The sequence below is a fragment of the Aethalodelphis obliquidens genome, unplaced genomic scaffold, assembly GCF_003676395.1.
Source record: "Aethalodelphis obliquidens isolate GAN/ISIS:26980383/991018 unplaced genomic scaffold, ASM367639v1 scaffold46, whole genome shotgun sequence".
Lineage (NCBI taxonomy): Eukaryota > Metazoa > Chordata > Mammalia > Artiodactyla > Delphinidae > Aethalodelphis > Aethalodelphis obliquidens.
In genome coordinates, this window is record NW_020837990.1 from 6,246,946 (window position 1) to 6,317,447 (window position 70,502).

General features: G+C 49.5%; 1 protein-coding gene across 5 annotated transcripts; it reads right to left on the reverse strand.

The window, feature by feature from the left end:
- Nucleotides 1-3,234: 3,234 nt before the first annotated feature.
- TMPRSS4 (transmembrane serine protease 4) lies at nucleotides 3,235-41,350 on the reverse strand. 5 transcript variants are annotated; one of them, XM_027082191.1, is made up of 14 exons: nucleotides 41,102-41,347; nucleotides 25,176-25,209; nucleotides 21,746-21,859; nucleotides 16,659-16,808; nucleotides 15,460-15,589; nucleotides 12,703-12,804; nucleotides 11,697-11,737; nucleotides 9,317-9,476; nucleotides 8,101-8,267; nucleotides 7,237-7,335; nucleotides 6,910-7,052; nucleotides 4,796-4,945; nucleotides 4,513-4,558; nucleotides 3,235-4,383 (listed from the first exon to the last, which is right to left on the reverse strand). In XM_027082191.1, the coding sequence occupies exons 1-13, from the start codon at nucleotides 41,102-41,104 to the stop codon at nucleotides 4,526-4,528; spliced, it is 1,326 nt and encodes a 441-aa protein (XP_026937992.1). In that variant the 5' UTR covers nucleotides 41,105-41,347; the 3' UTR covers nucleotides 3,235-4,383; nucleotides 4,513-4,525. The 5 variants fall into 5 exon arrangements, with proteins under 5 accessions (XP_026937992.1, XP_026937991.1, XP_026937995.1 ...); XM_027082190.1 differs by having other exon boundaries at nucleotides 12,703-12,807; XM_027082194.1 differs by lacking the exon at nucleotides 21,746-21,859 and having other exon boundaries at nucleotides 41,102-41,350.
- Nucleotides 41,351-70,502: the final 29,152 nt, after the last annotated feature.

A 70,502-nucleotide genomic window follows, 5' to 3' on the forward strand; every position in this document is an offset into this window, starting at 1 on the left:
CCCAGCCAGGTACATGGGGAGTTTCTTGCCTTTTGGGAGGTCTGAGGTCTTCTGCCGGCGTTCAGTAGGTGTTCTGTAGTTGTTCCACATGTAGATGTATTTCTGGTGTATCTGTGGGGAGGAGGGTGATCTCCGCGTCTTACTCTTCTGCCATCTTCCCGCTCAACTGTTTTTTCTTTTCTGAACTATAACTTGTGTTATTTTACTCCAAATACTTCTGCATGCATCTCTAAAAATTAAGGATATTTTTTCTTAAGTATAGTATTTATTTTTATTTATTTATTTATTTTTTGCGGTACGCGGGCCTCTCACAGTTGTGGCCTCTCCCATTGCGGAGCACAGGCTCCGGACGCGCAGGCTCAGCGGCCATGGCTCATGGGCCCAGCCGCTCCGCGGCATGTGAGATCTTCCCGGACCGAGGCATGAACCCCCGTCCCCTGCATCAGCAGGCGGACTCTCATTCACTGCGCCACCAGGGAAGCCCCAAGTATAGTATTATAATGAAATTCACAGTTCCTTGTTGTCATCCAATACCCAAATCGTATTCATATCTCCCCAGTTAGCCCTTAGCTCAAATGTCTTTTCCTGCTAATTGGTTCAAGTCAGGATCCAGTCAAGGTCCGCACCCTGTATTTGGTTGTTACCCTCTTAAGTCGATAGAATGTCCCACCTTCTGGTTTTGTCTGTTAGCTTCCAAATGGTGTCATTTAACTTATTCCTCTAATTCTTATATTTCCTATAAACTGGAAATTAGATGTAAACTTTTGGGTTAAGCATGTTTGATAAGTTGCCTTTAAGTGATGCAACATGAGGTGTACTTCATCTTCACGTCGGTAGGCACATAATATCTGGTTATTCCACTGTTAGTGCGTAGGTGATGACAGCCTGATCCCTTGATTTTAAAGTTAAGTTTTCCTCTTGAGATTAGCAAGGAATCCACGAGGGTGATACTTGGGCATTATGCAAATATCCTGTTCTCCATCAACCTTTCACTTAATGGTTTTAGCATCCATTGATCCTTGCTTGAGTGAATTTTTTCGTTAGAAGATGCAAAAAATGATTTTCTATCATTCATCTATATCAATTAGCTATATTTTTCTGTAAAGAAGAGCTTTCGCTCACCACCTTGAGCCATCTTGTTACCTGGAAGTAGATTTCTACGGCAAAGCAGAGTAATGCTTAATTTTTTCTCTTTAATTATCATTTCAGAATAAAGACTTGGTGTGATAGGTAACTCCTGTGGTGACAAAGGGATTGCGTTGTTGTTGTTTTTTTTCATTTCTTTTTGTTTACAAGTTTTAACTTACTATACCTTCCTGTGAAAATTGAAGCTTTTATGACTATGTAGTGACTCTCTTTATCCTAAAAATAGTTTTTTCTTTTTGTCCTAAATCCCTATTTTTAAAAAATACTATATAGCTTACCCAGCTTAAATTTGGTTATGAGCTTATTTTCTATGTCTTTTTTCATCTTTTTGGTTTTAATGGTCTGTAACCTAACATTCTGGGTGTGTCTTTTATAAATAACATGTAGCTTGATTTTATATTTTTATCCATTTTGCCTATCTTATGTATTAGTTGGTGACTTTAACATTTATTGTAATTATTGATATTTTTGTTTTTAGCATCCTATTTTGTATATTTTATTTGTTCCATTTTCTATGCTTCCCTTCCTTTTAGCTCTCCTCCTTTCTTTTGAGATTGTTTGATATTTTGATTATTTTTCCTTAATCTATTTCTTGTTTTGAAGTTAAAAACTTTATTTCCATTCTTTTGGTGGTTACTCTTTTGACCGCTTAGAATATGTATGGTCAAGCCACTCACGATGGCTGTTCTCTTGCTCTCTGTACATCCCTTGCCCGACCAGTGCCTGCTTCACTTATACCCTGCTCACATGACTGACCTTCCTACATACTTGCCCCAGACCCCAGCTAGTAATTGTTCTTATCCAAAGGGGTGGTGAGGGTTGTGCCCCTCGGGTGGTTTCCCTGGTAACTAATGCACCAATCTGACCTCAATTCCCCCTATAACTGGCGATTTCCCCTCCCCCCGGGGGCAAGGCCTGCTGCCATGTCCTGCCTGCCATGTGCTGCACACAGTGGGGTGTTGCTCCAGAACTTTGCTTCAGACATGTTAGCTCCCCCATCCATTAAACCGTTAATATCTCTGTCACCGACTCTGGGCTCTTTCTTTGGTCTTAAAACTGGGCAAGTACAGGCCTCGTAGGCCTGCAGGATGCAGCCCAACAGAATATAATACATATACTTTATGTATCATAACTTTAATCAATATTTAAAACCCCCTCTTGAGAAAAGTTAAGAACTTTAGAGTATTTTAACTCCAACTAGTCTCTCCTGACTTACACACTATTGTTATTCTGTATTTTGATTAGACTTAAAAAAATTAACCCACAAAATAGATGTTATTGTTATGTTGACAAAATTTGTTTAGATTTATCTACATTTGTACCAGTTGCATTCTTTACTATTCCTTCTTGCATCTCAGTTTTCCTTTTTAGCCTCATTTTCCCTCTCCCTAAAGTATATACTTTAAATGTTCCTTTAGAGAAGGAACATTGTTGGTAATAAACTCTCAGTTTTGTTTTCCTAAAAATACCTTTCTTTTTCTTGAAAGATAGTTTTGTAGTATTCACAATTCTTAGTTGACTGTTACCTCTTGGCACACTGAAGATACAAATCCACTGTCTTCTATCTTTTTTATGCTGTGGGGAAGTCTGCTGTTAGTCTGACTGTGGTACAATTGTGGTATTGTAAGGGGTCTGGGTTTTTTCTCTAGCTGCTTTCAAGTGTTTCTTTTCATCTTTGGTGTTATGAAGACTCACTATAATATGCCTAGGTGAAGATTTACTTTAATGTTTCCACCTTGGTTGTATGGGTATACACTATGGTGGCCTATGCTGTATCTGTGGATTCTTGCCTTTAACTAGTTCTGGGTATTCTCAGCTGTTAAGTTTTGGGATATTGTTTCCCTTTCATTCTTTCTGTTCTCTCTCTCTGGGGCTCTAACTGGATATATTAGACCTTATCATTCTAGCCTCCATTATTCATAGCCTTGTTTTCATATTTTAAAGTCTTCCTATCTCTTTCTGCTAAAAACTGAAACTGAAAAATGAAATAAGCCAGGCACAAAAAGAGAAATACTATATGATTCCACTTATATGAGTAGTCAGATTTGTAGAGACGGAAAGTAGAATGGCGACAACCAGAGGCTGGGGTATGGGAGAAATAGGGTTATTATTTAATAGGTACAGAGTGTCAGTTTGGCAAGGTGAAAACTATTCTGGAGATGAATGGTGGTGACAGATGTACAACAATGTGAATGTGTGGTAGTTTATAGCATGAACTCTGGAGTCAGAATGCTCATGTTCAACTTACCAGTATGTAACCTCAGGCAAGGTCCTAAATCTCATTTTGCTTAGTTTTCTTATCCTTAAAATGGGGATAAGAACAGTACCTATCTCATAGGTTTGTGTGAGTATTAAGTGACTCCATACATGATGAGGCACTTAGAATCGTGTACCGTACATAGAAATACTCTATTAGTTCTTATTATAGATAATTCTAACACCTGAAGTCCTTGAGGTTCTATTTTCTGTTTTTGAAAACGGAAAACCATGGTGGTTTTTATTTTTTAAAATGTTGGCCAATCTTTGTGAGCTCACGTTTGGAGGATCTCTGTCTGGGAATCCCGAGGCTCTAAATGTGGGATGTTTTCATCCTTCATTAGATCTGCCACCTGGGATCACATTTACCCCATTCAATGGTCTCTGTTCCATGTGGGAATCCCAGGTGCAGCTTCCCTACCTGCAGTGAGTCTGGGTTTAGTTGTGATCTCAGCCTTAGTGTAGGTCTGTGTCCCAGGGCAACCGAAGATATTGGTTAGCCATTGCTCCCAGATATCCACCTTAGTTTCAGCTCACAATTCTGATGGTTTTGTTTTATTTTATTTTGATGTTTTTGGCCTTTGAGGATTTCAATTATTGATCTGGGCTCTCAGAAGAGCATCGGTTTCCATTCAGTAGAGTAGAAAGTTCTTTCCTGGCTTAGCAATGCCTTCTGGGACCTCAGCCTGGAAGCTGGCTTGTTCAGTGGGCTGTGTCTCTCCCACCTTGGGATGCTGGGAGCATGAGAGGCAGCTGAGCTGGGGCTGCTGACTTCCTGGGTGCCTGTGGGCTGTGGGGTCTCTTATAGGAATGGAGGTCCTTTGCTGTACCAAGATATGCTGAGGGTGTGGGCAGAGGTGTGTGTCCAAGGGGGCTCTTGCTCTGTGCCTGACTTCTGGGGGATCCCCAGGTGGACAGGGTGGGGCGGGGGGAAGCAGTTTCCAGCACTGCAGGGGGGCAGCAGCAGCATCATGGATCAGACTAGAATAAAAGAGACCAACAAAGAAATCAGATGATTTGAAAATGGACAAAATGGTGGCATGCAAAATTAATCTCCTTTACTGAAGCTTCTTGCTCATCTCTCTACCCTCTAGAGGCCTTTCCACCCACCTTCTTGTCAGAATCAGTTCTCTGGAAAATGTCTGATAGTCTCCTTCTGCCAGAGAACAGAGAATGGTAAAGCTGGGTGTGTTCCATACCCTTTGTATTTAATGGGAATCTCTGATCTAAGGAATTTCATAATGGTGGCATCCCAGGTTGTCACTTGCTGGGAAAGAAGATGGTTGGGGATGTAAGGGGGTATCTCAGAGGCATTAAGCCACTAAGGATGGTCTAGTACCCTCAGAGGAGAGGAAGGGAGGGAGGGCACAAGAGGTAGAGCAAACGTGCTCACCTTCCGGACATTGTAGATCCAGTTGAGATAGGCTGTGGTCTTGGTGTACACTCCCGGGGTGCTCGGCTCCCCACAGCCATAGCCCCAGCTCACGATGCCCACTACTTGCCACCGGTCAGAGCGATACATCAGAGGCCCACCGCTGTCACCCTGTGGGAGGCAGGGGTTACTGGAGAGGGCAGGCAGGGCGGGGGTGGAGGGGTGGGCTTCTCCTTCCTCCCCTCTCTGCATTGGCCCATCTGTTTCCTGCTCTCCAGCACGCTCTGCTGTTCCACCCTCACCCCTTGTGCTTGTTGTTCTTGCATCCTGCGATGCCCTTCCCTTTGGGGCAAAAGTGTTCTGTGGTCAAGTAAGTTGTGGGTGTGCTCTTAGCCCTCTCTCGGAGATCCACAGCTTGGGTTCTAAGGGGTTCTGTGGTAAGGGAGACTGATTATCTTTTTTTTTAAACCACTGTCGAGTTTTTTTTTAATTTATTTTTTAATTAATTAATTAATTTTTGGCTGAGTTGGGTCTTCGTTACTGCGTGCGGGCTTTCTCTAGTTGCGGCGAGCGGGGGCTACTCTTCGTTGTGGTGTGTGGGCTTCTCATTGCGGAGCACGGGCTCTAGATGTGTGGGCTTCAGTAGTTGTGGCTCGCGGGCTCTAGAGTGCAGGCTCAGTAGTTGTGGCGCATGGGCTTAGTTGCTCTGTGGGATCTTCCCGGACCAGGTCTCGAACCCGTGTCCCCTGCATTGGCAGGCAGATTCTTAACCACTGAGCCACCAGGGAAGCCCTGTGATTATCTTTGTTTAACCTGGTAGTTCCCAGATTTATTGGACCACTTCAGGACCTATTTCGTGTCAACCACTGTTCTAGACAATTGGGGTTCAATCAACGAAAAGAAGATCCCTGCCCTAAGGGAACTTGGAATCACATGGAGAAACAGACAGAGAGAGAGATAGAGAGGAGAGAGAAAGAGAGACAGAGACAGAGAGAGAGAGGGTGAGGGGGAAACAAGCAAACAACAAAACAGACAAGGAAATGTCAGATAGTGAAAAGTGCACTTATTTGGGTGTCCTTCTTACCAGCTCTTATAGCCCCTGGGGCTTCTTCCCTCAGAATCCGATAACTCTATAACTGAACGGCCTGTTTATTCACCCCCCTGCCCACTGTGAGCTCCCTGAGGGAAGACAGTGTCCCCAGAGTTCAGCATTTACCTGACATCAAGTCATCAAGAGAGTAAGAGATGCCTCTCGAGTGAAGGAATTTAATGACTGAGAATGGGTGTGGGAGTAGGGTTTGGGGTTTGAATGAAAATGGTCCAGAAAATCCTCTGGGTGGGTATGTGAGAATATATTCAGGGATTGGCCAGTGGGATGGGCTGAGGGGATGGTGCACCAGGGCTCATCCAGCATAAGATGGGTTTTCTCTAATGTAGTTCAGCAGCTTGAGGACAGCTGTAGAGAAAACAGACCTGGGGTTCCTGCCCTCTAGGGGCTCATACTCTTTTAAATGATGGGAAGTAAGAGCGGGTGGGGAGGACTTCCCTGGTGGCACAGTGGTTAAGAATCCACCTGCTCATGCAGGGGACACGAGTTTGAGCCCTGGTCGTGGAAGATCCCGCATGCCGCAGAGCAACTAAGCCCGTGCACCACAACTACTGAGCCTTCGCTCTAGATCCCGCGAGCCACGACTACTGAGCCCACATGCCACAACTACTGAAGCCCGTGCGCCTAGAGCCCGTTCTCTGCAACAAGAGAAGCCACGACAATGAGAGGTTCGCGCACTGTCTCCGCAACTAGGGAAAGCCCGCGCACAGCAATGAAGACCCAACATAACCAAAAAAAAAAAAAAAAAAGAGCGGTTGGGGAGTGTAGTATCATCTTTGCATGTGAAATATACATTTGGAATCTTTCTGCTTCTATCTATCTATCTGTCTATCTATCTATCCATCCATCTGTCTTTATATCTTTATCTGACTATAGTCCTTCCCTCCCTCTCCTCCTTCCTCCCTTCATCACATAGTGAGTGCCCACCATATGCAGACTTCATGGGGGGCATTCATCCTCTGAGCTTTTCCTTCAGGGCAGACATTCCCTATCTCTATAATTCCCTCGTGATCCTTGGAGACCCCACCTGGCAGGTGTCCACACCGCCCTCCAGGATGCCTGCACACAGCATCTTCTTGGTGACCTCCCCCTGGTACGCATCCTCTGCATTGCACCGAGTGCTGTCAATGAGCTGGACAGATGCCTGCAGCAGTATGTCAGATATCTTCCCTGCAGGTTGAAAACACACTCACATTCCCATTCTTGCCTTCAACCCCAGCCCAGGATATTCTCTGGGTTGCCTGGTACCTTGGTGCTTGGACCTCCAGGATAGGTTTTTCTAAAGGATGGTCCTCCTTCCCATCACTTTCAGGAGCTGCTCACTTAGTCCTGTGGTCCTGAGCCTGGGACTTACCTCCGTTCTCTGCTGTATAGCCCCATCCGATGATCCAGAGTGGGGTGGCTGGAGGGAGCTCCTCATCAGAGAAGGGCAGGCAGATGGGCCTGACTGTGTCTACCAGGAGCAAAGAGGAAGAGGGGACTCAAGGTTCAGGAGAGCCTGGCAGCTAAGCCCTCTGTAAGTGTTGGCACCATGGTTTCTGTAACGTACATTTCATGGGATGTTAATAGAAGTGGCATGAGAAAAAGGTTCTGTGGTCAAAGAAGTTTAGAAAATGTGAGTTAAACAAATTTAAAAAACTTCTCATATCATTGATATACTAATGTGCTCCAGGAAGAGAGCTATAGTACAAAAATGTTTTCCAAGCTTATATGAGAATGGAACCCTTTTTTACCCAAGGGACCAGTGTCCTGTGGAAGCTACCATTGGAAAGACTGATCTAAATACTACCCAATGTAAACATGAGTCATCGAACAGAGATGGGCTGCTTTAACAGTAATGAGTCCCTGCCCCTGGAGGAGAGCAAATGGGCCCAGTGACCCCTTGGCAGGGAGATCGTGCAGGCTCTTGCCATTGGTCGGGGTGGAGGATGGATTAGGTCATCTTTTAGGTCCCTCACAACTCCAAGATTGGATGAATCTGTGATTCTCACTTGAGGTGCTCCACGGGGAGAAAACAGACCTCAGAAGAATCTGGCAGGGGTGGGGTCAGGTGTCAGCTGATAGCTCGGGGAGGCCTCATGGCTTCCATGATGTTAGGCCGATACATTTGCAAGAAACAATAGGCAAACTGAGGTCTTGGGAAGAGATGTGCCCAAGGCCGCTTAGTGAATGAGCTAGTGGCAGAGTTGGAGTTCTGTGCCCAGGTGCCAGCTCTCACCGGAGAACGTGAGTGGGAGCTGCAGCTTCACGAGGGCCATGTCCCGCTCTTTGCGGGACGTGATGTTTGGCTCGATGATGAAGATCTTGGCCACAGGCAGGGATGGGAAGTTGCCCAGTTTGTCTGAGCCTGCCATCACCTTCCAGTTGGACACATCGAGATGCTTCCTGGGGACGGAGACAGTGCGGTTCAAGACTGAGCCAAGCATGAGGAGGCTTTGCCAGAGGCTGGGTCCCCAGGGCCCTGGGGAGTGGGGTGTTGGCTGCCCCTGCCTTGGGAGGTAATGATGGTGAGGGCAGGGGTGGTGGAGAAGGGGCAGTCTGAGGAATCACCTACCACAGGTCAAATTCTAAAGGGGAATTTGATCCTTTTCCCTGGTGAAACCTTCCCAAAGAAACTTCTAACTGGAGGGCTGGGGAAGGGGCTGTTCCCAGTGCCTGAGCTCTGGGTCCTGACACTCTCTCCTCCCGTGCTTTTTACTGGCTCTGCTACTCACGTGGTACTTGCACTTGTCTTCCTCCCAACACCAGACACAGCTGAGTGTGCAGGAGTGATTTTCCAGGGAAAGGTTTATAGCTTTTGTCAGATTCTCCAAAAAGGTTAAAAATCACAGGCCTACACTGTGTGCTCCTCCAAGGCAGTGATGGAGTCTAATGCATGAGGGTACATAGTACCTAGTAGGTACTCATAGGTGTTGAATGAATGAATGAATGAATGAATGAAGGTGAAGAGGACCTGGAGCAGTCTTTCCCCAGAGGTATGGGCAGTCCTGTCTCTACTGGCCTGTAAGAGAATCTGTCCTTTTTTTTTTTTTAAGTTTCTGAATATAATGAAGGAGTGGCAGTGACTCTGGACCCGGAACCCCTTCCTGGAAGACTGGCAAAAAGGGAGAGCGTTCTCAGGACTCCAGGCAGATGAGAAGAGCTTTTGTGCAGTGAATGATATGGGGGTAGAGTGAGGACACTGGGTACCTGGTGGCTTCCCACCTGGAAGGGAAGAGGTCAGCCTCGGTGACCAGCTCTCCTCAGACCCCCAAGGCCTAACAAAGGACATCATGTCCAGTGTCTCACTGGGGTGGCCACACCCTGGTGTATGGTCTTTAGGGGAAGGGGTGGGGTGGGGGAGGGCATCAGAAAGCAAGTTGGGAGACAGGGGACCCAGGCACTCAGGCCCCTTTGTGGCTCTGACCCCCGAGGCGCCCTCGTGTGGGCCTTACTTGAAGCAGTGGGCTGCCGTGAGGATCCAGTGCGGGTCCAGGATGCTCCCTCCACAGATGTGCTGTTTGTCATACTGGATGCTGACCTGCCAAGGCCAAGAATCCACAGAGGCCGTCTCCCCACCCACCACCCGAGGGACCTTCAGGCTCTTTCCGCAGGCTGGACTCAGTAGCAAGGAGGGAAAAAGCAGGAGTCAGACTCTTGCGAGTGGGGACTGCCTCCCCTCAGAGCCCCCGGTCTATCCTGAGCAGGGCCCTTAGGACTGGGACCGGGGGCTGGGTCGGGGTGGGAGGACCGCACCAATTTTGAATTATTCACAGGGGGACATTGAGTGTCCCAGACCACAGGCTTTCCCCCCATCTCCCTCTCCTTTTTTTTGTTTTTTCAGCTTTGTTTGAGTTTAGGAGTTGATATTGTGAACATGGGCGTGTCCATTGTGCCAGCGTTCGTGACCTTCAAACCAAACAGGGACGCAGAATTATGAAAGTCCTGCCCAGAAGGGTGTCCCCAGCTCCTCCCACTGAGTAACAGTAAACAGACGCCCACAGGCTGCTTTGGGATTGGAGAGTGGGAAGAAAGTTCCAGAAATGGATCTTCCCATCCTGAACTCACCTTTCTCCAAGTCCCTTCCCCCTGCTGAGAGAGTCTCCCAATTTGACATCCTGTTCCCTCTTTCACATCCCACTCTCCTGGCTCTCACATCTGACTCGCAAACTCTTAAAAAAACCTCCAGTTCCACCTCCCCGTCCTGTTCTCAGCCTCTCCAATCCTTCTGGCAGTCGCTGCCACAGTGGTGGTTCTAAGGGGGAAAGGCTACCACCCTTTTTGGGCCTATGCCTGGCAGGGGCTTTTCAAATACCATCTAATTCCAAACACTGTTTTCTACATGTCACCTCGCTCCCCCACTCAGAGCCCCTCAGCATCCCCCTTTGTCTGTAGGGAAGAGTTTAACTTCCCCTTCTGGCAGCCTTCTGCTGTCCTTATATAAAGTTTCTGTCTAGCCAAATCGATCTGCTGCTAGCTCCCTAAAAAGTCTTTCTGTTTTTGCTCCAGGAGGGGCCTGTCCCTGAGATGCTGTCTCCTCTCCTGTTTATCTAGATCACCGATCATTCAGCAAATATGAATTGTGTGCCTACAGTGTCTCAAGGATGCTGGGAAGAGAGTGGTGGACAAGACAGAGAGATGGACATGGTCCCTCCCTTCCTGGAGCCTACAGTTCATTCTGTGATGTTTAGCCTGGGCACCTCCTCCAGGTCACGAAATCCCTGGGGATTTTCCTCTCTTGGCATTTCCACAGCCTGCCTGGGTGTTGGCCAGCTTTTCTTGTTGACGTGGTTAGGTTTTGTCTTCTCAGTGAGACAGAAGGCTCCTCAAGGGAGGGTCTGTGGCTTAAGCCTCTTTGTGACTCCAGGGTTGTTCAGCTTAGCACGTCGAGTGATGTGAACCTTCATTCATTTATTCATTGACCAGCCCCCATGGGTCAGCCCTCACTCACTAGGTATCGTGGGGGTCACATGATAATGGCTAAGAGTCTTAGCATCCCACAAGGAAGCATATACACTGTTAAACTGCAAAGGCAGCGAGGATGACCTTTCTCCTCTCAGGCGGCCCAGTTTCTGGCCATCCTGCCAGGCTCTGCTCGGTCCTCCCATGAGGCTGGTGGGATGAGCAGGGCTACAGTGCTTGTTTTGCCTTCTGATCTCCTCTCAGAGCTAGGGGGTCTCCCGGGATCCTCTTGGGTAGTCGGACTAAAGGGCTTCTTGGGAAGATGAACTTCAGAGAGGTCAGGTGAATTACTCAAGGTCACACTGGAAGCCAGTGGACCTGGTGCCCAGGTCTCCTGACCCTCCCCCCGCCCCACCCCAGGTGCAGCTCTCTCTGAAGCATGTCAGCTGGGACCACTGCTCAGCTTGGTACTTCCTGCACGTGGCCTTGCACCTCTCTCTTTGCTCAGCCATTAGCTCCTGAGGACAGAGGCCTGGCAGTGCTGATACACTGTAACATTCGACGAATCTTTGCTAAATGGGGTGTGGGTAATCAGATCTTGGACAGATGAGCTGATTGTGACAAAGGAGGTTATGTGGGCCCTGGCCAGGGGTGGGAGGGGGTGGAAGCCCAGTCCTGCCCTTTCCGGTTTTCCTACTCTCTCTCTACTGGGTCTCTGCCCAGGTTGCGGGACTGTGTGTGGACAGTAAGAGGGAGTTCTTACTGTCAACCTCTTGAAGGAGCGTTACCTACAAGCCCAGGGCCAAGGGAGTAAGGTTGGGACAAAACAGAGTGACACCTGGAGTCTGAGGGATTTAAGAATGAGGATGAAGTTCTTCTTCCCTGCTTATTGCCGGCCCAGGACCCAAACCCTCAGAGATGGGGCGTACTCACCAATGCACTGCAGGGAAACCAGGGAGCCTGAGAGACAGGGGCTGGAAGGGAGACACAGGCGTCCTGTGATTTCTGCTTGTCCCTTGGCTGGGAGGCAGGGACTCAGGCCTCCCAGCACTATTGATTAAAGTCCCCTCCCAGGAGCCAGGAAGTATGGAACCTGAATGGTGGGGCTGTATAGACACCGTGCTTGCACCCAGCTCAGTGCGATTTAATGCGATTGGATTCTCCAGCACTACTGATAAGCATCTACTATGTGCTGGGCCCTGCCCGAGTCACAGCCCACCCCGGGCTCTTGGCAGCCTGAGATGGAAGAGAGCAGAGGCTGGGGCAGTGTCTGCTGTACTGCGGGCTCTCCAAACAGAAGAGGAATGGGATTTCGATGAAATTCCAGGCAAATGATCATTCTGCTCCTATTCCTATCCTTTTCAAGATTTACTCTTTGATGAATAAGCAGCCCTCAGCAACATCCCTGAATGCTAAGAAGCCAGCATCCTCTCTGAGTCACTCTGCTGCAGGGTGACAGTTTTCCTGTAGAAGGTGCCCGGCTCTGACTCGGGGTGGTAGGCACGGGAATGATACATTGACAGAGGCCAAGCAGCTTCTCCTCTGGAGAGCTGGAAATGTGGGGAGGGCTTACTCTGGCCTGGATGAGAGGCAGGAAGGACAAAGTGGCCTTTGGAACCTTGCCTCTTGGGCTTAATAGGGAACATAAGGCCATAGGAAACAAATTTGGTTTTCTTATTTGACTGATGAAAGGCCACCAGCTTGTGGACAGCACACTTTGTCCAGCTGCCCCTTGTATTAAAACAAAGAGTCAATACAGAAAACCTCTCAGAAATGTGATGCTCTAGCTTCTGGTATCTGACAGTCTGCCTGGCCAGGAGTTCTTTTTGTTGTCTGGCTTAAGTTTCCTTGCTAAGTCTGTTCAGGGTGGGCTGGCTGCACCCCCGATGGCATCGTCCACATGTGAGCCTTTGTGGGCCAGAGGTGTCCTCTCACTTACCCGCTTGAGTTTCGCACCTGAAGCTCTTGCATGTTCTCTGTGATTTTGACAACATCCAGGTCTTGGGCTGGGCCAATCTCCACGGCTCTGAAGATGGGTTTGCTGCTTATGTTGGGAGAGAAAGAGAGGGAGGGAGAGATGTGAGCTGGGGCAGGAGTTTAGACCAAGAGGGTAGAAGTAGTCCCCACTCCCAGGAGAGGGGGCCGCAGAGAATTCTGGGTACGGTGTGGCAGGGGAGTGGAGGTGGCCTTGGTCAGTGAGGGTGGTGACTGCTTTGCTAGATGACAAGGGATGGTCCCTTGGCATCCCAGGATTCAGCCCTGGGCACAGTGCTGGTGTGGACTTGCTTTGTCAGGCAGGGAAGCCTGGTCCTGAACCCAGAGCCCTGGAGAAATGTTACGGATGTCCTTTTATAACTCCCAGCTCTGTCCCTATTCCAAATGTCCCAGTGGTTTCTTCTGGTTCACAGCGAGGGGAACAAGGAGGCAGAGGAACCAGGTTAGCTCTCCCCTCACCTTGGAGGGAACTGAATGTGGATATATTGCTCTCCAAACAAGGCATCTGGTCTAAATTTGGTAGTGGGGTACATTTATGGTCCCTTTGGAGGTAGGACAGGCCAAGATCAGGCTTCACATGCATCTAGACAAACATTTCTCTCATTTGGACCACTCTCCCTCTTCCTCTCCTCTAGTCCATGCTTGTCTTTATCAAACCTTGGGTGTAAGTCTTCCCTCCTCCAGGAAGGGTTCCCTGATTAATCCCATCTTTCTGATGGTACCTGTACTGAATCTGCCTCTTTCCCATCTCCTATCCTTCCCCATCCAGCCATGCTATACAGAGCTGGTAGAAAGCTGGTATGCAGGCTCGGGTCACCCTGAGGCACTGGCTGACTGGCACATTTTCACATTCCCAGCCAGGAAGCTGGCACTACCTGGATGACCCAGGCATGGCACCTGGAAGACTGAAGTCTAGCAGTGTGGGGTTTTGTGCTGAGAGCCCTCAGGACTGAGGTTCCTGTCCTGGCTCTGACACTCGCTTGCTGTGTACCCTTGGTAGGTCACATTCCCTCTCTGGGTCTCTCCAAGCCTCAGTTTTCCTCTCTGTAAAATGATGGGTGGACCAGATGATCTCTAGAGTCCTTCCCACGTTGAGCCATCTAGGGTTTTGTGGTCCTGGGACAAAAAGGGCCTCCTAGCCAGGGAAATCTGAGACCCAGAAGGAGGAATCATGGTGGAAATGGACATTCCCGGGAGAGGTAGCCTCTGTTCACCAGTTACATCCCGATGAATAATTCTGACCAGCTTTGATCTTGTAGAGCTCAAGATAGAGATGGCATGGTGCCTTAAAGAGCTTCAGAAGGACAGAAGTTGCAGGAGCCTTTTACCTTAAGAGCCCCTGGAGACACCCTGGTTTCGTAATCAAGCTGCAGCCTGCTATGCTGGTACAGCTGACGCTGCAGTTGGCTGGACTGCGGTAGGGAGGAGGGGGTGCTGCAGCCAGAAGGCTGGGCTGGGGTGGCTGCTGGGGGAGGGGAGACAGCAGGGACAGGACGTGCCTTCCCAGCTCTCCTTGAAAACGAAGGTGGTAGGGTATCCTCTTCAGCGGGTACTGGATGTTGCACCCCATGGAGGGCAGAGAGCAAGAGAAGCCTGATAACCAGACAGCAGAAGGGGCAAAGAGGTCTGATGGATCAGTAATGGCTGCCCGCAGCACTTATTGAAAAAGGGCCTGAGGCTGCTCTAGGGATTGATGGAAGCGGGTTCTGTGATTGACTGATAGATGAGGTCTGCTTAAGATTTATCATTTCTACCTAGTCTCTGCGTCCAGTTTCTCAGGATCCTGAAGTTGGGGGCTTGCCAGGAAGAGATTATCCCCTGTGCAACTGAATTCGTGGGTTCTTTTCTATCCTCTCCAGTTAGGCTCTGAGTGATCAACTGTTTCCCCTCCCCTCCCTTTATAAATGAAACCTCCAGAGAAGAGAGAATTACCCAACCGAGAAACAGAGATGCTTCTGTTGCCCAGGAATTAGGGGGTCTTGGGCATAAATGCCAGCCCTCTCGCTCCCAGCTACTAGCCAAGCAAGTTACTTACCTTCTTTGAACCTACTTCTAAAATAGATAGAATAATAACTACCTTTCTGGTTTTTGCCAAGATCAAATGAATATAAATACGTAATGCTAATTACCCTTCTTATAATTATATCCTTTTTCATACACTGAAGATTTAAAACTGCTTTTGAAATTTGCTGAGAAAACTGAGATTGCTGATGAAGAGGCCCAGTGAAATCAGGTTCATTTAAACTAAATTTTAACCAATGGGACTTTGAATAAGTAAATAAGACTTTTGTATTCTGGGGCAGGGACAGCGACTTACCAAGCGAAGAAGGAGTGAGGATTGAGGAGGAAAGGAAAGGAAAGAATTGCAAAGGAGCTTGAACCGTGTGGGGGTGGGGGGGTGGCAGTGGGGGTGGGGGAGGGGTGGGGCAGATATCCTCTCTCTGGTGCCTCTTAACCATCCTATGGGGTTGGTATTGCTTCCTCCAGTAACTCTTGAACATGTTGAGGCTTAGAAGATTTAACTTCATGCTGCTCATAAGGGAAAGTGCTTCAAAAGCGGCTCTGACTCCAATACCTATATTTTTAAGGAAAGAGGGAGGAAAGAGGAAGGAAGGAGAGGAAAAGGGAAAGAGGAAGGAAGAAAGAAAGGGAGAGAGGTCATGGGGTGAGGTGACAGCCTCCAGAGCCTTGGGCTAGGTACCTGTCATAGCCCATCTGCCCACAGGCTGTTTTGGCCAGAGCTTCTGTGAAGTTGTCGAAACAGGCGGAGGCCCAGTTCTTTGTGGCCAGGTTCAGCACCTGCAGGGTGGATCGGTCCCTGGAGAGGCGGACTGGAAGGGGAGGAACCCGGGTCAGCGCAGGGCAGGGACCCATTTGGCCTATCTCCCAGAGAATTCATCATGTGACCAGCCCAAACCGGTAGCCCAAACCCTACCAGGAACTGGGGAGCATCACAGAACACCAACCCTTTCAACCTCAAGGGAAGTTCCTCCATTTGGCTTTGCCAGATTGAGTCTCATTCTGACGGTAGCTAGGGCGACCAGATGTCCTGGGGACAATCTGCATTTTGACCTTTGCCCTGGCATAATTATTAATAGCTCTTTATATGTATAAGTTTTGATGATGTATTACATGGCTTCCCTACCCATAGTTCACACAGCTTGCCTAGCCTGGGAAAACTTCTCAAAGAGGAATGTCGCTCTTTTACCGTGTAAGGTCAGAGAGAGGGGAGTGCTATTGGCAGTAGGGTGGCAGGGCCCATAGGCATTTGACTTCTGATAAAAAAGAGCAAATACACATAAAAAAGAGCATATACACAGGAAGTTACTCAGCCTTGCCCCACAAAAGCCCCCATCACCCGTGTCCTGGGCTGTCTTTTCTTTTCAGAGCCCAAGTGATAGGTGGATCAAGTTGGGCTAGAACAGTCCAAGAAATAACATGGGTTTTCCTGTTTGAAACATCTCAGTATTCTTTGAAGGACCTAGCTCAGTCTTGTTCCATAATGTGTTACGATAAACACTTATCTAATGAATAGAGGGATCAATAACTGGCTAACGGCCTTAATGGTCTCTTTCTAGTCCCCTTGAAACAACAGATTTCAGAGAAAGGAGGGAACTCCCTGAGGTCATTCCATTCAGCACCCAGGAGCAGCAGGAATGGGGCAGGCTCAGTTACAATTTCCTGTCCCCTCTGGCCCACATTTGTTCATCAAAATTTACTGAGTGTTTGCATGTTAAGTATTGGGGACCTAGTAGACAAGACATGATCCTGTTTTTAAGAACCTTACAACGGGGAAGGAAAGTGACTAGTCAGGTGGCAGATGCTGTGCAGTGGACCAAGGGGACCTGAGTCGACTTCCTGCCCTTCCCACTCCCCTGGCCCCACAGACCCTGGACTCACCTGTCACTGGAGGCCCATCGGGGAATTCCTTGACACAGTGCTGCTCATCCTCCCCTGAGGCACAGTCCTGCTGGCCATCACACACTTGCTCCCTCGGGATGAAGTGGAGGGGCTGCCCACAGAGGAAGTAATTGTCCAGAAGCACCTTGACTGGAAGACAAGGGCAGGGAGGGGCAAAGAGGGCTGACGGTCAAGCAGGCAGCCCAGGGGCAGGAGAGATTGTTTCCCTGAAAACATGCTGGGCCTGGAGACAGGCAGATGTGGGTTCCAGGCCCAGTTCTGTCACTTAGGAGCTGGTGTTCTTGGTCCTGAGCCTCAGTTTCCTCATCTGTAAAACGGAGATAATAACATCTGTCCCATCCCTAAAGATGGCTGAGGAGTCAATCAAGATCATGTATGGGGAGCAATTTAGAAACAGTCCCCACTAGCCTCCCAACCCCAAGTGCTGGCACAGTGCCTCTGCGGAGGGAGAAGACAGCGTTGGGCCTGGAGTCTGAAGACCTGAGTTCTGGCTCTGCCACCTACTGTGTGAATTTAGACCAATCGCTTCCCCTTTCTGGGCCTCACAGGGTTGCAGAGAATGTTTGATGAGCTGGTGGTTGTGAAAGTGTCTCATCACTATCAAGTGCAGTTCTAGGATTTGGTGTTTTTATCTGGGGTTGAAAGACCCATTAGGAGGTTGGTGTTTTGCTTTGGTTTTGTCTTCTGCCTCCTACCTTCAAAATTCTATTGCTCCTTTGCTGTCTTAGATGATGGGAAGGAGTCTAGAGTTTTTAAGTCCTCAGAAAATGCAATATAGTTTTGGAAGTTTTAGCCATGGCAATAAGAGAAGAAAAAGAAATAAAAGGAATCCAAATCGGAAAAGAAGAAGTGAAACTGTCACTGTTTGCAGATGACATGATACTATACATAGAGAATCCTAAAGATGCTACCAGAACCTACTAGAGCTAATCAATGAATTTGGTAAAGTAGCAGGATACAAAATTAATGCACAGAAATCTCTTGCATTCCTATACACTAATGATGAAAAATCTGAAAGTGAAATCAAGAAAACACTCCCATTTACCATTGCAACAAAAAGAATAAAATATATAGGAATAAACCTACCTAAGGAGACAAAAGACCTGTATGCAGAAAATTATAAGACACTGATAAAAGAAATTGAAGACAATACAGACAGATGGAGAGATATACCATGTTCTTGGATTGGAAGATTGAACATTGTGAAAACGACTATACTACCCAAAGCAATCTACAGATTCAATGCAATCCCTATCAAACTACCAAGGGCATTTTTCACAGAACTAGAACAAAAAATTTTACAATTTGTATGGAAACACAAAAGACCCCGAATAGCAAAAACAATCTTGAGAAAGAAAAATGGAGCTGGAGGAATCAGGCTCCCTGACTTCAGACTATACTACAAAGCTACAGTAATCAAGACAGTATGTTATTGGCACAGAAACAGAAATATAGATCAATGGAACAGGATAGAAAGCCCAGAGATAAACCCACGCACATATGGTCACCTTATCTTTGATAAAGGAGGCAAGAATATACAATGGAGAAAAGATATCCTCTTCAATAAGCGGTGCTGGGAAAACTGGACAGCTACATGATAAAGAATGAAATTAGAACACTTCCTAACACTGTACACAAAAATAAACTCAAAATGGATTAAAGACCTAAATGTAAGGCCAGACACTATCAAACTCTCAGAGGAAAACATAGGCAGAACACTCTATGACATAAATCACAGCAAGATCCTTTTTGACCCACCTCCTAGAGAAATGGAAATAAAAACGAAAATAAACAAATGGGACCTAATGAAACTTAAAAGCTTTTGCACAGCAAAGGAACCCATAAACAGATGAAAAGACAACCCTCAGAATGGGGGAAGATATTTGCAAATGAAGCAACTGGCAAAGGATTAATCTCCAAAATATACAGGCAGCTCATGCAGCTCAATAACAAAAAACAAACAACCCAATCCAAAAATGGGCAGAAGACCTAAATAGACATTTCTCCAAAGAAGATATACAGATTGCCAACAAACACATGAAAGGATGCTCAACATCACTAATCATTAGAGAAATGCAAATCAAAACCACAATGAGGTATCACCTCACACAGGTCACAATGGCCATCATCAAAACATCTACAAACAACAAATGCTGGAGAGGGTGTGGAGAAAAGGGAACCCTCTTGCACTGTTGATGGGAATGTAAATTGATACAGCTACTATGGAGAACAGTATGGAAGTTCCTTGAAAAACTAAAAATAGAACTACCATATGGCCCATCAATCCCACTACTGGGCATATACTCTGAGAAAACCATAATTCAAAAAGAGACATGTACCACAATGTTCATTGCAGCGCTATTTACAATAGCCAGGACATGGAAGCACCCTAAATGTCCATTGACAGATGAATGGATAATGAAGTTGTGGCACATATTTACAATGGAATATTACTCAGCCATAAAAAGAAGCGAAATTGAGTTATTTGTAGTGAGGTGGGTGGACCTAGAGTCTGTCATACAGAGTGAAGTAAGTCAGAAAGAGAAAAACAAATACCGTATGCTAACACATATATATGGAATCTAAAAAAAATGATTCTGATGAACCTAGGAGCAGGACAGGAATAAAGATGCAGACATAGAGAATGGATTTGAGGGCACAGGTAGGAAGGGTAAGCCGGGAGGAAGTGAGAGAGTAGCATTGACATATATATACTACCAAGTGTAAAACAGATAGCTAGTGGGAAGCAGCCACATAGCACAGGGAGATCAGCTCGGTGCTTTGTGACCACCTAGAGGGGTGGGATAGGGAGGGTGGGAGGGAGACACAAGAGGGAGGGGATATGGGGATGTATGTATATGGATAGCTGATTCACTTTGTAATACAGCAGAGACTAACACAACATTGTAAAACAATTATACTCCAATAAAGATGTTAAGAAAAAGAAGCCAAGAAAATATTGTAAAAAAAAAAAAGTCCTCCGGGAACAGATATTTCCATACTTTCCAAACTGTCCTGGCTCCTCCTGCCTGACTGAACTCTTCCTTGGCCTGAAGCTCCCCTCTGCAGCCCAGCATCACCCCTGGCCGACCCTAGGAGTGGTGGTCACAAGTCTGATGATGGCCCTGCTTATCACTGCTCAGTGCTTTCCTTGCACTGTCACCTGGAATCCTGACAACGACTTTAGGAGGCAGGTGCCATTATGAACTCCCGTTACAAATAAGGAAATGGAGGTTTAGAGAGTTAGGGTTTATTTCGCAAGGCCACGTAGCAGTCAGGTGTTAGAGCCAGGATTTTGATCAGTGTCTGTCTAGTTCTAAAGCTCTTTGCTGCCTCTCCACACCTTCCCTGAAGGAGCTCAAAATGTGATCTTATGGCCCCGATGCTCCCGATTTGGGAAGCAAGGGAGAAGGAGCAGGTCAGTCAGGTATTTCGTGGACTTTCAGAGTTTGGTTCATGGTCAGGAGCCTGGGTGAGGAGGGGTCCCTCCTGCCTCCTGGGGTGAAGCCAGGACACAGCGTCACCAGTTGAGCCCGCAGAAGCCAAAAGGTTGAGGGAGCCCAGCCCAGGATGGAAGTTCACGTTACCTCCTCGGGTTGCAGAACCTGGGGGTCTCGGGTTGGAAGCTGCAAAGGGCCTTCTGGGACAGGGAGAGCCCGACTACATTATGTACTTGTACCTGCCTTGGATCACCCTGAACCTGGCCCTGTCTTCTCTCTCCACTATGGCAGGGTACGTGCTCAGAGTAGGCAGGCTCATCTTAATATTAGTCTGAGCCTAACTGGCCTAGGACGGTAAATCTGCTGATGGCCGCTGCACACCCACCACCGCTTTTGGGCCGGCCAAGGTCAAGACGAATGATCTGGAGCTATGTGCATCTCACGTCCTGATAGGGCACTCAGGGATCTGGGTGGTGTTTGTGTTGTGTATCTACATTTCCACCGCCACGAAGTAGAAATGGACCTGCCCAGTCAGGGCCTGGGGACCTGTCCTAGCCCTGTCCTCGACTGCCACACTGCCTCAGTGCCCAAGTGGAGAATGAGGCGTTGGACCGGATGATCTCTGAGCGTCCTCCAACGAGTTGAAGGCTGCTGCAGGCTCCTGGAAGGCCGTCCTGGCCTGGTGAGCAAACACATGGCCTCGGCCACATCTCTACACACTACGTGATAACCTACACTTTTGCACAACTTGGTTTTTATCCAGGTACTTTACACACGTGACCTCATTGGTCCTCTGATATCCCTCTGAGGGAGGCAGGATGTTTTACAGGTGAGGAGACTGAGGTTAAGAGAGGTTGAGGGACTTACTCAAGGTCACATAGCAGCAAGAAGGGGCAGCGCCGGGATCCCCAACCCAGGTGTCCTGATTCCTAGTCTGGTCCCCTCAGCCCTGCTTCCTGCGTGAAAGCTGCGGTCAGTAGCCTGCTGTGACTATGGGGGTGGGTGAAGATGGGGACTCAGTCACAGGATGTGCGGACAGAAAGGGAGGGACTGTGGGAGTCTGGGCTCGCTCAGTTTACTCTTCCTTGCCCCAGAGTGGCCTGCCTGGGATAACAGTGGGTCTCAGGTTCCTGGCGTGGTGAAGCCAGAGCTCAAGGCGGGGAGAGGGGCTGTCTGCCTGGGCATCTTCCCCGATGCGTCCTCCCTGTCTCCCTCCCCATAAGCAGACATGCTGCCTGCTCCTCCCAGCAGGGCTGCGGATCCACCCTGCTCTCTGTCTGCAGACTTAGGGAGGAGCAGGCAGGGGGCCTGGCTGCTGTGCCGTTGCCTGAGTGGGTTCGTACCTGGTGCAAACTGTGCTTTCCCCACAGAAGAAATCATCTGGGATAGAATCCATCTTGGTAGATGGGGGCTGAGTTCATCTCCCTCTCACTCTGAGAGGAAGGCTCCCTTCAGAGCAGGGGTGGTTACAAAGCTCTATGCAGATTACCTGGCCTTGACTCTGCTGACGTGGGGAGCGCTCTGAGGTGAGGGCAGGGGAGGGGTGGGTGGGAGCTGCCACTTGCTGTAGGGGTGGAGGGGGTGCAGTAAGGCAGCATGGGGGCCGGGGTGAGGGCTGCCACTTACTGAGGACAGCCACGGCTATGATGGTCAGCAGGCTCACCAACGCTGCGATGATGGGGATCCCCACCTTTCTGAAGGTCTCCAGGGAGGTGCGGGATTTGCGCAGGGGGGTGACATCTGTGAGGGGGAGGGGAAGAGCGTGCAGTCAGTACTCGGAGGCCACCCCCTGCCAAGGCCCACAGCTTCCCCGCCCTCTAGCCCCTGGTGCGGAGCCCAGGAAAACTTTGGGGACCGTTTTGGTTGATGCTGGGGTTATTTCTGCAGACTAGGCTTAGCTTCCTCAGCATAGGGCCCCCCCCCTCCTTTCACTTACCCAGGCTTGTCCATCTTTCACAGGTGTTCCTCTAGTCCATGGCACCTTCTCTTTGTCTTGACAGCCTGCTCTAGGATGTTTCATCCTGTCCAGTCTAACCTGCATCTGTCCCAGGAGAGGCACGTACCCTTTGCCTTTACTATCATGTATCCTCTTTCCTGACTTGTCTTTTGATTAAACTATAAGCTCCAGGAGGGCAGGGGCTGCCAGCACAGTATGTGCTTAGTGGAAGCTTAATAAATACTTGTGAATGAAGGTGACCTAATGGCCTTCATCTCTAACTCAGTTCAACACACAGCCAGTCCCTAGAAAGGTCCTGTCTTTAAGGAGATTCCAATTTGGGGGAAGAGGCAAACAGGGACATAATTGCCGTTACCACCAGACACCATCAAGGCACTTAAATGGGCCTTTCTAGGTGGAGATGGGAGAGGGAGGAGTGGGTCCAGCTTGGTGAAGGCCTGGGTGTTGGGAGCTGTGAGCTGCTGGTGTGCCTGGGATGTAAGGTGGGTGAAAGCATGTTGTGGAAGCTGGGCTGGCAAAGTCAGCTTGTGGAGAGTCTTGACTATCATGCTAAGGGGTTTGGATTTTATCCTGAGGGCAGTGAGGGACCATGGAAAGCTTTTAAGCAGCAGAGAGCTATGATCACATTAATATTTAGAACTATGGCTCTTTCATCAGGGAGGAGATGGACTAGAGCAAGAGTCTGGGGTTCGGGAGACCAGGAGGGACCTACTGATGTCTAAAACAGAGGCAATAATAGCTATATTGTCCACTTCACGTGGCTGTCCAAGGAGATGGAACATGGCAAGGCTTTAAAAGGTTAAATTCTCACAAAGTATCAGGGATAGGCTCTTTGGTGTCCCCTCTCCTTGCAGGCAATAAGCTGGGGAGGTGCCACGGGGACTTCTCCAGGGAGAACTAGGGCAGGAATTATAGCAACCCTGAGAATCCCTGGAAAGCAATAGGCCAGCTCTCCTCCCCCTCATCTGCACATGGCTTTCTCCTTTACCTCCATCAAATTGTTCTTCAGATGTCACTTTCTTACTGAGGCCTTCTTTGACCTCCCTATTTAAAATTCAATCTTCCAATGTTTCCTATCCTCCTTCCCTGTTTTATTTTTTCAAAGCATTTATCACCTCTAATGTACTGTATATTTTACATATTTTGTATATCATCTAGCCCCTCCCAACCCTGCCTGAAATGAAGTCTCCAGGAAGATGGGGATTTTTGTCTGTTTTGTTCACTGCTGAGTCCCTGGTGCCTAGAACAGTGCCTGGCCCCTAGTAGGAACTCAAGAAATATGTGTCAAATGAGTAAACGATTTGCTCTTTGCTTGTTCTCTTCAGCACATCCCTTCTGCCTTTCTTACAGGTCTCATTTTATTCTGTCTGGAATGTTGGCTAGTTATGTTTCTGTCTCTCTTTCCTCAGCTGTTCAAAAGCAGAGAATGGCACCCTGCCAGAGACTGGTGCCCAATAAGTGCGGATATCATTGGATGTGTTGATAGGGAAAGCGTAGGAAACTCTATGTTTCCTCAATAGGGAAAGGTTAAACCTCAGACACAGAGCTCTGGCCCTAAAGATGTGGGTGGTATTGCCTGTTATTATCAGGACCTGGCAACAGAGTAGGTTATTAATAATATTGTTTTTTAAGTTCCAGCAGTGAGTGTTCAGCACTGTCCTCTTTCCTGCGGCCATGGACATGGAGACATTCTGTTCATTCATTCATGCATGATTTCTTCATTGACCACCTACCTCTGGGAATACAAGGTTGGCTTGTTTTCCCAGAGGTGAATGACTTATTGGGAGTCCTTTGATGAGTTCCCTTGTCCAGGGCCCAATGTCTCTGTCTCCCTGATGTTCTAATGGAGAACATCATCAGGAAGCGAAGGGTTTTCTTGGTTTATTGTCTATAAAGTTTATTGTTTATAAAATTAACCAACCCGCTGAGCTATGAAGAGCCTCCTTGCCTGCCACTGTTCCTTCCTCCAGCCTGTCCTGCCCAATGCTGCCAGACAGACATATTGCTCTCATCCCATAACGTCTCTGCTCCAGAACCCTCAAGGGCTCCCCATGACTTCCGTGTCTGAATCACCCTCTTCTCTGGGCTTTCAAAGGCGGTGTAATTTGGCTTCCCTCTCCCAGCCAAATGGACTTCCCACTGCTAGTCCGCCAGCCCCATTTCCACATGAGCCGTTTCACTCCCTGGTCCTTGCACAACCTGTAATCATTCTTAACCTCAGAATCTTCACTTGGCACTGACTTCTCCCTCCCGAGCTCCCTTAATTGTTTTCTGGTTTGGCTGTTCCCAGGCTTACTCAGGTGGTGGAGCCCTTGTATGTCTAGTGTTCTTTGGGGACACCACAGAATATTGATATATTAAATTCCAAAGTAGAAACTAGGCATTGTTTTACCTGCTGAAGATTATATCGTTTGTGATCTTTATTAACTTGTGACCCTGAAATAAATAAGCCGTCAAAGTAAGTGAGATTGGTCATCTCCTTATGAAGCTGTCATATTTAATTTGTCTCTGCTCACTTGTTTTGCTGATCCAGGTTGTCAGGCATAGGTATCAGTGGTTTAAAAAAATGGAACAGGAGGAAAATAACCCCCTATATTTGGGAATACTTCATCTATTAACTTATTTTTCTCTGGTAAGTCAGGCAAACACTGCCATTTTCTATTCTACCAGTGAAAACACCTTTGTCCAGCTTGTTCCCTGGCAGCACGGTCAGACTGTAAACTCCATGAGGGCAGGGACTTTGGCTGTCGTATTTACTGCTGTAGTCCCGTGTCCAGCCCAGGGCCTACCCCGTGCAGGCACTCACAGTACTGTTGAAGGGATGAGAGAATAAGTAACTGAATGAATGAATTAGAAAATCACTGCTGTTGGCGTTTTAGGTTTGATGGTTCTATTTCCCCAGAGACCATGCCTCCCACTTCTAGAATGAATCCTGGAGATGACACTTGCTTGATACATGTTTGTTGAATGGTGGATGGATGTCTCCCGTAGCATTTAGCACTTGGAGGTGGTGGTGAGAACCATGCAAGAGGGGTCTAGTATCTACTTGGTAACTGAGTGAGACTGCGATAGACAAAGGAAAGCCAGACCTGAGCTTACCAAGGCTGTTCAGGGGTTGATCGCTGTTGGGATCCTGTAATTGAAGGAAAAACAGTCAGTGAGTTGAGTGAGGGAACCTCTCAGTCTGGGGCTAAGAGCCCAGGAAAGGGCTCTTATCTGCATTCCCTTCTCCCTGCTGAGTCTAAGGTGGGGGGCTCTATGATATCTAAATAATTGGTTTAAAATATAAAATTCAGTTATTCATCTAAATGACCTGGTACAGCAGGTTTACTGATTGTAGCAGCTAGTTAGCAATTGAAAAACAGCTGGCTGCTGGGCTGTTTTGTGTATTGCTGAGTTTCTTAAGATGGTTCTGCTCTCCTGTCTGTTTTTGTCAATTATTCGCCTACTTTGATAGATACTGTAGTTCTGTAAAAACTTGAACGGGCACTTCACCAAAGGGGATACTTCCATGGCCAGTCAAGTGCCAAAAGATGCTTGACGTCATCACTCATCAGGCCAATGTAAATTCAGACCACAATGAGCTATCTCTACAGAGACACCTGAATGGTTAAAATTTAAAAGCCTGACAATACTAAGTGCTGTTGAGGATGTGGGGCAACTGGAAATCTCAGACACTGCTGCTAAGAGTGTAAATTGGTACAGATATTTTGGAAAAAGGTTTGGCTGAATCTACTAAAGCTAAACATATGACTCTTCTATGATTCTTTGTTTTTTTTTGTTGTTGTTGTTTTTAATTTGGCTGCACCAGGTGTTAGTTGAGGCACGTGGGATCTTTGTTGTCACGTGCAGGATCTGTGTTGCGGCATGCGGGATCCTTTAGTTGCGGCATGTGGGATCTAGTTCTCTGACCAGGGATCGAACCCGGGCCCCCTGCATTGGGAGCTCGGAGTCTTAACCACTGGACCACCAGGGAAGTCTCAGTATTCTATGATTCTATGACCAGGAATTAGGGCCAAGAGAAATGGGTACATCTGTCCAGCAAAACACCTGTACATGAATCTTCATACTAGCTTCATCCGTAATAGCTAAAAATTGGAAAAACCCCAAAGTCAATCACTGACGGAATAAATTGTGGTGTATTCATATAATGGAATATAATTCAGCAATAGACAAGAATAAACTAGTGTGAAATGCAATGACACATGGACGAATCTCAGAGACATAATAATGAAAAAAAGAAACTAGACACAGAAGAATATTATTTCATATATATGATTCAAAGGTAAAGTTAATCCATGGTGATAGAAGTCAGGATAGTGATTATACTGGGGGTTATTTGAAGGAGCACAAGGGAGCCTTCTGGAATGTTGGAAAACTAGATCTTGATCTAGGTGTTGGTTACATGGGGGTGTACGTGTGTAAAAATTCACTGAGTGGTATACTTTAGATTTGAGTACTTTACTGAACATATGTTATACCTAATAGAACAAACAGACAAAAACAAAAAACTACCAGGACACTAAGGTATTTCTGTGAGTGTAGTCTTAGGTCATCGTGAATACACATACACAGATGCACACGAGGCTCTGTTCTTCCACTCATTTGCACCACTACACGTGCACTCAGCATACACACAGCCACATAGGGGCACACACAGGAGCCCGCACACAAAGGCTCTCATGCAAAGTACTTGCACCCTTTCCTGCAAGGCAGAGCTTCGGGAAGGGTGCTGCCTAAGTTCCTGCTCTCCTGCCTCCCATGAACTCTCTTTCTTTCCTTTCCTCGTCTGGCATAGGACCTGGAGTCCCTGGGCTGGGCGAGGCCAGGCTCTGCAGGGGCTGAGTTGGAATTCGAGCTGTGCCTCCTATTAACTGGGAGCCTTTGGGCAAGATACTTAACCTCTCTGAGCTTCAGGTTTCCCCTCCCCTCGTAGAGTGGGGAAAATGACACCTACTTCAAAGTGCTCCTGTGAGGATGAGATGCGATATCTGGTGGAAAGTGCCTGGTTCACAGAGAGAACTCTCTTCCTGGCCCTTCCGTCCTGTGCCCCTGGGCATTTGGCACAGAGCTCTATTCTAGGACTCTCCCGTCGGGCGGTCTCTATTTCTTATTGCCTTTGTGCCTTCAGTGCTTTACATCCGGCTTGTACCTAGTAAAGGCCCAGTAAATGACTGCTACACTGAACTGAACTTGGGGCTCTGCACTGTAGTTCCTTCCGGGCCGTCTCTCCTCCACCATCACCAGGGCCTGGATAGGGAACTACTTCCAGGATGAAGATGAGAACGATTCTGGAGAGTCTGTTGCGGTAGCTACAGAGCCAGGTGATAATCTTACCAACAGTAATCTGTACACAATTGGCGCATAGCAGTTTACAAAGCCCTTTTGTCTAACTCAGTCAAATACAAAGGTGAAAAGAATTGACGCTCGTCTGATAACCAGAGTGGGTAGCATTCAATAGTTAAGTATCAAACAAATATTTTAGAGTGTCTATGTTGTACCAGGCACTGCTCTGGGAGCTGTGGATTCAAAGACAAATGAGAAATAATTACAGCAAGGATGGGAGAAGTGCCCAAACAAGACAGGTGAGGCCCTGCCCTCAAGATACTGTATCCTGGGGTGGGGGAGTCAGGGGGAGCGTAGGAGAGGCCAGGTCGTCAACAGATAAACCCAGAGAGTGATGGGTGCTATGCAGAGAGTAACATGGGTGATGGGAGACAGCGCCTGGCTGGATGCTTAAAATGGGAGGTCTAGGGAAGGGATCAGGTTAGGGAGGGCCTCTGGCCTGAGACTTAAATGACAGGAAGTAGCCAGGCAGGCAGAAACAAGCTTGGTGTTGGAGGAACAGAATGGAGATCGGTGTGGCTATAGCAAGGCGGGATGAATAGACGGGCGGTGGGAAGATTCGACTCTGCTTCGAAGACAAAGGCAATAGGCCTCGCCCATAGATTGGATGCTTGTGGGTTTTTAGTGAACAAGCAAGAGGGTATTTGCTGAGATGTGGAAGGCTACAGGAGGGGCAGGTTGGAGGGGTATCAAGGACGTCCAATTAGTGGCCAATCCCCTGTCAATTCATTCTTTCTCACGGAATCTGCCTGCACACACATGTCTGCACTGGTTGAAGTAGGTAGGGTAAGTCTCTTTGTTTAGTTTTCAGCAAATATTGACTGTTCGCCTTTGATGGGTCTGGAACTGTGCTAGAAGCTGAGAGACAGAGGGAACAAAAGGGGCTTTCGGTCTGTATTTTCTGGGGCCTTGGATTCCTCATCTCTGAACTGAAGTGACCCTAGTACCCCTGGCTAATATGTTTTCAATCGCTATCAGTTGAGTAGTGGTTATTAAACAGAAAAAACAATCCATACCTTTTTGAAAACAAAAGAGAATGAGGAAAAAACCCTGCAAGGTAGAATGATAGAGGCTGCGAATATCTTGGTCATTACCGCACCCCTGGTGTCTCCTACAATACCTGGCACACAGTGGGTATTTAATAAATCTTTGTTGAATGAAAAAATTAAGGAAAATATTGCAGTTTCAGGGTTCAATCCCAGGCCAGCCTTGAAGACGCTGACTGAGGTAATTCACACAATGGAATATTATGCTGCAGTCAAAACACACGAACTGTGGTGCCACAAAGTAGTATGAGCAGCGGGAGTGATTTCATATTAAAGGAAGAATTAAGTCCCAGAAGATTTCATCTAACACAGAATCTTTTTTATTACAAAAAAGCAAAGAAATGGTGAACATGGAATTCAGGATGATTCTAGCACCATCTCTGGCCTATTGAAGGCGTACAATCAAGATTTGTTGAATTGATAAACAAAAAGGACTCGCCTGCCTACCTCAGCAAGGGGATCTCCTGGTTAGATGTAGGTTATTGTTAGATTCCAGCTTTGGTTTTGGGTGGTGGGTTTATGGAGGCTTCTTACGTTGCTGAAACTGTGTAACTAGGTGGTGAGTTATAGGGAGCCCCGCCTGGACCAATAGTGAAAAATGCCATAAATCAGTGATTATGATTTATCCAGGGCCGTGCACCTGAGGGTCAAAGAGAAAATAAAAAAGCAGCCGCCTGGTTCTGCTGAGGGGTTTGAGGCTCAAACTGCCATCCTCCTGCTGCTTTGTTCTCACTCTTATGCTGCCTGACTTCTTCCATTTAGTGGCCCACTCTTCGGCTTTTCTTTTTTTTTTTTTTTTTTGCGGTATGCGGGCCTCTCACTGCCGTGGCCTCTCCTGTTGCGGAGCACAGGCTCCGGACGCGCAGGCTCAGCGGCCATGGCTCACGGGCCCAGCCGCTCCGCGGCAAGTGGGATCTTCCCGGACGGGGGCACGAACCCCCGTGGACTCTTAACCACTGCGCCACCAGGGAAGCCCTTTGGCTTTTCTTGAAGCCTCTCTGACAAAAGTTTCCAGCACAGAGATCAGAGATGAAGAGTTGCTAAAATTCTGGGAAGGGGAGCTGCTGAAAGTCAAGGGCATCGGGGATAATGCGTAGGGAGTTGGGTGCGTTTTAGGCCTACGAGTGGCAGCTGAGTATCATCAATGCCAATGACTTTCCTGAGCAGGATAAAGATAGGGACTCCCAGCAGCTGCGTCGCCTTTCAGTCCAGAATCAATCCTGAGCTGCGGGAAGGAGGGAGGGAGGCTGAGAGATGTGGCTACCAGGTAAGGTTCTGCCATCTGACCCACCCCCAACACTGTGGTGGGTCCCTTCCGGATCACAGTGTGCAAGGCTGAAAGGGTCTCTGGAGTAGAGAGAAAACCAGCCAGACAGGGGAAATGTTTTGCCCTGTAGTTGATGGAGGGAAGAGGGCTGAGAGGCCAACAAAGACCAGCTGTGCCTCCTTCTGCTTTGTTGGAGGTGTCTCTGTTTATCCCCAGCTTGAACTCAGCCCCTGGCCACAACTGCCACAGCCTAGGCCACACCCCAGGGCACGCAGAGGTGTTGGCCTTCTCCTTTTGGTCGGGGCCACTGGCTGGGTCAGGCCCGTCTGCTCTGTTGATTCAGTTTGCGTCAGAGCCCTGACTCATGGGGCCAGCCCCACCGGTGCCCGACCCAGGGCTCATCCAGGAACGAGGCGCCTACTGTCTGGAGTCAAATGAAAGGGCAAGAATACCTGGGGCCCCAGAGCCCAGGATGGCCCGAGCTGGACGAGGTGGGAGGTGGGGTGGGTGGGTGGAAGTTAGTTGAAAAACACCCACCCATTTTCTGATTCACTCAGAGAATCTTCTTTCCCTGTTTCGCAGTTGGCCACTGATGGCAGAAAGACATTAATCCAAAATCCAAATGTGGAGGCAGAAAAATTAATTCTGCAGTTGGCTACTGTTCTATGTCTTTCATGAATGCTGTGAGGATTAACTACTCTCACAACAACCCTGAGAAATTATCCCCACTTTACACAAGAGAAGACCGAGACTCCTATAGATTGAGTGGTCTCCATGGCCCCAGAGCAAGTGAGTAACAGATCCAGCCCTTGGGGCCAGCCTTTTGGACTTGGTGGACAGTTGTTTTCATTTCCCCACTGTTTCAGGAACCTGTCTGGTCGGCATCAGCTGGTACTGGGTCCTTCTGATTCTCTGCTCCCCTGCAGTGAAATCTAGTTGCATATAATTAGCATGCAGTCAACATGCAGAAATTACCCCCAGCATCTTCCCAGCCCTTCCTCAGTCTGAAGGCAGACCCAACTCTGCTTGGTTCCTGAATCTGCTAGATCGTCCATGAACAAGGGTAAGAAGCCCTTCCTCCCAGACTATTGAGGAAAGGGCCTACTGCACTGGTTGGCACCTAGTAGGGGCTTTATTGATATTAGTACTCCTTCCCTCTCTTCCATTAGCTTTGCACCTTTCTCACCTGCTTCTCCTTCCTTTATTTACCAATTACCCTCAGTCCCTGCTGTTTTATTATTTATTTATTTATAAATTTATTTTATTTTATTTATTTATTTTTGGCTGCTTTGAGTCTTCATTGCTGTGAGCGGGCTTTCTCTAGTTGCAGCGAGCGGGGGCTACTCTTCATTGCGGTGCGTGGGCTTCTCACTGCGGTGGCTTCTCTTGCTGCGGAGCACGGGCTCTAGGCGTGTGGGCTTCAGTAGTTGTGGCTCGCGGGCCCTAGAGCGCAGATCCAGTAGTTGTGGCGCACGGGCTTAGTTGCTCCGCGGCATGTGAGATCTTCCCGGACCAGGGCTCGAACCCACATCCCCTGTGTTGGCAGGTGGATTCTTAACCACTGCGCCACCAGGGAAGCCCAGCCCCTGCTGTTTTAGATCCCGAGAAACTCCTGGTTGGGTTTAGCTCAGCTCCAAATCACAGATGAATATCTCAACTGTTTTCCTTCCAGCTCAGAGACGATGACTCAAACATAAAGCAGCTCTTGTTTTTAAATGGGGGTGAGGATTAAGTGTACTGCAGAGAAGACAAAGACCCAGCCGGGGGAGTATGAGTCCTCATCTTGCCCTGCCTTCTCACGTGCTGGGTGGCGTTGGGCATGCTCCTCAACCTCTCTGTGCCTCAAGTTCCCTTTGGGTAATTGGGAACCCTCAGAGATGATGAAGCAGATAAGAGGTTACTAACCACACAATGAAATGGGTACCACCAGGCTAATAATGAGGCAATGAAGAGGGAAATGCTCACAGAGGCCAAAGGAACAGAAAACCTGCCCAGCTTCTTTGTCTGCTTTCTTTGCCAAGCACCCTGCCCCTGGGGCCTTATTTCTCTCTTCTGCTCCACAATGCTGATTCTGCATTCCTTATTCCGGAAAGAAGTTGGTAGGGGCAGAGCTGGGATGATTGGGGTGTAGGAGAAGGGAGAAAAGCAGGGGCCTACAGAAAGGGGCTTTCTGGTCCTGAGCTGGCCTGTGGCAGCTTCAGGCTCCCATGGGGTCTAAAGCCCTGGCTTCCCATGGTCTCTCTGGGAAAACCTAGAGCAGGGATGCTGCTGTTGCTAGGTGATGGGATATACAGGACCTCTGTGGCTCTGGCAGGTGGCAGCTAGGTTGCTAAGGCTGGTGACATAGCAGGGAGGAAAACCCTAGGGAGGGGGTGGGGAAAGATCTCTGGGTGAGCCAGGGGACCCAGAGGCTGCTTCCAGTCAGCTTGCAGAGTGGGGCTCAGCCTTCGGCTGCCTCAGGTGCTCAGGGGCTGCTCTGAGGGACCTCACACTGTTCTGACCCGTGTACCTGCATCCCACCCCCAACCTGACGGCAAGCTGCTATGTCCTCTCCATCTGCAGGCTGATGCCTTTGCCAGGTTGGAGCAAGTACCCTCTCTCTTGGGTGCCTCAGCTATGACAGGTAAGGTGATGAGAGGGGACGTGAAGTGAGGGCTGGGGGATCACGAGTCAAGAGAGGAGGGTGTGAGTTTCCTGAGACAAGCCTGGCTGTGATGCAGTAGCCCTGAGTGTGTGGAAGGCTCTCAGAGATGACAAATCATGCTGGCGTTCAAGGGCCTTCTGAATTGTTAGCCTGTCTCCAGGCAGATCCCCCCAGTCCGGGCCACGCGCAGGTGGGTATCCAAGCCCTGGCGCGGAGGAGCCTCTGGAAACATCCTCACTCAATCTGCCTTGTGCTGAGTTGTCCTATCGGCAGCACATTTTCCTTTGGACCGACCTCAGCCTCGGCTGCTGCATTAGAAACCATTTTGCCTTGTTCTAAGCCAAAACAAGGCAAAATGGTTTTGCCTTGTGCTAAGCCACATAGGTGCTGACCTGTTGGCAATTTGAGCTGAGTACCTTGGCCCTGTCCCAGCGTATAATGGCTCTGGGGCAGGGCCTGGGGCGGAAGGGAGGTGTCAGGTGGCCTTCGTTATCCTGCTGACAGCCTGCTGTTCAGCTGCAGTCATTTAAGAATCTGCTTTTGTATTCAGGCCCGGCTCTCAACTCCAGGTAGGGCCAGGGGAGAGGGCGAGGATGGAACAATTCCTGTTCTACAAATGGGGAAACTGAGACACAGAGGCGTTGTGCTAGCTCTCCCCAGGTCACATGGCAAGATGTTGTAAAGGGCAGGAGTGAGGTATTAGTACATGCCTGTTGGGTTGAGTCAAACTGAAGGAAGCCCTGGTTCCCCAATGCAGAGCCCTTGTCTCTAGGTGATGCTGCTCTTACCTGTCGCTCCTACAAATCCCACCTGAGGGCCATCCTTGGGTCTCTGCAGCCTCTCTGAATTCTCTCAACAGTTCTACTTTATTCAGTTTTCTTTCTGCCCCAGGACAGTGTGTCCATCCAGCCCACCTTCCCTTCCCTGCAGGATCTGATGGGAAGGAAGGTGCCCCCAGTTTTGCACACCTGAATGCAATGACTGCGCAATGGCTGAAGGGGACAGAAAAGCCATCAGGAGTCAGGACACCTAGACTGACTGGGACCCTTAGGGGGTTTGCCTTTGGGAAGAGTTAATGGATCTTAAAGTTTGGCAGGGTTCTCTAAACCTTGCCATTTATCTGAACTAGGGAACGGCCATCTGTGATGCAGCCTGAGGTTTGTGAAAGAACCCCACAAAGTTTACATTGCCTTTGAAAAATCATACTCCCCATTGCTTGTCCTGAATTGTCCTTTAAACTTTAACCGGGAGAGAAATCACGGGGAGGAAAGAAGGACTTGGTATTATAAAGTCTGACTCTTCTGTTTCTCTGTGGAGCTGTTTTTTTTTCGCTATTATTTACCTTAGGTAAATCATTTAACATCTCCTGGACCCAGTTTTCTCCTTTGGGACTTCGGTGTGATAAAACTATGATAAAACCAGATAGCGATAAAGGTTCTGTCAGGTGCTTTACCTGCTAGTTACGATGCACCTTTTCAAGCCCACAAGAAACCCATCTGGTCCTCTCATGATTGTACAGACTTGCTCATGGTCTCCCTCGGTTGGTGTTTGTGGTCTGAGGGGTCGCAGATGCTCTGGTCAGAGGGGGGTGTCCCTGCTTCTGTACCCCCTGGGCGCTGAGTCAGGAGCACTGGCCTGAAGCCAGCTCTTCCCCTTATCAGCTATGTGGTCCTGGGCATGTTACTTAATTTTTTTGAGTCTCAGTTTCCTCATCTATAAGACGGGGAGAATATGATCTATTTCACAGGGTTGTTGGTGAGGGTTAACAGGGACGATGCATGTGGTTCGGTGCTTTGACATGCAGAGGAGTTTAGCACGTGAAAGTTCATCCCCTCTCATACCCCAGAGGCTTGGGGCGCAGGATCCCCCACAGCGCTGGAGGAGGCTCTGCAGGTGGGTCTGCACAGGGCTGGACCAGAGCATTCTCTTTTGTTCCGGTTGCTGCCAGAGAACCAGCCGCTAGTGGGCTGGTTTGGCGGCTGCAGCAAAGGACTGCCACCTCCTGGCCAAAGTCTGTAGTGATTTCGGGATCTCTGCCTGTGAACTCCGAACTGGCGATCCTGTAAATAGTGCCTCAGGGCTGCTTCCGTGACTGCTCTGCATCTATTACTTTGTAGTTGTAGAACCTGAAGCTCCTTTGCCACTTTCCTGCCCACTCACATAACTCTGGGAACACCTGGTGAAGTTTTTCCGTGCTGGGCTGCAAATTGCTAGGGGAGGCTGTGTTTTATACCGGATGGAGCACGAGCCTCAGGCAAGTTATTTAACCCCTGGGAGCCTCAATTTTGTGTGTGTGTGAGAGAGACAGAGAGACAGAGACAGAGAGACAGAATTTCAATGTCTTCCTCTTAATGAGACCAAAGTAGGTACCGCATATAGCACATTGCCTGTTACGTAGTAGGAATGCAATAAATATTAATAATAACAACAACAACAATAATCATACTTTGTCCATTCAGTAAGGCACTATTCTGGGACTGAATATACAGCAGTGAACCAGTAGGCAAAGTCCTCGTGTCCATGGAGTACATGTTGTATTATTTTAATTAATAATTAATAACAGTATCAATACAGAGCCTAGCAAGTGCTTGACATAATAGATACTAAAAGATCATTAATTCTTAATGAGAAAGAGCCTAGTAGAGGGCCTAGCATATGTGTAGTAGGAACCAAGCAAATGGTAGCTATTTTGTGGTTTCATTAGGTCAAGGGCTCTGACTTCAGGAAAGGAATTGAAGGACTAGGGTGCCGAGAGTGACCAGAGCAGTTAGGGGACCCAAAGTGATGTCATGTGACATGTGTGATCTCTCTATGAACAAAGGGTGGGGGATGCAAGCCAGAGAAGTGAAGATTCAGGGTATTCCAAGTGTGGTCCTTTGAAATGTGTAGGGCCATCTCAAGGTGACGGCGAAAAGCATGCTGAGGATGAGTGGGGAAATTACAGAAAGATGGCTTTCTCTTGGCAAGGGGAGGGTTGTTTTAAGCCACAGAAGAGCTGTGAGTAGAAGCTGGATCGTGAAGGAAATTTCCACAGTAGACAAAGGCAAGGCCAGACAAGGGCTCTATGGCATCCTGGGGGGATTTGGTGGAGCCCCCAGAGGTTGCCGTAGTGTTGGGAGGGAGAGAGGGCAGGAATGGCTGGGGGGTCACAGTCCTTTCAAACACTGCAGCTCTGGTTTTCTCTGTTTTCCACATGGGGTTCTACATTAGATTTCAGGGCCAAAGGGCTCTGAGGCTGAACCAAATTTTGGGGAACCACTTATCTGGACGATCTCCTTTCTTTAGGGCCTGTGATTCTGAAGAGCTTGCTGTTAACTACGGGTGAGACTAGTCCTAGGCCTGATTTACTCATAACATTCTCTCTTTAAATCGATTTTCTATCCTTAGTGATCTCATGGTAACTTGAGTCTTTTTTTTCTCCTAAGCAGCATCAGGCATGAAACTTTTTCTTGGTCTTCTTGAAAGTCTAAGTTAATTATGTCCACTGGTTTCCTGTGTCCATGTGTTTTTTTTCCTCCTTAGTGACCTTTAGTAGATTAGCGAGAGATGCAGTCTCCTTGCAGAAATGACATTGTCTTTCTTCCACTTGATCGCCCCGGCTGATGCAGTCTTCCCTAAATGCATCCTTTATCATAAAATCTATCAGCTTCTAGATAGGAAAGTGGGGTCCCCTGGTCCTTTCTAGCTTAAGTTCTTGTTCTAGTTCAAGTTCAGGTCTTATGGGTCCACATCTTAGAGGAAACAAGAGGGCGTGAAGGAAAAGCAGGGCACTTAATCCCCAAATCCCAGAGCTTAGAGTCCAATCCTGATTCCTGTTGGCTGAGTGACCCTTCTCAAGTCACTTGAGCCCTTTGAGTCTCAGTCCTCTCATCTGTACGAGGAGGATCACTGTGTCTCAGAGAGTTGTGGGTAAGATTCAGGGAGATTCTGGATGTGAATGTGCTTCTCAGACCACAGAATGCTGTGCTTGCTGTGTTTGGGTGGAGGTGAGACATGGCTGCTGTTGTTATTATCCTCTTTTAGTGCATCAGTGATTCCTCCTCACCAGGGTAGGTCCTCCCGACAGCCTGACAGAACCCTGCTCTCTGAGGAGCAGAGGTGTGATCATGAGTGAAGTCCCAGTGTCAGGGTGGGAATGGGATGACGGTGAAGTGGGGTGACCGCAGCTACGTGGCCCCCTTTCTGTTTCACATCCATGGGTGAACGAGTGCCCTGCTCTGCCTGGGGTGGGGGGAAGTAGTCTCCCCTGCCTCTCTTCCATCCATGGAGCATATGGAACCGAGGGCTTCGATTTTGGGTATTTTTCTCTGACTTTCCCACTGTGTCTAGCCAGCGCATAGCATATGCTCAGGAAACACACGCTGAATGAATGCATGCATATTATAAAGGAAGAAATTAAGACTGCAGGAAATGCCTAAAGCATCAGACACGTCAGCAGGCAGAGCCCGGCCAGACGGATATGCAGAACATTTTGTGACGGAAGACACTGCTGCCATCCCTGGACGGGTGCCCATCCCCGAACGGGTGCCAACTCAGTCTCTCGCCCTCTTCCTCAAGTATTTCTTTCACCTGCTACCCTGTGAGAGTTTCCGCTTGCATGTGGATTATGCCAGGAAGCTGGAAGCTGCTCCGGGAGGGAGGGGTGGGGGAGAGGTGTCCCGGTTCTGAGTCTTGTTTACGAATTTCTCTACTGCAATCCTGACAGTCAGAGCTGCGGGCCGCGAGGTGCAGTTAAGCACGTCACGGGGGGATTGCCGTGTTGGTTCTGCTCCGACTCTCTCTCTTTCCCATCGCTGGGGTTTCCAGGTGGGCTCAGGCCTCACCCCAGCCCTGTCTGGGATGCAAGCAGCTTGGTAACAGCTCCAGTAGCATCTGGTATCTTTTTCAATCAGACTTGGCTAATCTTGTTTTCAGTGTCAGAACCGCTCATTATAGGGGTTCCAGTCTTTGGTCATTTATTTGTCCTTCATTCACAAATGTTTATCAAGTGCCTATTCCGTGCCAGGCCCTGTGCTAGGTTTGGGGCTAAAAAGATGGAAAAGACACAGACCCTCGTCTAGAAGCTCATAGTCTTGTGGCAACAGGTTTATAAGAGAATGTGGCAGATGAACGCATTTCAGGTTTTGGGGAATCACTGTCTGGGGGAATCATTGCTTGGGCATTTGAGGTGCTTTACAGAGGCAGATGTTTTCATCTGATCAAGAAGGAAGGCTGAGGGGAGGAGAGCTGCCTGGGAAATCTGAGAGGCCCGCCAAGAGGTTCAGGCCTGAGAGCATTTGTTTCCTGCTGTCCTGCATTAGTTCTGGGGCTTTGGAAAGTTTGTGCAGAGTCCCTGAGCCCTGTTTTTCGTTGCTTCCATTTTTCCTCTCTGCCCTGGACTAGTCTCTCTGCACTTCCCATGTTCAGCTCCTCAGATTTTCTTAGTCCTCGTCAAGGGCACAGGCTGGGAGTGAAGGGCGTTTGCTGCAGATGACCACTGGGGTCTCAACTGCACAGAGGGGAGGTGGAGAGGGTGAGGGAGAGGCCCGGGGGCATGGACCAGACCCGACTTCTAAACCGTGTCAGTAGCCAGGTACAGAACTCCACCCCAAGTGCAGGAGTGAAGAGCCCTGGGGGACGGAAGAGGGCCTGGGGATGTACGTCCACATTCTCGGGAGCTGGTCCCTCTGCCTGACACGGCCCATCTCCTCCCATCCCAGCTCCTATGCAGCCCTCGGCCTCTGCTGACCTCCAGCAAGGCCCACGCCCTGATCTGGCTCTGACAGCTCCCCACGTGTTTCATCACAGCCTGTGAGTCAGTTGTTAGTGAAACTGGAGTTGGTGTGATTGTTTGATAATCCTCTACCCCTCCCCACCCTCCACTGCCTCTAGACGCTGAGTGAGCGCAAGGGTCTGCCTTCTCTCACCAGCAAGTCTAGTGCGAGCACAGAGGAGGCATGCTGCCCATTTCTTGGGATGAATGAGTGGAGCTGGACGCCCACTGCCCTGCCTGGGAGGGGTCAAGGGTGGGCTGGGCCAGATTCTGGGGGTGGCTCAGCCCAAGGCGTGAGCCCCTGGCAGCTGCTGGGACTCCACCCTGGCCCAGCCCCCCTGAGCTGCAGGGCACAGTGGGGACCCTCAACCTGAGCTCCGTGCAGAGCCTTGTACGACCACCCCGCGGGGCCCAGACCTCAGCTGTGCCCCCTGCGCCTGTTGCTCCAGCCACAGCACCCTCCCCCTCGTCCCCCTCGTCCCCCACGGCCGTGCTTTCTTGCTGTTCACATGCGCTTCCCTCTGCCTGGAGAGAGCCTGCTCATCCTTCAAGGTCTAGTGCAAGTACTTTCTCTTCTGGGACAACTCCCTGACCACCCCCAGAGAGAATTTACTGCCTCCTCCAGGGGTACCTTGCACCACCTCTGGCACTGGATTTGTCACACTCCTTTAGGATCCTTTGCTTAAGGAGCTGTCCTTCCTCTGGATTTCGAGCACCTCCAGGGCAGGACCTAGGCATTGTACCCTCTTGTCCTCCTTCCAGCCGTCTGGAGGCTGGCCAATAGCAGGGGCTGATTGAATGGTGGTTGGAAGGATGGAGCTACTCTGGGGCTCACATCAGGTAGGGAGGGGGCCTGGAGAACAGGAGGGGGCCTAGCCCTTCTTTGCCTGTCTTGCCCTCTTGGGTCTTTCGACTGCCCAGCTCTTCTGTCTGCGAGCCAGGAAGGTGCCACCAGGGCTGAGTGGGCTCCTGGACTCGGCCTCTCTTGGAGGTGGACCCCACCCATGCTCCCGGACCCCTGCTGACCTGCCACATTCCTGAGCCCCAGCCAAGCCCAGCAACCCACTGGGTCTATACCAGCGGGCAAGTCAAGGAGGAGAGGGTGGGGAGGACCTGCTTCTTCCAGGGTGGCCCAAGGTTTGGGCTGACCTCAGGTGTTGAACACTCTACTCTGGTGGTTCATGGTGTGTTGGGGCCTCCTGGGCAGTAATGAGTTAAGATCAGGATGGCTAGTCCCAGCGTCCCAGGCTTCCCTCCAGAGCTCAGCTGTGGGTATCAGATATCAAGGGACACATTCCCCTTGAGGGGAGATGGGGCTCAGACCTCTGCCCAGGGCCCTCCCCAGCTCCTGTCTCACGGGTGTACCTGGTTGAATAGGTTTGAAGGAGAACCGTCATGGAGACACAGCTACCAGTGTAGGACTCTGTCTAGGGAGTGGCCCGAGGGTGTGGGAGGAAGCAGGGAGGGGAAGGAGAAGGGAGGGCTGGAAGCTACAGTTGTCTGGGCCTCATTACAGGGAAATAACAGGATTATCAGGTACGGGTGGTTTAATGGTTAGCTCAGGGGCCAGAAGCTCCTTGGGTCCCGTCCTGGATCGTGGGTAAATCTGCTGCCTTGCCTCTGGGGCCCCGGGCCTGGTCACTCCTCCCCAGCTTGCCCACTTGCCACCATGCACTCATACAGTAGCACCCGGCTCCTTCTCCGGGCAGTGGAGGGTCAGTGCTGGCCACGCCACCCACCTGCCGTTCCCTGGAGTGGATTTTTCTTTAGTCATAAATGCTGACATCTGTACAGGGCTCCCTGGTTTACAGAGGCTATTCACATATACCACTAGCCCATTTACTCTTTCCACTAACCCTGTGTCTGTGCCTAGGGGGTCACGTGGATAATGTTTCTGTTTTACAGAGGGAGATGGTGAGTCTCAGAGGAAAGTTTGAAGACTGACAAGCTCATAAGGGAGCTGGCCATGTGACCTTTTGACTCTATGGCTAGTGCCCCAGCCATCTGCCCCCCAAATTGCCCCCTTCCGTGTTGCTCCAAGCGCCACCAAGAAGCCGCTGACATTCGGGCGGGCTGGTACCGCTTCCTCTTCCCTCCTGAGAGCCCTGGCAGGATGGAGCTTCTCTGCAAACAGGCTGGGCTTCTAGGGACGGGACATAGACGGCTGGTGCTTCAATGCTGGCTGAACCCCTTCCCCTTTCTGGCCCCAGCTCCCCCAGCCCTGGGGCTAGAGCATCGCCAGACTGTTCAGGGGAGTGTCACAGAAAGTGCTCGGGAGTCAGGAGACCGTCCCCTGGGGGGCCCAGCAGGTCACCCCCTTCTCTCCCGGACCTAATGCTCCCCCTTCCCTTCCCTGCCTTTCCTCCCCTTTCATCTTCACTTTGCTTGTTGGCAACTGCAGCATCCCGGCCAACAATCAGAGAAGGAAGTTTCCCTGGTTTCCACCTCCTCCCCTTCCTGTCCTCAGCCGTCCTCCCTGAAAGGTGGGATCGATTCTCTTTGCCCCCAAGACAGTGGAGAAGCTCTCGCTGTTCAGAGGAGGAGAGAAAGCAGAGCCAAAAGGAGGGGCAGGTAGATTGCCACAGCGCCCCAGATTGTTCTGAAGCAGTGCTCCTCTGTCTTTCTTTAAAAAGAAAAGGAGTCAGTTTTCCCAGAGAGGTAGCAGAGGGCCACCATTGTGTCAAAGCAGACCCTTTCCTTGGAAAAGTGGCTCCAGTCTCCAGCCAACAGACCAGGAGACCTTGGGCAAGAGAGTAGGCAGGATGGCCCTGGCTTGGTGCCGGTGCAACGGCTGTTGGCGAGGAGGGCAGGTGGAGACTGACACCTATAATGGGCTGGAGTGTGGGGCGGGTCAGGTGTGACTTCTTTTTTTAACCTGGAAGGTGTTGCAAAATTCTCAGCTGCCCAAAGGGCCCTTTATGGGGAGAACCTCCCTCCACCAGTTTTTGGAGCAGAGGCCTTCACACTCACCATGTTGGCTCTGCGACCTTCCCGAATTCTCTGCAGCCTGGAGCTGAGTGACGTCGGCAAGTCAGGAGGAGGGCCTCCCGGGATCGGGCCCTGGCGGCCAGCAGGTCAGTGATCCCTGGCAGCATCGGCTGGAGGAGGCCTAAGCGCAGGGCAGGCTTTGGTCCCCAGCGTCCAGCATCTCTCCGCGCCTCGAGGAGCTGGCCGTGTGCCTCCCGCCGCTGTCTTCCAGGAGTGATTTGGAGACTGTGGGGCAGGTCAGTTAAAGCAGCCCTACAGGTGAAGTTGCCAAACTGGAACGATTATGCGTCTTATAATCCGACACTCGTTTTAGGGGCTGGAACAATACCTGGAGTCATTCTTCGGCCTTTGGCCTCAGAACAGGTGACACACCTAGATGTTGTAAAAGCCTTCCTGGCTGAATGGCTTCCACCCAACCGGGAGTTGGCTGTCTGTGATGTCAGAAGGCCCTCCCTCTCTCTCTCTCTCATCTCTTCTAGCTGCAGGTGTTTTGTTTGGGGTTCTCACCGTGTGGGTGTTTTGTTTGGGGTTGTGGGGAGGTGGTGGAGGAGTGTGGGGGGTGGGCTGACGGAATTTACTGCTCGGTGGACTGGATTGTTGCCGTGAGTGGGGCGACAGGATTGGTGGGAAGTCCGTGAAGAACAGGTTTCCCTACCTTTCCCCGGACCTTGGAGTGAAGCTGTCCTGAGTAGGTTCATATACGGAGTGCCGGCCAACATCCCTTTTGAGTGTTTTTTGCCCCTGCCTCACCGGTTATTACTGTTTTGAATATCACCCAGCAGGGTCACTGCAGATTCCCATCCTGCAGTATCCTGAGATCCGGAGCCACCCCCTTGGCCGGGGGGTGTGCCAGGAGACACCTTGGAACCACAGAACCACAGAACCGGAAGGGATTTGGACAACTGTCTTCTCCCATCCCCTTTGTGGCTCAGGAAACTAAATTCCCACAAAAGGGATGTCCAAGATCGCACAGTAAATTAGTGTCGGTTTCTGAACAAGTCTAGATTTTCTTCCATGTCTCAGCCTTGACCCTCCCCAGAGACCAGCCCAGGTTAGACTTCTGTATTGGCCCATCCATGGATAACATGCTTGTATGTTTCATCTCTTCAATTCTCACCGTAACCCCATGAGGAATATTTTGCTCCTATCTGACCGTTGAGGAAATCGTAGCGCGTGGAGATGACGTGACTGGCCCCCCAATCACACTGGGTTTTTGGCGGAGCTGGGGCTTGAGCCCGGTTCAGGGCTGAATGCAACGCATGTGTCTGAAAGCCCTGGGTGATGGTCTGGGGAGATATGGTGCATGCAGGACCCCGGTGACCTCTGGGCAGAAGGAGGAATATTGGCTCGATTGAACTGTTTACTGGCCTAATCTTGGCTCCTCCATCAGGTGTGGCCTTGGACTCATCTCTGAGCAGCAGAGATCTGAGCTGGTCTGGGGGGTCTCTTGGGCCCACCATCCTTCCCCACTCTAGGTTGATGGCCTTCAGAATTGGAAGTTTTGGGCCAAGTCAAGTGCCCGTGATCTCAGAACAGGTGACTTCAAGGGACAGGCTGCGAAGATCCAGGCAGGCATGTCCCTCTTAAGGAGGACCCAGCAGTCGGGCAGTGGGAGGCCAGGGGGCCACCCTGAACCAGGCTTTCCCTGACCTTGCTTCCTCTGTGTACCCGGCTAAACGTCAGGCCCCAGGCTTGCATCTCCTTGCTGGGTGCTCAGGTGATGAACCAGGAAAGAGGTAGCTGTGTGGGCAAGAATGCTGCTGGGCGACGCTTGCTGGAGGGATGATTACTCAGCCCTCCTGTCCCCAGCTCGGGCCCAGGCTCCCAAGTGGGTCTGGGAGTTTGAAGAGAGGCCTGGGAAGGAGACAGGTGGGCAGGACGAGGCAGGGTCCTTGTGGGGAGGAGGTTGCACGGTGTACAGGTGGAGGCCCAGAGGCCTGGAGAGAGCAGAGGGCCCGTCCTCCCGGGTGCTGGGGGGACCAGCTGGCTGGATGCTCCCAGCCTCCTGCCCCCATTCATCCAGAGGCAGCTTTAACTCCCCCTCAGCTCCTTCCTGTCCCGTCTCTGATGGCTCTCTCTCTTTTCCAACCATCTCTTTGAGTCCCCTCCTTTTTTCTCCCTCCTTTCTTTCCTTTTGCTCCTGTTTTATCTCTTTCTCTCTTTGTCCGACAGTTTTTCCTCTCCCTTCTTCCTGTTGCTCTCATTTCCAGCACGTGGGTCAAGGTCAGAGGCATTTTTGCCACGCAGCTAATGTAGCCTAAGCTGCAGAGCCCCTCCCTGCACGGCACCTGCAAGGCTGGGAATGGTCCCGGTGATGTGTTCACATAGTCATACTATTTTGTAAATTTTGCAGCAGAGTTTTGCGGGTATGTTTTTCTCAAAGAGGGTCCCTCAAAATGTATCATCAGCTTGAGGCCTCACACAACCTGGCTCTCCCTCGGTGAGCAGCATGGGCTCCGGTCGCCTGGGCGCTAATCCCAACCACTGATTGTGTGACTGTGGGCATCTTACTTAATCCTCCCAAATTTCACATTCCTCATCTGTAAAGTGGTGATAATAGGACTGACCTTATAAGGCTGTTACAGGATTAAATGAGATATCCATGTCTGGTACCTAAAGGGGATTTCCTGAATGGAGCTATTATCCCTATTCATTTCACAAAATGTGTATTTATGGAGCGCTTGCTAGAGCCAGGCACTGGGGATTAGGAGATAAAAAACACAGCCCTGCACGCGCACACCTCATAGTCTACAGGAGGGGATATGACACATCCATAAATCATTCTAAGTTAATAAGATGTTCCAGTAGAGTTAGAAAGAAAACTCTTTGGGAGTTTAGAGGGTTTTTCATCTTTCACTGCCCTCTTCCCCTCCCTCCCTCCCTCCCTCCCCTCCTTCCCCCTTCCTTCATTTCACCTCCAGGACATTTTTACCTAGATATATAATTATAGGACAGTTTGATCTTCACATCAGCATCCGTCCATCTACATCTGCCTGCCCATCCGTTCATCCATCCATCCATCTGCCCATCCATCCATCCATCCACCCATCCGCCCATCCGCCCATCCATCCATCCATCCATCCATCCAACAAATATTTTCTGTGGTGCTAAAGGCACTGTGATGTTAGACCCTGTGGTTGTAGAAGGGCCTGCCCAGGGACTGCACTCCCCCTATTACAGCAGGACCTTCTGAGGGCAGCAAGTCCTCTAGATCGACCTACGGAGTCAGAATCTGCATTACAAGATCCCTGGGTGATTCATATGTACCTTTAAGTTTGTGAAATGCTGGTCTAGATCTCTTTCTGTGCTGGGGAGAGGGTAGAGGCTGTGATTTCTGGAGCGAGCTGAACTCAGAGACTGGAGCTTGGCATCCATGAGTCCTGTGGGTTCCTTCCAGCCAGCAGAGTCTATGATTCTTCCCTCTGAGCCCAAATAATTTGAGATAAGTTTCAGCGACAGACCCTTTTGTTCTAGCCTCTCCCAGGAAATTAAGCGAGAAAGGGTGCAGGCCGTGGGCAGGTGCTGGCAACAGCTCTCGTCACCCAAGCCAAACAGCTCTGAAACGCGGCAGGTAGGGAATGCAGCGCCTGTGCTATGGGGACAGCAAGGGGCACCTCAGCTCTCTGTGAGGGATGCAGGTGTGGGCCTCTGTTGAGTCTCTTTCCCGAGAGGATTTTCACTGCTTGGCAGCCCGTCTCCCAAGACATGGGTTAGGCCCCGAGGCTGTGGAACTGAGTCTTAAATATCTGCACCAAAGAAGAACTGGGGAACCTGAGAATCCCCAACCCTGGCTGGTCTCTGCTGGGTGGGAGCTGACCTTTCTCTTGCCAGGATGAACTTCCACGGGTGGGGAAACTAAGGCTGGGGGCGGGGGTGGGGCACAAGTGCATCTGACAGAATGACAAGACATTTTTGCTTCCATAGACCACAAGAGGGAAAAATAACCAGCATGTAAATTGTGTTCCCATGTGCCAGGCTTTACACCTGTGCAAAGGAAGGACATCACCTCATCTGGTCCTTGCGGCCACCCTAGGATGTGGTGCTGCTCTTGCCTCCATTTTACAGAGGAGGAGACAGAGGCTCAGAGGGGGTGGGATGCAGGTCTGCGTAACTTGGGATGCCCAGGCTTTTTCCACTGCATCGTGCGTGGTTAGGCCCTGCATGGGTCATGGAGAGAAACTGCAATGGCCTCTGCTGTCCTCCAGGGACCTCTGGAAAGCCACTCGGGCCCCTGTGGCACCAGAGCACAGGGTGGGCCTGCCTGGACCCCAGGGGACAGTTTCTACATTGCCAGTATAATTTGAAATCAGTCTCAGAGAAAATGTTTTCATTCAGTCCTCTCCCCTGCAAAGTGGGCAAAGAATGAATTTTAGATTATTTCAGAGGCAGCCTCTTTCTTTTCATCTGTCTCTAGAGGCTGCTCATAGCTTCACCCTGGAGGAGCCCAGTGGTTTAAAGGAAGAGGGAGGGCAGTGGGGCTGGGAGATGCTGCTTTTCCTCTTAACTGTGCTGTAGATTTGAGACCACGAACATATAATACTTTGATGATTTTTTTAAAAAAAGAATCTGGCTAGAAATTAAATAGTATAGATTAAAACTTTATTACATTTATTTCCTCAGGATCAGAGAATCAGTTTAAAATCCAGTCTATTATACATGGAATAAACTCCATGCACAGCTTTAAATCTTAACTATAGCAGCTCTGTCACCCACCAGCTGGGTTACCTTGGGCATGTTATTTAACCTCTCTGTGTCTCACTTGCCTCATCTGTAAAATGGGTGACAATGATATCTACCTTTAAGGACTGTTGAGAGGATTAGGTGACTTAATATTTGTAAAGTGCTTACAATGGTGGCATGAAAATACTGTCAGTGAAGTGAAAACGATTATTAGTTCAGCCACAGGTTAAATAAATCATCAGCTTCAGAATGTATGTTTTGCCATGTAGTCTACATGTCACAGATTTTTTACTGCTTCATCAACAGTGCATGGTTTTTATTCAGGTTTCAACCCCATCTTTTGCCAGTTGTGTGGGTGAGGGCTGGACCCTCACTTCTTGGCCTCAGTTACCTGCGGCGTTAAAACAGCTGCCCAGTCTGGTCCACGATGTGGTTGTGAAGGTGGGAGGGGAGAACGGTTGTGTGAGGGCTTCACCAGCCGTGCAGAGCACTGTCAGTGTAAGGGACCTGTGTCCTACAGATGCGGGACTTGTGAGAATGTTGAAGGCCCTGATGTAGTCCATGCATCTGCTCCAGGAAAGGCTGGACCGTCCTGCAGGTGCAGTCCCACCCGAGTTGTGCTTTGTCATGTGCTTGGCTCATTCTGTATCTCCCTACCTGGCAGGGGAGGTCCAGTGCCCACTTTTCTCCTCCCGGTACTGAGCTTTTGCGACTCTTCAGGGATGGAATTGCAAACAGATCCCTGAAGAGGTGCAGAAGCTCAGTGCTGGGTGCAAGGTGGAGCCTGGACCAGAGGAGAGGGCAAGCCGGTTAAGGGCTTAACAGGACCACACACTGATTCCCTCTGGCAGCTACTAAAGGATGCCCTTCAGAAGTCCTGAATCATAAAATGATCCAGCTTGGACTTTATACAAGAGATACCCTGGCAAATGCTTGCTGATGAGATCAGGGCAGCTCCCAATTTATTCAGGAAGCCAACGTGCATGGATTGGTGAAGAAACATCACACGTGTCTGTGCACAGGGCTTTATAGCAACAAAGCATCTTTTCTCATTTGACCTTCAAAACAATCCTGTGCTGTTGACCAGAGAACTGAGGCTCAGAGAAGTTGAGCAGCTTGTCCAGGGTTACACAGCTGCTAAGATGTCCACCTGGAACTGACCCATCTTAAACCCCTTCATATGGTCCTTTCTTCTAACTTTTATTGGCAACTTGGCAGTATATCCTCCTGCTGGATTGTCGATGCCTGTACTGGGTTGAATAGTGTCTCCCTGGGACAAGACTGGGACCCTTTGCTGCAGTGCTTGCACCTCGACAAAATTCTCCTTGAGCAACAGAATACGAAGAAACTAAAAGGGACTAAAAATCACTGTACACGTGCGCAGTTGGGGCCAAAGTAGAAACAATAAGATACAAAAAGGCCACAAACCAACTGCCACTTATCAGGTACGGGGACCAAAAGCAGGGTAAATACCCATCATCCCTGCACACAGCACCACCGAGCGGGTGGGCAGACCTAAGGCCCCCCTCTAGCCCGACCACCATGCTGATCTGCCCCTACCCTCCCCCAGTTAAGAGACCGCCTGCCCTCCTTGGAGAGAGGAGAGCGAGAAAAGAGCAAGTGCACACTGTTACTTGTTCTTGCTTCCTCTTGCTGCAGCACAAATCCCAGTAAAGCCTTGCCTGAATTCCTTGTCTGGCCCCTTATCAATATCTACTGATTAAAGAGGCCAAGGACCCCAGTGGTAACACCCCAAGAATTCATGTCCACCCAGATCCTCAGAATGTGACCTTATTTGGAAAGAGGGTCATTGTAGATATAATTAGTTAAGATTGGGTCATGCTGGAGTAGGATGGGCCCTTCATCCAATATGACTGGTGAGAAGAGACCCAGAAGCAAACACACACTGAGGGAAGATGATGTGTAGATACAGAGGGAAGACGGTCATGTGAAGACAGAGGCAGAGATTTGAGCGATGCTGCCATAGGCCAAGGATCACCTGGGGCCACCAGAAGGGGGAAGAGGCAAGGAAGGATCCTCCCCGAGAGGCTTCAGAGGAAGAATGGCCCTGCCAACACCCTGATTTCAGACCTCTGGCCTCCAGAAACATGAGACAGTAGTTTCTGTTGTTTTTGCCGCAGAGTTTATGGTACCATTACTGTGATACAGTGTCCAGGGCAGGGATTGTGTCTTATTCTTCTTTGTGTTTCTGTTTCCTCTAGTCTTGCTGTGTCCTTTCGCATGCTGGATGGTTATACACACAGAGAAGCTAAGTCCTGGCAGCTCATGTCCTATATAGACAAGGGTTTTGAGCCTTGATCTGGGTTATGTTTATCACAGCAGATTTACCTGTTTAATCCTGTTTGGTGGCTCTGGCTTTTTTCAATGTAACTTCTACCATCTCAGCTACTCTGAGTGTGCCTGTCTGCATTTGCGGGTGTGATGGGTGTCCGGGAGGGGAGGTGGGAGGTGAGGTGGTCATCACACCTTGGGAACAGGCCTTTGTCTGGTAGGCACTCACAGAAGCCCCTGAGTCCATCTGTCTGGGGCTGAAGGTTTCAAGCCGGGTCCGAGGGCTCATGCTGGACCTTGCTCTTGGCTTTCAAGTGCCGGCTGGACCAACACTGCCCGAGGATCTGATCTTGTTCAGGCTGCCACGAAAAGGGAAATATTGAGAAGGGAGGTGATCACCCAACCCCCTCCTCAAAAAGAGGCATTTCCTCCGCCAGAGTCATTGAGCCAGATGCTTGCAGTTAGTTGAGTCATAATCTTTGCCTGTTTACTCTCTGTCACTGTCTGGACAGTCTCTTTATGCTGGGACTTCCTGCTACTTGTCCTTGTGCTGAAGTTATGTGTGTGTGGGAGAGGCGGAAGGAAGGCAGGTGAGGGGTGATGGAGATGAGGGGTGAATTAGAAAGAGCATGGGTTCAGTTTGAGTCCCCACTTGGTGACCTTCTAGATAAAAAAAATCGTAAGTATTTATTATGGGAGAGAGGCAGGGAAGCTCTCTCTCCCTGGGAGAGAACTCATTTATTTTTTTATTTTTTATTTTTTTATAAATTTATTTATTTATTTTTGGCTGTGTTGGGTCTTCGTTGCTGCGCGCGGGCTTTCTCTAGTTTTGGCAAGTGGGGGCTACTCTTCATTGCGCTGCGCGGGCTTCTCATTGCGGTGGCTTCTCTTGCTGCGGAGCACAGGCTCTAGGCGTGTGGGCTTCTTCAGTAGTTATGGCATGCGGGCTCAGTAGTTGTGGCTCATGGGCTCTAGAGCGCAGGCTCTGTAGTTGTGGCGCACGCGCTTTGTTGCTCCACAGCATGTGAGATCTTCCTGGGCCAGGGATCGAACCTGTGTCCCCTGCACTGGCAGGTGGATTCTTAGCTACTGTGCCACTGGGGAAGCCCCAAGCCCATTTACTTTTATATCTGCAGCACCAGCACAGTGCCAGGCACACAATGTGCTCAAATGTTGCTTAAGTAAATTTAGTTTAAAACATAACTGTTGCCACAGAGAAAGATATTTCTGGCAGCTGTGTGGAGGAGGGGAAGGGAGACCAGGTAAGAGGCCATTGCAATAGTTCAGGTAAAGATGGAGAAGGCCTACATTAAGGCCTGGTCCACAGGAATGGAGAGGATGAAGAAAGGAAGGGATATTCTTTATTAATATTCTCCTCTGTGCTGTGCCCTATGCTTTGTGTTGTATGTTAGTTAAGTAATTTTGTCCTAATAACCTTGCAAACTCAGTCTCATAAATGTTCCCATTTTATGGCTGAGGGAACTGAAGTAACTGACCCAATACCACACAACTCGTACTTGGTGGGCAGACCCAGAGTGCAAGATTGGCACAGACACTGGGCTGCCAGGATTTAGAGACATTTCTGACACTCCAAAGGACTGTCTGTGGGAGGAATTGGGGATGACTCTGAGGTTTCTCTGTGGGTGATGGAGCTATGGTGGGCCATTAACAGTTGGTTCATTGGGTTGACCCTATTGCAAGAGGGGATGCTTTTAGATTGTGTGCGTCCAGGCTTTGCCAAATCCCGCAGAAGAGCATTTATTGACAATGCTGGTGCCTCTGGCTTGACTGAGTGCTTCTGGCCGCAGAGTGAGGCTTGGGAGAGGCTGCTTGGCTCCTGGAAGCCCCTCTGCCTCAGTGTGGTTGCCCGACGTGGACAGCGCTGCCAGGTGGCGGAAGCTCACTTCCTCACCCCAGGGTCCCTGCTTCTTCTCCTTTGAGTAGATTCATCTCCCACTTGAAAGGCCGTCAGTGAGCAGCCCTTCTGTCAACATGCAGACACAGTCCTGGATGCCCCTCACATCATCGCCTTCATCTTCTCCCTGCCCATTACCCAGAACCAAAGTTCTTGAACCTGGAAGTCTCCGGCCCAGACTGTCCCTAGACCTCATCCCAGGCTCTGTGGGAATCTCTCATTCATTAGTCATTTACTGAGCACCTGTAGTCTGAGGACACATGGGTGAATCAGGCACCTTACCTGCCCCCCATAGCTCTCCGACGTGGTGGGGAGGGCACTGTGATCTGCCGGGGAGGCCGTGCTGAGAGTGCAAACTGAGCTGGAGGTCGGCAGCCTCCGCAGAGGAGGTAGCATTTGAGCTGAGCTTATGAGGATGAGCAGGACGTGGTCAGGTAGAAGAGTAAGGGCCAAAGGGGAGGATTTACATTTGGTAGTGTATATATGTCCATGCCACTCTCTCACTTCGTCCCAGCTTACCCTTCCCCCTCCCTGTGTCCTCAAGTGCATTCTCTACGTCTGCATCTTTATTCCTGTCCTGCCCCTAGATTCTTCAGAACCAATTTTTTTTAATTCCATATATATGTGTTAGCATACGGCATTTGTTTTTCTCTTTCTGACTTACTTCACTCTGTATGACAGAGTGAAGTCTGTCTATCCATCTCACTACAAATAACTCAGTTTCATTCCTTTTTATGCCTGAGTAATATTCCATTGCATATATGGGCCACATCTTCTTTATCCATTCATCTGTCGATGGACACTTAGGTTGCTTCCATGTCCTGGCTATTGTAAATAGTGCTGCAATGAACATTGTGGTACATGTGTCTTTTTTGTTGGTTTTTTTTTTTTTTTTTTACATGTGTCTTTTTGAATTATGGTTTTCTCAGGGTATATGCCCAGTAATGGGATTGCTGGGTCATATGGTAGTTCTATTTTTAGGTCTTTAAGGAACCTCCATACTGTTCTCCATAGTGGCTGTATCAATTTACATTCCCACCAACAGTACAAGAGAGTTCCCTTTTCTCCACACCCTCTCCAGCCTTTATTGTTTGCAGAATTTTTGATGATGGCCATTCTGACCAGTGTGAGGTGATACCTCATAATGGTTTTGGTTTGCATTTCTCTAACGATTAGTAATGTTGAGCATCCTTTCATGTGTTTGTTGCCCATCTGTATATGTTCTTTGGAGAAATGCCTATTTAGGTCTTCTGCCCATTTTTGGATTGGGTTGTTTGTTTCTTTAATATTGAGCTGCATGAGCTGCTTGTATATTTTGGAGATTAATCCTTTGTCAGTTGCTTCATTTGCAAATATTTTCAACATTTTGAGGGTTGTCTTTTCATCTTGTTTATGGTTTCCTTTGCTGTGCAAAAGCTTTTAAGTCCATTTCTCTAGGAGGTGGGTCAAAAAGGATCTTGCTGTGATTTATGTCATAGAGTGTTCCGCCTATGTTTTCCTCTGAGAGTTTGATAGTGTCTGGCCTTACATTTAGGTCTTTAATCCATTTTGAGTTTATTTTTGTGTATGGTGTTAGGAAGTGTTCTAATTTCATTCTTTTACATGTAGCTGTCCAGTTTTCCCAGCACTTATTGAAGAGGCTGTCTTTTCTCCATTGTATATTCTTGCCTCCTTTATCAAAGATAAGGTGACCATATGTGCGTGGGTTTATCTCTCCCCCACTTTTTGGATGGGCTTCTCATTACCTTCCTGTGTTGAGATAAAAACAATCTAATCAATATCAATGGAAGCTGATTAGAAGTATTCAGAATTATCAAGATAATTTGAAATATAGATTCAAATTTTCTGGTGTTAGTAATATTCTTTCTTTAAAGGTTGGTTGTCCTTCAGATATTGGCTAATGATGGTAGAACATGGAAACATAATTTTTTTTTTTTTTTTTGCGGTCCGCGGGCCTCTCACTGCTGTGGCCTCTCCCATTGTGGAGCACAGGCTCCGGACGCGCAGGCTCAGCGGCCATGGCTCACGGGCCCAGCCGCTCCGCGGCATGTGGGATCTTCCCGGACCGGAGCACGAACCCGTGTCCCCTGCATCGGCAGGCGGACTCTCAACCACTGCGCCACCAGGGAAGCCCTGGAAACATAATTTATACATAAATAAATATACATATGTTAGAGGTGGGTGCCAAAATTACTTTGTTATCGACAAACATCAAAGAGGCTTGGAGACCACAGCTCTAGGCACTAAGGAGCCAGTAGAAGTTGTTCAAATAGGGATGAATTTTTGCTCTTTGTTTTATTAATTTTGGAAGACCCCCCCCGGCAGCAGTGTGGAGAGATGGGGGTAGAGACACTTGTAGGGGGCTGTTGGTGGAAGTCCAGGTGGGAGGAAGAACCCAGGAGAGCAGAGAGAAATTTTACACATGGTTGGATTTGATAACTAAGTAGATTTGGAGAACAAGGCAGGGGGAGGATGCAGGGAGAGTCTCAGTTCTCTGAGCGACTGGGCAAATAGTGGTACCATTTACCAAGGGGGTGAACAGTTGGGAGGGGTAGCTTTGGGGAGAAAGATAAAGAGTCTGAATCTGAACAGGTTGAGTCAAACATGCCAGTGAGAGCCCTGGCTGGAGCTGTCCCACTTGGTCATGCTTCTGGAGGTCGGGGGGCTGCAGACACCCCTTCCCCAGGCACAGCCCCGAGTGAGTGATGGTGAGGGTAGTGCCTGAAGGACATGAAATGGGTCGATCGGGCAGTAATGGTGGCTTCTGTCCAGTCTCTCTGATTTTAGCCTGGCCCCTTGGCTCCATGTCCCAGGGATCAGACCCAGACCACTCCCATATTTCACTTCTGGGAACCACTCAAAGTGTAGGTACCCTTGTTTTCTTCTTCCTCCAAGCCATCTTGGATGGTGGCCAGACTCCTACCCACGGTGCTCCAGGCCAAAGTCATTGGGAAAGGCTGGTTAGGCTGGGTGTGTCCTGGGTGTCATCTTCTGGTGCTAAGATAAGCAAAGGAGAATTCAGGGAAGGAGCTGGGTGGGGTGGGATGGAGTGTGGGTACCCTGCAGCTACCAAGGTAGGACAGGTGTGGGACCACTGACAAGGGCTCCACTGCAGGTCATGCTTTAGAAGAGATGTATTTCATTCTGTCCTGGTCTGGTCAGTTGGGATATCTGGGCTGCCCCAGTTCAGTGTACTTGACCAAGATTCCGCCTAGGGCTCAGCGTGGAGAAGGTTACCAGTTTTATCAGTGGTGACTCTGAGGATGAGCCCCCAGAACCACCACTTTGAACCTCTGGCAGGACCTTGGGGTCTGTGTATATGGGGGTGGGGTGGGGTGTGGTCAGTGGAAAGTTGGTGGCTATCTTATCTCCCACTTCGGTGTTTTTCTTTGGAAGGGAAAAGAAGAGAGATATAGATAGGCAAAAAGACTGAGTAATTAAGAGTAGAGTAGATTTAGAAATAAAAACAGAAAGATGGAGATGAGAGAGAGACAGGAGAGACAGAAATCAGGAAGGAGAGCAGAAAGATATTTAGAAAAATACCGACTAGAACAACAGCAAGAAGAGTGGAATGAAGACAGAGGGAAGACAGAGAGTGAGGGAGATGGACAGGGAAACAGATGGAGGCTGCAGAAGTGGCAGAAGCTCAGACACGGAGGACAGAGAGGGCATGTGGAGGGAGCGATGGAGAGAGGCCTGCTTGGATGAAGCCCTTGCTCTCCACCTTCCTTCCTTCCCTCCCCATCTGCCTGGTTCTCAATCACAAAATCAAAAGAGTCAGCTCGCTGCTTTGTGACCACCTAGAGGGGTGGGATAGGGAGGGTGGGAGTGGGGGAGACGCAAGAGGGAAGAGATATGGGAACATATGTATGCGTATAACTGATTCCCTTTGTTATAAAGCAGAAGCTAACACACCATTGTAAAGCAATTATCCTCCAATAAAGATGTAAAAAAAAAAAAGAGAGCCCCAGTGAACGTCCTGTTTCCATTCCTGACACCCAGCTGGGCTGCGGGAAGAGGTCAGAGGCTGCTGTCACCTTTGCTTCTGCTGGGAAGGGGCCCTCCAGCAGGGTCTGAGGCTGCCCTGGGGTCCTGGCCCCTGTGAACTGAAGAACGTGCCTGCTTTGATGCTTTAGCACCGGGTGGTTCCCCGGACTTTTGCTTTGCTTTGTGATGGAACAGAATTAGAAGTCTATGCGCTGGAATTGTTCAGAGGGGGAGACTGAGTTGTGATGAACTTGGACCCAGGTGGCGCGTGGGGTGGGAGCGCTCGGTGACAGTCACACCCCGTGCGAGGTGACCGGCATTATTACTTGTACACCAACAGCCAGGCTGTGGGCTGGGAAGGCGGGAAGTCCCTGAACGGTGAGGGCTGCTGTTGCGAATTCAACTCATCATGGGAAGAGAAACGCCATCTTGGAGGCCCAGGGAACAGAGGTGACTCTGGCTTAGTCAGTGACACTCACACATCTAAAGAAAGAAAGCATCCACAAAAGGGGAATCCCAGGGTACAGAGGATCTAAACCAGCCCAGGTCAGAGGACGGGGCCTGGGAGTGGTGGGCACTAGCAGGTTCTGCTTACCTCTTAGCCCCTGTGGAGGCTACTGGTGTTCGTGGGCCCTCCCCAGAGTGCAGTGAAATTCCCCACACCCTCCCACTTCCCTTGATCTGATTCTGTGTTCGTCTGATAGTTATTGATTCAGCTTCCCTGGGACATTGATGCCAGGAAGAAGATAACCCAAGGTGTGGGGTCTCACCACACTAGTCCCTGGAATAACTTTCTAATTAAAAAAAAATCATTCATTGGCATAATAGTAGCAAGAAATGCCACTTAGCGAGTGAGCCCTTTTCAGGCTCTGCTTCATGTGACTGTGTTATCCTATGCTGACAATAATCGTGTGAGGTGGGCATTATCTCCAACATTTTACAGGTGGGAAATCAGGCCCAGATCTGAGGTTTGCAGCCGGCTCCCAGAGACCAAAGTCTGGTCTCTTGACCTCTCCCTTCTTGGAGGAGCTGGGGATGAGGGTGATGCGGACGCAGAGCCCAGGCCCTCTTCAGCCCCATAGTCGTCTGCACTGAATGGGGGCAGGGTGAGTCTGTCACTGCGACGGTGATGCAAGCAGTCCCGTCACTGGACAAGCAGATATCAGAATGAGTGACTCAGCAGAAGTGGTGCCTGCGGGAGGCTCTGCTTGCCCCATCGGAGTCCCCCAGACCTTCATCCAGAGCCGCTGTGATGGGAGGACACGGAGCTGGAGGAGTAGCATGGAAGTGCCTCCTCTGCTGCTTCCTCTTGGATCAATAAGGGAAAATTAAAGGGAGGCCAGCGTGGATGTCTGCCTGGGAGGTTGTGCGTCTGTCCTCAGGGCTGAAAAGAGATCTGCGAGCCAGTTTGGAGCCACATTCCAGGGGGCCTGGAGCTGGCAGGCAACCAGAGGAAGAGACGGGGGAAGGGGATCGCTAAGGGCAAAGAAAAGAGGAATCCCTGTAGACCCCAGTTCTGTGGGGGCTCCAGCCAGCCAGTGGCAGCTGCTTTCTCCCCACCTGGGACCCAAAGGTGCACAAGATCCTACGCTTGGAAGGGAAAGGAGGCCAAGGACAGTCTCTCAGGGGAGCAAGGCAGCCACCTCTGGGTTTCCACCACGAATGCTTCCCAGGACTGCCTGCGCCCCTGTCTACCCTCCTCTGCCAGCCAAGGACAGCAGATTGGTTATAGCATTGGCTGCAGCAAAACAGAGCTGCAGCAAAAGGCTGACTCATGCCTTCCAAAGCCAGAAGATCTTATTTGAGTATTTCCCAGCTCCTTCATCAGCTCTAGGAAGAGGGCTGATCGCAAGAGGGCTGTTGCGGCTGGAGGTGGTGAGCCAGGGTGTTTACACTGAGGAATGGAAAAGGCTGGAACTCCCACTGGTGGAGGAAGCCCTCAGCCTCCCTTCGCATCCCTGATGACCAGGGCTGAAGTGAGATGAGTTGTCTGGGCTCTGGGTGGAGGCTCCAGGCAGGCTTCCCAGGGAAGAGGCATGAGTGTGGATGAGATTTGGGAGAGCCCCTGGAGCGTGGGAACTGGGTCAGCGGCTGGGGGCCCTGGCTGCCTCCCAGCCGGCCCCTCCTTCTTGTCCCGCACGGGTGGGTGCAGGTTTGTCTGCCAGGGCGGTGCGGCCTCCACCTCTCCCGACAGGCCCCAGAGCTCAGGGTGAGGAGAGAAAACGCTAACCAAGTTCTTCTCGACCCGCTGCCTGCAGGCTCTCAGCTTGGTCTGGCACAGCAAGTATTCTCCTGGCGTCTTCCCCGTCACAGGAGGGGTGGGAGGTCGCGATCCCCAGCAGGGCCCAGCTGCTCTGGGCGGGACCACAGTTCTATTTGAGCTTACCCACACGGGGTTGAGAACCTCGCCCTGTGCCCCAGATCTGGGCACTCCTAACGATGCTCCAGGGCTGCTTCTGGGCCCAGAGTGAGCCAGAGTCGGGGTTGGGGGGGAGCCCAGAATGTTTTCCCAGGGGAAGCAGCAGAGGAATGGAGACGGAGTCACATCCGGAGGGCCCACCGAGGCCAGGGAATCCTGAGGGCCCCAGTGCACTCCAAAGCCTCAGGGTGCTCTTCTTGGCAATGGAGCTCCCATGACATATTTTTGTATTTTTAACAACGGTGGCAAACTTTCTTTCACGAGTTTTCTCATTTACACCTTAAGGCACCCAGCAGGTGGGCCTTATAAGGCTGCTCATTGTTTCAAACCGGGAAGGTGATCCCTTAGTAAGTGGCTGAGCCTGGACCCCAATGGGTCTGAGTATTCCACGCTGGGGGTGTTTCCCTTCCTCCAGCACATTTGATAGAAAACATCACTCCCCTCCCCAGACCGAGGCCCACCGTGCACGTGTCCCAGGCTTCACAGGTGACTGGGCTTCACGTTCGCGTCCTCACCTCCCCACTCCTCACATCATTTCTGTGTGATGGGATGACATTTACTTTGAAAGAGTCTCAGGGTCCTCTCGGGTTCTTACACCTTTACAGGATGGCTGGGGTCTCCCAGAGGTTTCAGTGCCCCACCCCGTGAACTGGGCAGAGGCTGAGCCCAGAACCACCAAGCTGGGACAGACATTGCTGTGGAAGATCTGCGAGGGCTCCGCCTCTCTAGATAAGGATCCTGCCTTGTGAGAGGGGCAGGTGGAGGCCCGGGCCAGGAGAGGGGCCTGACCCCAGCTATGCCAGGGGCTCTAATGACCTTTCTGCTCAACTTGTGACTTGCCCTATTTGTCCTATCTTGACCTCTCTCCTGGTTCCCTTTAGTTACCAGCAAAACCTCAGAAGCACAGTGCTCTATTTTAGGGACAGGAAAGTGGGGGAGATGCTCTGAACCCGCTACCGCCTCCTCGGCAGGACCCCTCCCCCCATTTCCTCCCCAGGTCCTCAAAGTTGAGGTCATGGTCTAATTCCAGAGAAGTCTGACCTGAAGGCAGGACATACTCAGTAACCCAGGCTTCGAGGGATGGGTGGACCCAGTCAGGGGCTCCACCAGCTCTCGACTCCCCTACTTGTTTCTGAATTTTCTCGTGTTCTTACAAGTGGGTTTCTGCTTTGGTCCCTATACCAAGCCCTTGTTCCAGGATTCTGCCCTCAGGCTGACCTGATCCCTGGCACTTCCTCTCACCCACCTGTTGGGCATGCCATCCTGAGGTCCATCATCCCTCCTTGTACCCAGGCCATGGACCCCTGCCCACAGCTGCCCCACCTGCCCAGGACCCCCTCCTTGGGTCCATTTCCAACTCCGGTCCCTTCCCCACAAGCCTGGCCCTGGGGTGAATACTGAACCTGAGACTGGGTGCGGAGGAGAGAAACCTCAAAGGAAGGAGGGGTGGACCCAGGAAGGGGGGACAGTGGACCACCCAAGGGCTGCAGGGGAACTTAGCAGCCAAAGCGAGCCCAGGAGGGGGCCCCTCTGCTTCAGGGACGCTGCCCTCCTGGCCTCCAACATAACAGCCCCTGTAACAGGGTGGCTGGCCTAGGGAGTGGGTGCCTGAGATTTTTTTTAAAAACAATTATGAAACGTGTTCTAATTCAGGAGGACCAACTCCCAGCTAGGTCACAGGGTCAATAGAGTTTAATCCCCTGCCTGTGGTTACCCTACTCTTGTGGCCAGGTATCAAATATAGGCTTAGATCAACTGAAGATGGAAATGTAATGATTTATTTTTAAGCCGTTCAGGTTTAATTCCACAAAAATTGTACCACAAAGCAGGTATTACGGGGATTACTCGGGTAAAGGAAAATAGGGGTGATTTTGGATCTGATACATATTTGACCCACGGTCCACAGGTGGACCCCTTCCATTGGGCCGTTGGTTACCATGCGTATGGCTTCCACCCTGACCTACTGTAGGCCTTGCCTTTGAGACGCAGATGCTGCAGGACTCTGTGCTTGGGGGCAAGTACAAGGCAGGTATGAGCCTTTGGCCATGGTGAATGCCCATTACCTTTTCCTGTGTTATTACTAATCTTGTTGTTACTATCTTAGTGACAGCATCCCCTCAGACTGCTGGCAGGGAAGGAGGTGGGGAGAGGTTGGTGCCAATCGGATGTGTGTGTGTGCGTGCACCACACCTGGCCAGCAAAACACCAACCCTGGAGTGAGCCAACAACCACCTGCATCCTTCCTGTACCTGGGATGCTGAAAAAAACTTCAGGCTCCCAGATGTGACCACAGCAACGGCATTGGCTCCAACTCCCAGCTGAGCTCTCCCCACCCCGTGGCCACCTCTCTGTGCGTCCATGGTCAGCTCTCTCCCCGCGGTGGTTCACCTGAGTTCCCCATCATGCTGCCCCCCAATACTCTCAACAAACGTCCTGACTTCCTATAGCACAGAGAAGTAGAGAGCCTCACAGACAGGAACCCTTCAGCTTCCTGCCTGTCCTTACTCCTTGCACAACCACAAACGCATCTCTATCCAAACCCTCCCTGCTTTCCCTTCAGCTGCAGTGGAAGAATGTTCTTCACGCCCTCAGAGCCTTCTGAGCTCCTCTCTGTCCTCCTGAAGAAAGCGAGCATCAGTTAGCAGCTCCTTCTGTGTCTTCGCCGTCTCCCTTTTGACAGCGCGCACCTCTGTCCAAATCTCCCTTCTAGCAAACGCGTCTCCCCTGACTCGACATCCTGCTCTATAGCTCTGCTGCCAGGTCGCTTTCCCTCCCCCCACCGCTCAGCTTGGGGAGAATGGCCGACTCCTGTCACCTTCACTTCTCATGGACGTGCGGCCTTTCTCTTCTGCACCCTTCTCCACCTGCATTCACTCCGCTGCCCACGGTGGCCTGGCCCCTGCACGCCTCGTTCCCCCAGAACTGCTTTTGCCGAGATCCCCGATGACCTGTGTGTTGTGACCTCTGGCGATGGCGTGCGACGATCTGCACAGTCTCCTCCCTCGATTGCCCTCCTGCTGGCTGGACCTTCCCTGTCTCCTCTGCCTTGTGTGTCAGCATCCCTCAGGGCTCCCTCTGTGGCCCTCTCTTTTTCTTGCTTATATTCTCTCCCTGGGGATTTCATCCACTTCCAAGGTTGCACCTATCACCTGGGTGCTGACAGCTCCCAAATTTAAGTTTTCTAGTCCAGAGAACTCTCTTAAGCAATAAATCTCTATCTCCATTGCCCAGTGGGCATCTGCTCTGGAGGGTCTGAGAGTACCTGGAACCCAACAGGGCCAAACAGAATTGCCTTCTCCGATGTCCTCATTTTGCTCCGTGGCCACTGCCATCCACCCTGTTGCCTACAGCCACATCCTAAGAGCCGTCAGGCTGCCCCCTCTTCCTACTTCACTGCACCCAGTTGATCACCAAATGCTGCTGACCCTCCCTCCTCAGTATCACCTCCCCGTCTCCCCACTGCCCCTGCCCTCGACCAGGCTCTGTTGTCTCTCTCTGGGATGACACGGCTGCCTAAAGGGCTCCTTGGAGAATACCTCCCCACACGGTGGCTGCAGTGACCCTTCTAAGGAGCCAGTATCATCATGCCCCTCCTTGATGGGGAGCAGCAAGGCCCCCACAACCTGCCCTTGGTCACCACTTGACACTCAAAGCCTCTGACTGGCTACACTGAGCCCTGAGTGCCCCACGGTCCCTCCTGCCTCTCAGCCCTCAGCTTGGAGCATCTTCTTCCTTCATCACGTCCCCTGCTGGCCCCTGACTACTAGGACTTTCTTTACAAAGAAAGTGCAGATGGCACCTCGTCCAGGAACGTGTCTTGGACACCACCCAAAATCAGGGCTCTGTGCTGGGCCCCAGTGCTCTCAGAGCCCCCATGCTCACCTCCCAAAGCACTTACTCCCTGGAATAACCACTAGTAATACTTCAACTCCTCTGTCTTCCCCACCAGAGGTCTAGGGCTGTATCTCTTATTCCCATATGCTCAGACTCTTTGTCAAAACAATGGTACATGATTATTGAATAAATAATCAAAGAGGGCTTCCTAGAAGAGGCAATTATTAAGTAGTATTTTGTAGGCAGACAGGAAATGGTGTGAAAAGGAGGCTGTGAATGAACTGTATAGAGCAGGAGTGTCTAACTCAGATCCTTCAGGAGCTAAGAGACACTGGGAGGAATGACGACAGATGGTCCCCGACTTACAATGGTTCGACTTACGATGTTTCAACTTTATGATTGTGCAAAAGCGATACTCATTCAATAGAAATTTCGAATTGTGAATTTTGATCTTTTCCTGGCTAGCGATGTACGACTATACTCTCTTGTGATGCTGGGCAGCAGTAGCTCCCACTCAGCCACGTGATCCTGAGGGTAAATAACCGGTACACTCACAACCTTTCTGTACCCAGACAACCAGTGTGTTTTTCACATTCAGTACAGTATTCGATAGATTACATGAGATATTCAACACTTTATTGTAAACTAGGCTTTGTGTTAGATGCTTCTGCCCAACTGTAGGCTAATGAAAGCGTTCTGAGCACGTTTAAAGTAGGCTAGGCTAAGCTATGATGTTTGGTAGGTTAGGTGTAGTAAATGCATTTTTTCAAGTAAACGCATTTTTGTCTTATGATATTTTCAATTTACGATGGGTTTAGTCAGGACGTAACTCCATTGTAAGTCAAGGAAGAAGAACTGTACATATATTTAACAGAGGGCGGGGAGACACCAGCAGAAGGCATGCTCCGTCGAAAGGCATCACATTCAAGTATGAATACAACACTGCACAGGCTGAACAAAGCACAGTGGGGGCTTCCCTGGTGGCGCAGTGGTTGAGAGTCCGCCTGCTGATGCGGGGGACACGGGTTCGTGCCCCGGTCCAGGAAGATCCCGCATGCCGCGGAGTGGCTGGGCCCGCGAGCCATGGCCGCTGAGCCTGCGCGTCCGGAGCCTGTGCTCCGCGTCGGGAGAGGCCACAACAGTGAGAGGCCCGCGTAACGCAAAAAAAAAAACAAAACAAAAACACAGTGGTTTGCTGTCCCTGATTCCAGGTGGCAGGGCTGGGGGTGGTGGCAGGACTGTGTGGTCCAGAGTGAGGAAGGCTGTTGGCGTAGTAGCTGGTGAGCTCCTTCAGAAGCCAGGAAGTAGGGCATGACTTTGCTATGCCTAGTCTTGCTGTGGGACTGGGTCTCACAGCTCATCCTGGCTCTGGCACACATCCCAGGTGTCTTGGAGGCCCTTGGAAGCCACAGGCAAGAGTGTCAGACCAGAGACACAGGAATCAGGATGGCCTCCCCTTTTCTTCTCTGAGACCTCCTGGACAGATATGATCACCATTGCTCAGGGCAACTGGGTCCAGGGTGGGGTCTCTGGAACCACGGGTGAGATGAGTCCTCATAGCCCTTTATAGGCCAAGGAATTACAGAAATTGTAGGACTTGAGCCTCCACGTGAATAAGACCCTAGTGAACACGTTGCTCTTGTGGGTGGTGGGTGTCAAGCATCTGTGCAGGTTGTCCAAGGATTGGGCCCCGCCTGCCGCCTCTAGTTCTTGGGGAAGGTGCTGGTGGCCACTCGGCCACGAGGGGGCGCGCAGGCTCCAGGAATGGTTTCTCAGGGCTCAGCTTCCTGGAGGAGCGGAATAAGGTATCAGGAGGGGTGGCCAGAGGGTGAGAGCAATGACTGCAGCTGGGATCTAGGACTGAACTTGACCTTTTAACATCACTCTGTCACTGTCCCCAGCACTAGCGTTATTCATTGATTCATTTATTCAAGAAACATTTGCCCCGCACCTGGGAGGGGCCAGCTCTGAGCTGGTGGGCTCTGCCGACACAAATCAGATAAGCTCGCCTGGACCCTGGAGGAGCACACAGTCTGGGCAGGGAGGCGGACTCTCAAAGCTGAAGTTTCCCCGGGAACGGATTTGTGCTGTGACAGAGGGGTGTGCTGAGTGCAGTAGGGGCACCCAGGAGGGAGGGTTGATTTTGCTTGGGACTTGGCGGAAGGCTTCCTACCGTTGGTAGTATTTGCTGTGGGTCTGAGCAGTAGTGCAACAGGCTGAAAAGTTAGGGAAAATGCAGTCCTGGCTGGGGGATGTCCTGAGCCAAGTCATGGAGGCCTGTCCGAGTTGGCTGGACAGGTGGACATCCGGTGGGGGGGGAGGCTGGCTCGTGGAGGGCGTTGGCTATCAAACGGGGAGTGATGGGAGCTTATCTCTGAGGAGAGGAGAGTCCTATTTGGGAGCCAGAGCAGCCCCAGGTTTTGTGGGGGCCTGAAGTTTAAAGCAAGAATATAGAAATAAGTACCAAATTAGATAGAGGGGCTTGGAGGGGTCTGTGCAGGTAAGGGGCCTGACACCTAAGCTTATTAGCTTCGTGGAGAAACCTGGCAGCAAACTGCTTCTGCTCTCTCCCTCCTTTCCCCCTTCTGGGGAGCCCTGGACCCCTGAGCAGCTAGTCAAGGCTGGATTCAGGAAACCAGAGTCTGGGGTCTCCTCTGGAGGAAGAGAGGCAGAACTGCTTTGCTGGGGGGGAGGCAAGGTAAGTGGATGACTTTTCACATTGAGTCTATGCACATAGTGCCCCCAAAATTTTCCAAGGGGTGCCTTGAATCTGACCACAACTCCTGTTCATGCTTCAAGTAATACACAGGTGTGGAGGCTTTGCCCGTTGGCCAAATGCTTTCACCTGTGTCATTCTCACCCCACCCCGGTGAGGCAGGTAAACTGTTCCCTCCACCAAGGCTCAGGATTGTGCTGAAGAACACCTGGCACGGCTGAACCACCGGCAAGTGGGACTTCACACCCTGCTTCCCGCCGGTGCCCCTCGTTCACTAATATTTAAACCCAAGGTTGCACTATTGAGCCCCTGCACAGGGAACTGATTCACTGTAGAAGTGAAACCACAGATGACTTGGCTGGCTTTGGTAGTTTCCCCCACTTCCTGCATGGGCTCAGATGGTAAGGGCAGGCACAGGTAGGGTGCAGCTGACAGGTTTTTTTCACCCCGTCTATCTGCGCTGTGGTGAGAGAGGGTTCTCACTTTTACCCCCTTTCTGGGCTGTTGGGAGAGCTCACACCTGGGTAAAACCTCCGTCTCAGGCTGTCACCCAGGCAATGGATCTCTGAGACTGATTTGCACGATCTTCTGAGGGATCTGAAGCCTGTGTTTAAGTCTCAGCCAGCGCAGGGGGAGGAGAGAGGTGCCTCCTAATTCCAGCAGCTTTGATCAAGCAGTACTGAGCATCTGCTGTGTTAGACGCGGTGCTAGCCCCAGCAGGATAGAGCTGAATCAGCCATGCCCCTGTCCTCACGGCTCACTTCAGCATCTACCTGTGCCAGGTATTGACCTGGGCGGGGAGACGTGGAGATAGATGAGCAACTGTGCACCTGGGTAGGGGAAGCTCATGGTCCGATTCAGGGTCTCAGCAGAGAATGGTGAAAAGTATAACAGTCTGTTCAAAACTGGGAAGGATACGTTCTCTACTTTTGTGCCCCAAGCTGTTTGCTGGGATTTATAGGAAGTAGATGGGATGGGAATGGATTGGGGGAGGTCAGCAGAGCAATTTCCTCCAAACGGTGCACAAAGGATTGGGAGGCTCTGGTCTTGGGGTCGGTACACATCGGGGTGACAAGAGGAAGAGAGAGATGGGAATCATGCAAGTATTCAGATATTTCTAGAGGCTTCAAGGCCAGATCCAGAAAACCCCAAAGCCTTTAAACTTGTAACCATACAAAGCAGCCCTGGTTTATCCTAATTTCTGCAACCTGCACGAATCAGCCTGTGCTTATGATCAGGAAACAAGAGTGGGGAGGGCTGGAGGAGGCTTGGGTGAAAAGGAGGCCGTGAGGCAGAAGGACCCTGGACGTGCTTGGGATGAGTGCTCGCCACTGTGTGCATGTCGGCTGTCTCCTCTCTTCCCCCTCCTCCCCTCAAAGGTCTGGCAGAGATCAACAAGAAGAGTCAAAATGTAAAAGCCAACTTGCCCTTGAACTTTCCCACAAACTACAGGAGGCTAGAGACAGCAAGAGTGGCTGATGGTGGGTGTGGCCGGCTAGGTGCCAGTGCCCTAGCTCAGCTGGGCCGGGCATGACATCTGGCCCATCTGAGCAGAGACCTGGCTTTGTCTGGACAGGGGCCTCAGCACGGGTTCCCATGGCTGGCCCTGCAGCACCCCTTTCTTGCAGACTTTGGAGCTTGGGAGCCTCTGGGGCCACCCCGTGCCCGAGACACTACTTGGGAGAAGGAAGATACTCTGTGATTCCCCAAAGCTCTTTTCCTCTTACTTCATGTGAGCCTTGCAGAGATGCTATGAGGTGTATACCCCTCATTAGCTCTTCATTTCACAGAAGACAGACCTGAAGTTCAGAGTGGTCACCCAAGATTGCACAGCTGGTGTGCGCTAGGACTGGGCTCCAGTGTAAGGTCTCTCTGAAGGCAAGCCCTGTGCTCCTTCCAGGACTCTTGACTTTATAAACCTCCCCCGCCTGCTCCTCCCAAGGAGCCTGGGCCCCTTGGAATCCTCCAGGCCCCAGGGACCCCACTATAGCATGAGGTGGTTTGAACTCAGTGGCACAGGTCACCCCCCAACAAACTCCCCAGCCCTCCCCCCTCAGCGTCTAGTTGGGGAGGTACAGTTTACGTAGAGGAAGTGCTGACAGCAATCCGGGCAGGCATAGTGAGTAATGTCGATGTATATAGCAGCCACGTTTGTTGATCCTGCCTCCTAGCCACAAACAATTTTGAGCGTTCACGCTGCTATTTATGTATTTACAAATTGTATTTGTACTTATACTCTAGTGTATACGAGCATTATAAAACATGCAGAAAAAAATATAAATTAAAAACAAGAAAGGGAAAAAACACGCAAGGGAAGTTGAGTGAAAAAACACTTTTTTGAGTTAAAAAATGTATTTTTGGTTACAAAAGTGGTGTATTATGATTATTGACCAAACTGTTATGGGTTTTTTTTTTTTTTTTTTTTTTGCGGTACACGGGCCCCTCACTGTTGTGGCCTCTCCTGTTGCGGAGCACAGGCTCTGGATGCGCAGGCTCAGCGGCCATGGCTCACGGGCCCAGCTGCTCCGCGGCATGTGGGATCTTCCCAGACCAGGGCACGAACCCGTGTCCCTGCATCGGCAGGCAGACTCTCAACCACTGCGCCACCAGGGAAGCCCCTGTTATGGTTTTTACTTGTTCTTTTTTGCAGCTCTTCAGCCTGAGCTGTAGGCATGAGGATGTGGGTAAGAAGGAAATATGAGGGGCAGGTTCCCCCTCCCTTGTCCTGTCCCAGGGCCTGTGACATTTTATTCCTTTAGGGCATGTTCTTTCCCAGAAGGTATCTCTTTCTCTTCTGAGGTGGCCTGGTGTTTGGCTGTTACTCATATGTTTCATCCAGAGCAGTGTTTCCCCAACAACTTTATGACCTTGGCCTCATCCCCAAACACCTGTACCATTATTAATATTTTTCTTAAACCTGTGTCACCTTTTAAAATTAAATACCTCCTTTGACCTTGTCCTAAGCAATGAAGTCCACAAAATCCAGATTTGATGTGCTCATTCTCCTTCTGAAACACAGTAAAGTAAATGCATAACTATTTAATCAAAAACGGCCCCAGGAACTACTATAATCATCTCCTGTATTACCAGCGGATGCACCCACACTCTGGGGAGCACTGATGTGGAGGGAGGGAGAGAGAGTCCTAGGCCACGTTCCATCTGACCCTGAAAGGTCACCTCCTAAGGGACCATTGACAGACCTTGAAACACTCAGGGATGCTTTCTCTGTTCCACCCTTCCCAAGACACAGACCCTATCCACTGAACCTTAGGCACTGAAACTGGTGCCCTGGGGTGAGGGTGGAGGGCCGCAGTGATTACCAGCTCACAGTAGTCATTTGCTTAACCTGACGTAAAGGGGATCTTTGCCTGGACTCCCCCAAGGTGAGTGACCACAGCTTATATTCCAGACTGGGGGAGGCTGAAATGTTTTATTTGCTTCTCCTGTTCATGGGTCCAGGCTCTTCAAGCAGAGGCCCACCTCTCCCAACCCTTGGTCTCTGGGTAGGAAAGTCAGAGGTCTGGCTGCAGATGTGCTACAAATGCCTCCCCCTAGATGGCATCCTGGCTTTACTGGGACACCACTGAGGCTCCATTCAGGAAGAGCCAGGGGATGAGAGTTGAGTTTCTGGGTGTCATGTCAGGAAGGCCCTAGAATGCCTGCCTCAGCAGCCCAATTTGCGGCCAGGGCTCAGTCTTTGTGTGTTCTCTCTGCCTCTGTCTCTTTTTCTCTGTTGTCAGACACCTATTGGATCATTTTTCCCCAGATCATCACGTTAGGAGTAGGGGCTGGCTCTCAGAAGTCAGTTTACCCCCAAGGCTCACTTATTAGAAATGAGGCTGACTTCTAGTCTTCTCATTGTCTTTATCTTGTTCAGGGAAGTACTAAGTATTCTTGGGACTGGTGTCTACCAAGAAATCTAAAGTGTTTATTTATCGTAAACTCTTACTCAAAACAACACATTTCCAAACCTAAACATCTTTGTGTCTAACCTTAAGTATATTCAATGTGACTTTCACCTTCTTCCTCTTCAATGTGAGATAACCGGAACTATTTTCTTTGGGAAACTCCCTATACTGACTCTCCTATGATAGACCTTTACAGACCCACCCCTCTGATCTTTTTTGTTTGAATTTTATTTTGTTTATTTTTTGTACAGCAGGTTCTTATTAGTTATCTATTTTATACATATCAGTGTATATATGTCAATCCCAATCTCCCAATTCATCCCCCCTCCAGCCACTTTCCCCCCTTGGTGTCCATACATTTGTTCTTTACATCTGTGTCTCTATTTCTGCCCTGCAAACCAGTTCATCTGTACCGTTTTTCTAGGTTCCACGTATATGTATTAATATACGATATTTGTTTTTCTCTTTCTGACTTACTTCACTCTGTATGACAGTCTCTAGATCCAAGTACATCTCTACAAATGGCCCAATTTCATTCCTTTTTATGGCTGAGTAATATTCCATTGTATATATGTACCACATCTTCTTTATCCATTCATCTGTCAATGGACGTTTAGGTTGCTTCCATGACCTGGCTATTGTACATAGTGCTGCAATGAACATTGGGGTGCATGTGTCTTTTTGAATTATGGTTTTCTCAGGGTATATGCCCAGTAGTGGGATTGCTGTGTCATATGGTAATTCTATTTTTATTTTTTGAGGAACCTCCATACTGTTCTCCCTAGTGGCTGTATCAACTTACATTCCCACCAACAGTGCAAGAGGGTTCCCTTTTCTCCACACCCTCTGCAGCATTTGTTGTTTGTAGATTTTCTGATGATGCCCATTCTAACTGGTGTGAGGTGATACCTCATTGTAGTTTTAATTTGCATTTCTCTAATAATTAGTGATGTTGAGCATCTTTTCATGTGCCTCTTGGCCATCTGTATGTCCTCTTTGGAGAAATGTCTATCTAGGTCTTCTGCCCATATTTTGATTGCACTCCTCTGATCTTTAAACCTAAACGGTGGCAGCCTGTCTGCAAGAGAATCCCCCGGGGGAGCTTATTGAAAATTACAGATTCCCTAAAATATGGCACAAATAAACCGATCTACAAAACAGAAACAGACTCATAGACATAGAGAACAGACTTGTGGTTGCCAAGGGGGTTGGGGGAAGGAGAGGGATGGCCTGGGAGTTTAGGGTTGGTAGATGCAAACTGTTACGTTTAGAATGGATAAACAACAAGCTCCTAATGTATAGCACAGGGAACTATAATGAATATCCTGTGATAAACCATAATGGAAAAGAATATAAAAAAAGAATGTCTGTATGTGTATAACTGAGTCACTTTGCTGTACAGCAGAGATTGACACAGCATTGTAAATCAACTACATTTCAATAAAAAAGAATTAGAAAAAGATCAAACTCAAAAAAAAGGAAAAAAAAAGGAAATTACAGATTCCTGGGCTCCCCGTCTGCAGAGTTGGATTGGACAGGTCTGGAGTAGCTCCATTCTTTGAAAGATCCTTAGGGGATCATTTGGGAACACCTGCTCTACACCTGCCCTGACTTGTCTAAATCATGGGGGGAACTTGGCTCCGTCTCAAGCTGAGGTCCAGGATACACAGGGATGTGTTGAGGCCCAGGGCTGCGTAGGCAGAGAACCATCTGGCGTTAGATTGCATTTCTGCATAGGCAGGAACCAGCACTTAGAATTTCTTGAGGCCTCCCCCTGGTTCTTCATAAACCTATCATTGGTATCAAAGGTGATGCTTATCTTCCTGTGTGCTTGAAGGGAGACCACATATCTATCTAATTTAAAGGGGGTATCTGATCATGTGACATCACTTAAAGAGAAAGGGGCCCAACACTCAGTCCCATTTTATGTCATGGGAGATTGTGATCTCTCAGGAGACCATTTCTGCCCACCCTCATTCTTGCCTTAGCATTCAAAAGTAGACTTTTGAGCAACTTCAGTAGGTGGAGATCTGTGTGGGGTCACGTGGCTTGGTGCCTAGCTGATTTCTGTTCTGATGGTCAGAGACAGCGGTTAGATCGATGCAAAGCTGCCAACACTCTAAGGCTGTTCTAAAAATTTTCATCTTCAGAGAATGAAAGTAATTTATGGAATGTCTGCTACGTGTCAGGAACCATACTGCACCCCTCTTTTCACACACATCTCACTTTTTCTTCACAATAACTGTGCAAAGTTAATATTTTTATCTCCATTTTGACAAAGGTGAGGATTAAAACTTGATCTTGCCCAAAGTAACAATATTTCACCCTCCAGATGGCTCAACTTCAAGTCTCATTCCATGATCTCATACCACTAAAGCCAGTTTTCTGGTGCCCAAGTTAGGAAGATCTGCCTGAAATCCTCTGTCAGCTCATTCATGAAATTAGATTGAAAGAAAGGGAAAAGTGAGGTTAAAATTTGGTGTGGGGGGAGGACAGTAAGCAAACCAATGTGTCTAGTTTTTGTTTTTTAATTGAGAATTTACTTTTTAGAGAAGTTTTACGTTCACAGCAAAGTTGAAGGGAAGGTACAGAAATTTCCCATATATCCCCTGACCCCCCCACACACAAAGCCTTTCTCATTTTATCAACATCACCCACCAGAGGGGGACATTTATTATAACTGATGAACGTACGTTGACACATCAATATCACCCAAGGTCCACAGTGTACATTAGGGCTCACTTTGGGTGGTGTGCATTCTGTGGTTTTCGACAGATGTATAATGACATGTATCCAATAGTATGGTATCATACGGCGTATTTTCACTGCCCTAAAAATTCTCTGTGTTCCACCTATTCATTCCTTCCCAACTCCTGTGTCTAGTCTTAAAAAAAGAGGTACTTGTTCTTTTATTGTTACTATGAGATTGGTTAGTCTTCTTCAGTAATATTTTTATTACACAAATATTCCTGTTGCAAAAAATTAAAATGGTATGAAATTTATGATATCTGTTCTTGACTTACAAAAATGGCAATTTTATGTGGTTCAATCTAATACTAAGGTAAAACTGGAAAGTCTTTTTTTACTCCTATCATTACCTCACTCTCACACAATTTGGGACACACAGTCAATTTTAGAACATTTTCATCACCTACCTCCAGAAAAACCCTTTCCTTTAGCTGTAAACCCCCTTCCCTTCTACCTCCTACCCCAAAGCAAACAATAAACTACTTTCTGTTTCTATAGATTTTCCTATTCAAGACTTTCATATGAATGGAATCAAATAATATGAGGACTTTTGTGACTGGCTTCTTTCACTTAGCATAATGTTTTCGTGGTTCTTCCAAGTTGTAGCATGTATCGTACTTTATTCTTTTTTATGGCCAAATAACATTCCATTGTATGGATATACCACATTTTGTTTATCCATTTGTCTGTTGATTGCTGTTTGGGTTTTTCTACTTTTCAGTTAGTATGAGTGACGCTGCTAGAAACATTCATGTATGAGTTTTTGTGTGGGTTAATGTTTTCTTTTGGGTGTATATCTAGGAGTGGAATTGCTGGATCATGTGGTACACAATGTTTGAGGAACTGCCAGATATTTTCCAAAGCAGCTGCACCATTTTACATTC

Bases quoted from the DNA above. Each gene is read 5' to 3' on its own strand.
- TMPRSS4 (XM_027082190.1), bottom strand. The intron at 15,590-16,658 runs GTGAGTCCAGGG...CTCCCCTTCCAG, and splicing joins CGATGGGCCTCCAGTGACAG to TCCGCCTCTCCAGGGACCGA. The intron at 12,808-15,459 runs GTACCTAGCCCA...TCCCAACATAAG, and splicing joins GGGCAGATGGGCTATGACAG to CAGCAAACCCATCTTCAGAG.